The 72089-nt window shown below is 35.1% G+C and overlaps 1 protein-coding gene across 1 annotated transcript; it reads left to right on the top strand.

Moving 5' to 3' along the window:
• The first annotated feature begins 29958 nt into the window (after positions 1-29958).
• LOC149553331 (FACT complex subunit SSRP1-like) lies at positions 29959-56455 on the top strand. Its single transcript, XM_089788791.1, has 16 exons — positions 29959-30081; positions 31152-31337; positions 32856-32961; positions 40621-40757; positions 51253-51336; positions 51455-51549; positions 51667-51775; positions 51887-51973; positions 52100-52192; positions 52918-53115; positions 53294-53448; positions 53594-53756; positions 53854-53952; positions 54310-54492; positions 55854-55932; positions 56058-56455. Exons 1-16 carry the CDS (start codon positions 30028-30030, stop codon positions 56168-56170), a joined length of 1941 nt encoding a protein of 646 aa, XP_089644917.1. The 5' UTR covers positions 29959-30027; the 3' UTR covers positions 56171-56455.
• Positions 56456-72089: the final 15634 nt, after the last annotated feature.

Below are 72089 nucleotides of genomic sequence, written 5' to 3' on the forward strand. Positions count from 1 at the left end.
GGATAGATCTCAATCTTTTGGAGATAAGGATGAATATATTTGTATTCCTTATGCAATTACATGTAACCAATTAGAAAATATGAAGAGTTAAGTGGGAAAATGGATGAATCTTAGCTGTGGATTCATACTTAGCCCTAAGCCACCAAAGTCTTTATAAGGAAGACGATGCCCCGAACATTTTATATGAAGATAGAGCAGTGATAGAAGATATCAAGGGTTGAATGACTAAATTGTTCAGAGAGCATTCAAGGTGACTTAGCAGTGTGAAAGAATTGCAAAATTAGTTAAGGGCAGAACAAAGAATCGAGGACAGAACATTGTTATATCAAATCAAAGAGGATCAAGAAGGACTGAATTATGATCTAAATTCTGCAAGATAAAGTTATAAGTTGTATCAGATCAAAGCTCAATTGTTACTTTCTAACAATTGTATCGATTAGGGTAAAATCCTTTGGACTAAGGTTGACTTAACAATCATCAACAAATCCTTTAACAAGGTGACATTCCAAGTGAGTGATCTAAAGTCCTTTAACTAGGCACACTTCTAATAGGGTGTTAAAATCTTTTAACAAGGTGGGACTTAATAGTCTTTGTAAGCCTTTAATAGGACAGGCTTTCATAGGGCAGGCCTTTCATAGGGCAGATCATGTTTCATGGTCAAACCTATTGTAACCTTAATTGGCTACACTTTATTAATGCAGGAGTAAAGATTTGTGGGTATCATCCCCACCCCCAGTTTTACCTTCTTATTTAGAGGGTTTCTGGGTAATCATATCTGTGTCAAGTGTGTATGTGTGATTACATGTTTTAGATGCATTTAATTTACATGTTATTTCAGTTTATTTATTGCATCTAATGAATAGTGAAAGTTTTAATCGCTAAAGTTTGAACTTCTGATTCACCCTCACACCCCCCTCTCCTCTTAAAAGTATATGTTTCCAAAAAGTCAGTACACCTATGATAACTAGTCACAAGTTATCTAACAAAGATGAGACACCTACTTTTGAGAAGAAGTAAAAATCCATGATTGGAGGTTTGCAATATCTAACTCACATTAGACCATAGATAGAAAATACAGTTGGTATAGTACCAAGATTTCAAGTTGATCCTTAGCCATCACACTATGTAGCAGTAAAGAGGATATTCAGATATTTGAAGGGTACACCGTAGTTTAGGTTGTGGTATGATAGATCAAATGACTTTACTCTACGTGCATACATTGATGTAGATTAGGTAGGAATTATGGACGATAGAAAGAGTACACGTAGTGGAACATTTTTTCTTGGAGGAAGATTGGTTTCTTGGCTAATCAAGAAACAAGACTATATTTCATAGAGTACGTCAAAATTAGAGTATGTAGCAGTAGCAAACATTTGCAATCAAATCACATGGATAAAATGAATGCTAAAGGATATTAGGATAGACTTTTCAGAGCCTATTATCATACATTGTGATAACACAAGTACAATGAATATGCCTAAGAAGTTTGTGTTACATTCTAAGACAAAGCACGTGTCTATTAAGTAACATGTTTTGTGAGAGAAAGTTGAAGAGAAAGAGATCAGACTAGAATATGTTAATACAAAGGAGTAGATTGTAGATATATTTACAAAGCCTTTGCCTAAGGATATATTTGAGTACTTGAGAGGTATGCTTGGGGTTATGCTCTTACTTACTTCAGAGTAGATGATGCAGAGATTACAAGAGTATAGTGGTACAAAACACTATTATTTATCTGGAGTGAATGTTGATGCTTCCTATATGGGGGAGTATCTATGATTGATCATAGTTATGAATGACTCTTGGTAGCTAGTATTGAACAACATCTTTGGACACTTGAGATGGTTAAACACATTGAGTAGTAGATTAACATAATGATGCCTTTGTCATTGATGTCAATGGGGTTGAAGTAAGTCCATGAAAAACATCTCCTATGAATGGGGGAGAGTGAGTGCATATGAAAATATCTCCTATGAATGGGGGGAGAGTTGTACAGATGTTAATGGGGAAGTATATCAATAGGGGAGTAGTATTTGTTCCTGAGAGATTCAGATTTGATTGATGAAGAGGATTTGAAAAGATGAGAGCAACAACAGAGCAATGTGTTTGGAATTCTTGGAACTTATGTATTTTTCATCTATGTTGTCATCAATGCCAAAGGGGGAGATTTTTAGCACGAATACTAATGATATTCCTATGGGGGAGTATTCTAGCATTGTTGGAGTATTAGAAAGACAATTAGCATGACTATGTGTTGCCTTCATGACTATGTTTGTCATTGATGTCAACATATGATGCCACGAGAATCTAAGAGTACCCCAACAAGAGGTAATTTGGATCCCTACAAATAAACACATAGCATAAACACAACAACAATGAAAGATCTGATACTAATTCTTAATACTTTATTCATATAACAATTTTTTACATATATGCCCCATTGTAAGGCCTTCCAAGTTAGGGCCAAATACAAAAAGCAATTACAAAATAGTTTTGCAAGATCTCTAAAGATCAAACTCAATCCTAATCTTGGCTAGTCTAAATCTACACTCTAGTAGAAAACCCCAAAGAAATCTCAACTTGTGCTTGCAAGCCCACCAAGCAATCTCCTGGTCTGCTAAGCCTCAGCTACTAGCCCTTCTCAAAATTTTCTCCTACACTTCATTCTCTTCTCCAAGCTAGATGACTATGACTTACACCTCTGAATGAATGAATGCCTAAAGACTCCACAAAACCCCCTACTTATACCCAACTAAGCCACAAGTTAGCCTTGTTGACATTAAAGTCAATTTGTCTGTTAGTGACTTAACACTTGGTCAACTAGTTTCATTGCTACCAAGCTCTATAGTTACTACCAAGATTATCATTCATCTAGCAATGATAACCAAGTTTTTTAGTTGCTATTGAGATAAATAGTCAGATTGCAATGCTTGATGAGTTCTACAATGTCTGCAAAGCTTCAAAGGTAAGCCATAGTGTTAACCGAGCATAGTAGAGTCTACTAAGCTTTTCGGTAGAAGTGATGAAGATCTTAGTATTAACCAAGCTCTGTAGTGTTAACCAAGTATATTAGTGTCTACCGAGCTCATAGTGTTAACAAAGAGAATTCAGTGTTAATTGAGTCATACAGTGTCAACCGAGTGATTCCGTATCTATTAAGTTTCTGAGTATTCACTGAGTCATATAGTGTTAACTAAGTTCATGCTACTTGAAGTGATCAATATGGATCAAGCTTCAACTTTAACCAAGTGCCAAAATATGTTGAGTGTTGATAGTGTTTTCCAAGTGTTAGAACATCACCGAGTTGTCTTCAAAACTAGAGTTACAACAATGGGTCAACTTCATGAATTATGATGATTTTGGTATTATAGCTTACTCTAGAAGATAATTAATTAGATTGATATACATGTAATACATTATATCATATCTAAATGTCAATTAGAAGAATGTATGAGAATAAGTAAGAAGCAGATGAGTGTGAATTTAAGAAGGCTACAAGCAATATATGGTATAGTAGAGACTTATTTATCATAGTAAGGTGATCATTGAAATTGAAGGAATCTCATTCAGAAAATCAAAGTTGTAGATCAGAGATCAATTGGTTATTCATCCTAAGAGGTGCATTAGTCAAATCCTTTAACCGGGTGGACTTAATAGTGTTTTGCTAAATCTCCTAACAGGGTGCATATTTCATTGTATGTTTGTAAATCCTTTAACAAGGTGGACCTAAAACTCCTTATTGCTCCTAACAAGCAAGATCACCAAAAGTGGTCAATTGTAAGCCTTAACAAGCTAACTTTATATTGTAATATTAAAGCTTGTGGGTATCATCCCCACCGTAATTTTACTTTCTATTTGGAAGGTTTCTAGGTCACCATATCTTGTGTCAAACTATTATGAATGTTATTGCTTTCATTATTTTATGCATGCAATTACATTAGAATAATATATGAAGGATTAATTGGTGAAGTAAGTTTAAAGTTTTATAGGTTCCTGATTCACCCCTTCCCTCTCAGTAACCTAGCATACCTTATATTTCCAACAGGCCTAGCCCATTACAAATTAAAATAAACCCTTACATTTAATATTTTCATAAGCCACAAGTCAGGTGCAACACTCATTAACTACCCACAACCCAAATTAAATGCAAAAATTTGGCTCGTAGGCAACTTAGGCACTATAGAGACCAAGATCAAATCGAGTGTCAGAAACCACCACTGAGAATCAAAATTCCACCAAGCATAACTGAACTCCATCATTTACTAAGCCAATGTGGGAAACACTATTGTCGAGTTCTAGTGTAAACCAAGACACAATATACATTAAGTGCCACCTTCACTGATTGGGCAACTCAAGAAACACTATTGTTGAGCTCCCAGTGTAAATCAAGCTTATTGTATATGTCAAGTGCCCCAAGAATCTCTGAATGCATTCATTAACTGAGTCACTTGGTTAACACAACAACCATGAACAACTCAGTATCGACCAAGTACCACCTCTTCACTAACCAAGTCCTCCAACTCCAAAGCCAGAACACCCCAACATGTAGGATTGCCAACCAACCAAGGATGCTCCTACATCAACATATTGTGAATATTGGCAAAGTAGTAGACAAAGATTGAGGTTGTATGGATCAAGGATTAAAGATGAGGTCAAATTTAGTAAGGTGCATGTTCTACTGTATATATTGATTCATTGGTCAAGTGTGTATTCAAAAAGTTGAAGATTGGTAAGAGCTAATCACGATTTACAAAAGATAGTTTGTAGATAGAGTACTTGAGAATTGGTTTATGTTGTTTAGATTATATCTCCTAATAGAGATAGAATCTAGATGAGAAAATTTAGTTAGAGATAGAAGACATATTGGTAATGATGCCAATGAGTGTGTGAAGCTCGAGGTCACACGTGTGATAAATTGTGAAGACTATGAATTGACAGTGTTTGGTAATTATAAAAACATGTAATGTTTTGTATTATTTTAATGAGGTCTTATTGTAATTGTAATTGGGAAAGGCTCAAGGCTAACTCAATGAATTATTTTTAGGACATGGTATAAAGGAAAGTTATTTTCCTTGTGATGAAGTATGGAATAAATGAAATTGATCAAGTGAATGCAATAAGTAAAGAAGATTGATAAATGTGAATAAGCAATCAAAGGGATATTGTGATGTGAGTTTACATATCTGATATTGAGATCTGAGAAGTGTTTTGGTATGGAAGAGGCACGGTAAGAGGACAAAGCAAAAGTTTGAGTTGTTGAGATTAGTTGTATTTCTATTATTCTGAAGAGAATAATACAAAGGCTAGTTGGATAGTGAGTTCAATGGTCTTGCCCCTAAAATTGTTTGGATAGTAGGTGGTTTTTCCTTCTACAACTTTTTAACAGGGTTGGAATCTCCTCACAGGGATTCAAAGTCTCCTTAAAAGGACTGATATGTACTGAATGTATTTCATTGGCTCCTAACATAGTCCATCCTCTTACAAGGAACTTATATATTAGTACATCATTGTGGGTATTATCCCCATCGGGTTTTTCCCTCTGATCAAGAGTTTCCCTAGATAACATATCTAGTATTATTGTGTATGTGTTTCTTCTTATGGTTATTGTTGATATTGATCACATGTTTGAAGTTTAATAAAGTTGTAAAAAGTAATATTGATCAAATAACTAATTCACCCCCCTCCCCCTCTCAGTTATCTTGGTGAACTTTACTTTCTTACAATATCTTCACCATAAACCCTCATTAAACCTTAACCATATATCAAATCAATCATATACTGCAATGTAATATTAGATCTAATATCTAACAATGTGAATAACACATATAAGAAATTGATCAACACATGACATCGGATATGATAATGCAAAAACTCTCCAAGGTGAAGGTAAAAATATGGTGGGAATGACACCCACAAAGATCTTCACTACCACAACAATAAAGTGTGTCTGTTAGGGCTAAAAGTTTGATCACAACTGATGATCTATCATGTGAGGGGTTTGTGTTGTTAAGATCTTACAAGACTGTTAGGCCTACCATGATTAAAGGACTTAACATCACAAGTAAGTGAGTAATCTGTTACAAGATTTACATAGGCCTATCAGGATCACTCTATCAAGAGATTTACCCTAAAATACTAGTTAAAATGTTGCATTACCTTGATCCTTCACTTTGCACTAGAATGTTGATACAAATCTCCTATATCCAATGTACTATCACCTCTTTGTGATTGGTCTTTAATGACTCCTCACTACACTTCTTAGTTGTCTCTGACTTTTAACTCTAACTCACCTTAAACTTTGTACTTATACGATCCTCTATCAACAACTTAGCAACCATACGCAACCTTGGCTTGAATCCTTCATTTATAGTCATCTAAGAAACTTCTAGATTTTATCCAATGATCTAGATCTATCATTTTTGTCTCTTAGTCCTTCTCGTTTTTTGATTGGTTGATTACCTTTCATGGGGATTAATGATCTATGATTGTAGTCTTGATCACCTCCTTGTTTCTCTCCTTGATCCTCAAATCACTCTTCCATCTCAACAAAAATAGTTTATATAAGATTTTGTGCCATTACAAACTCATATATAACTAAATGTCTTACTCGGTACTAATAGTATTCTAATGCTAGGTCACACATGTTCTTCATGTTGTCCCTTGACTTCAACTCTTCTCATCTTATACTATAAGTTCCTCTATCTTACTCAACATTCATTGTCTCTTGAATCATTCAGTAACCATTTTGTCTTCCTTCTCTAAATTATTTGGCTTCTATGTTAGCTCAGCACTAACTGAATTGGTTGGTGACTCTGATGTATACTCCACATTAATTATCGCTTGGTATGAAATGATTATGTACACTTCACCATTATACTTTCTCAGCCTATATAGCGGCTCAGTCATAGTGTTGACTAGCTAACATTGCCTAGATAATGACTAAGTGTTTTTCACCAATAGACAATACTAAGATTTCCTTTAGGGTCAACAATCTCCTCCTTTAGCATTAGTGGAAAAAACACTTATCATGATCACCATTTCATGCGTTTCAAAACTTCAAAAACTCCAAAATATGCAAAAAAATCCTCCTTAGGGTTTACTTCGTAACTTAACTCAACTTTAGTAGCTATACACATGTTCTACTTTTGTCTCTCAATATATTATCCTTTATTTCCCCTTGTGCTTGTACTTGGTCATGCATACTTTCCACCTTATCTTTGTCATGGTTATTATGGAGTACTAGTAGGGGTTAAACCATACTTGTCCAAAATGGTTTATGAATTTGCAAAATCATGTCCAATGTGTTGTCCCAAGTAGTCCTCAAAGACTCTAATTCTTGAATTTTAATTTATAATTTCACTTTGAGATCAACCATATTATTTTTTGTAGATAGATTAGGATCCCTCTTTATTATCTCTCTAGCATTATGTAAATGCCTTTGCATTACCTCCAAATGAGGTGTCAACATAGCTTGAATAGATATAAGCTTTTCTCTTATTTGGTTGTCTTCTGCCATCAATTTAGATTGTCTCCCTTGCAAAAATCTCAACTTATGGAAATGAATTAAACTAGAACTTGCATCCATGTTCAGCGTGTTTACACTATACTACAAATCAACTTCATTCTTATTCATTTGAGTTCTTATTTCTTTTGTGAATAAAGAAACATCACATAATGTTCTAAAGAATATACGTACATTGTGAACTACTTTTTTCAAAAATATTTACAAGATCGACTATCTTACAACTAAGTCAGTTGCAATTTTCTCCAATACCTTTTTTCTCAAACTTTGTCTTTGACCATTGCATAAGTTTCTCATTTATATTAGTGTCTCCTTCATTCATTTTTTCACTATTTGAACCAGTTATTCAATGACTGGATCTTGTTCATTCAAGTTATCAACAACAATTGTTTCAAGGAATATGTCCTTGATCTCATACAATACCCCCTTCTATTGTCATTCTCTTCTCATCTCTTCTTGTTTAATTTTCCTTGCTAATAGTTCTTGAAGTGTCTTCATCTAATCATAAGTTTAATTATTTGTGTCCCAATTAGGAAACAATCACTTCATCGAGTGTTACAAGCTTACCTTATATTCCTCCTAGAGATTATGGTTTTCTTTTGTTAGATTTATTCCCCTTAGAATTTGAGTTGTTTGGTACTCAGCACAAATAATTGTAGACCTTGAATGGGAATTTCTATACTCAGTCTTTGTGACTCCTCGGCTCCTCTTGTCTTCATCTCTTCTATCCTTTTCTCTACATTAGTTTGTTCCTCTCTAGTGGTCATCACCTACTACTTAGGTGCATTATCCTTATTCTTCTCAATCGTAGAAATGATTTCACCGGTTGTGCTTGATTGTGTAGCCTCCTTTGCTCCCTAAATCCAAGGTTCTAAGGCACTTGCCTTCTTATCTATAGTAGACTGATCTACATGAACATTGGACTTTCTTCCTTCTTCTCTCCTTCAAAATTTATACATATATTGTCCTTATTGACATCGTTTGTTTGCTTAGGTTCTTGTGCATTGGTCCACACACTATGTTGCTCCATAACACTTTCATTTGCATCTACTTGACTTTCAATTGGACTCTCAGTGATAATAGGAATAGATGGTGGTTCTAGCAATTGAGAAGTTACTTGTGTGTTAATCTTCAAATATTCATTAACTTGCTCTAGCACAAGATTAGTGTTGATCAATACTTCTCTTGCTGACTTTTGTGTCGAAGATTGTTCCCTTTGTTCTTACTATGTCAGTGTATTATTTTCTGACTCTTCTTTTGCATTAGTCCCATTTTTTAGTGGATCTTCTATAGGTTCATCCTCTATGGTTATTGTTTTAATTTGTTTCTCACTTCTTCAACCATCTGATGGATTGTGTCAACTAATTGCTCAACATCATCATAGATGTCCTCCTTATTATCTAAATCCACTTGGCCAATCTCTTTCTCTTCCTCATCCTTGTTCTCTTCATCATCAAATATTAAACTATAAATCTTCTTCCATGTTATTTTGCTTTCTTGAACTACCTCTTCTACTTGGTTCTTCAATAACAAATATGCTCTCCTCTTAGGTAAAAATCTATTTTTATGATCTCTCATAGCTAAAGAAAATTGTTATTTTTTCAATTCAGGTTAAGTCTGGGCCAATGAGGCTTCCTTTATTTGTCTCTCAGTCACTAATGCCCATTTCCATTTTGCGTCAATTTTATTGTACAACTCCCATGGAATCATCATTCCTAACTCTATAGGTGTATACTTAAAATTCACATTATATCATATCCAAAATTGCTTCTTCTACCTTACTTTTATCAACATTACTTAATGTATCGTATGTTATATAATAAAATCTAATAATCATACACTACAACTTATATTCTCACATACCTCATCTAAGTTTTGAGGCTTCTTGTATGTAGCAATTTTGAATTCACTCAAGTCATCTAACTCGATCCTCTCTACTTCCTCTTCCTTATCATCTTTCCTAACTATGAGCCTTCTTCTTGGTTTCTTTATATGTTTGCTTGCCTCAACTTCCTCGGAGGTTGTCTTTATCTTTGTTGAGCTCTAGATTTGATTTCGCTTGGTTATCTTCACAAAACCTCTCTTCCAAGGCTTGGAAATTGTAGTACTAGTTTCCTTGGTCCTTTGTCTTGTTACCACTGGTGGTGTAGGTGTAAGTTATGTGTCAGTCTTCTTTAAGCTCTTCTTTACCTCGGGATTAGAAATATCAATTTGTTTCCTATGGCTCAGCAACCACCATTTCTTTGCCTTTGCCTTCTGCTACTTCTTCTTCTTCTTTATTACCTTCTTATTCTTCATTATCTTCTTCTTCTTCATCATCATTGCTTAAGTATTCACCTTTGCCTTGCATAATCTGTAATGGTGCCTCACGAAATGTACCTTCCAAGTTATTTATCGTCTTCTTCCTTTTCTCTCCATATTAGGCACTTTTGTTTTCATCATGACCTTGATCTTTCATGTTTCATATGTGCCAAATGGCTCAACATCCTTATCAATAGGTTCATCTAATAGTGTTGTTATGGAAGCAACAACCTCATCATTTTTTATATCATAACCTAGTGGCTTTAAACATGCAATTCTGGGTATAACTACTTGAACATAACTAGGAAACATGTCGCGCCCCACCAGAAACCCAAAATAAATTAACTTATTATCTCACTAAGTTTTCTATTTATTTTTTGAAAGATTAAAACAAACACGAGATAATATAGTGAAAGCAATAACTCACATACATACAAGCAATACAATAATAGTTACATCTCTCAAGGGTTCCATGACGTTGAATCACATACACAGTTTTAATAAGATTATATCTAATAAGTAAACAAAGTCCACATCATAGAATAACCATAAGTATGAAATCATAGGAATTAATGTATAAGCACAAAAGATGCCACATGGAATAACTAAAATGAATAATCATCCTCCATACAAGTCATAGAGTACGAAATGCTCAAAGAATATACATCATGATAAGATACAACATCTCATAGAATCTCAAATAATCAAAGTACAATAAATCATAATACAACCATAAAACATAATCACAAGATTAGAAGAATAAAATAATTGTACAAATACATCCAACCATCAGATCTCAATGGTATAAGAAACACTACCACCCAACCTTGTGGAACCTAAATGGTCCACTCCTATCGTGTTGAGGAGATAATCTCAAGTCCCAAACAAATAATAATCCAAAAGTTATAATAAGAATCTAGGTCAAGGAATCTTAATAGTAATCTATCTCAAAGGTACCAAGTACACAAATAACATCTAATCCCAGAGGTAACAAAGACACATAGGAAACCTATTATGCATGTGGGAAAATGTCATCACATGAGCCAACTCTAAGGTTACCCCAACAACCTCTTTGGACTCTAGTCCCATAGTGACTCTATATAATATCAGTATCCTTTCTTATAGACAAGGCATAGTAAAGAGGTAAATTCGCAACCGAGCATCCTATCCACTCCCATCCTACCCTGTACTAGCACTCAAGACATGGGTGAGGTAATACACTAACTCTTGTTAATTCATTTAAACCCCATTAATGAAATATTATCACTTATTAATACAACTTACAATGGGTTACCCAGGAAGCCTCTTTAGGGCTCCGACCTCCATTACAAGCCACCTTCCAACATACACAAAGATAACCTACCATAAGCTCATAACAAAAATCTCATAAAACCACAATATCCACATTAGTGTTATACGAGTAGTTGGAAAGCATAATGGATAATTGATCAATCCCTTGTAGATTATAATATGAAAATCACAACATGAGCTTACCTAACAGAATGAGTTCTTACCATAGAAAACATGTAACTCTCAAAAACTAGGTTTTCCCAAAACCCATTACAAGATAAAATATGACAATTAGGCATGCATTTAAAACAATTGTAGTCATTTAGTTATTTTGGTTTATGATATAAATCCATAACAATCAATTTGCGTCAATTTCAAGTTTTCATTTCGTAATCATTCAAAATTGGATAAAGGTTTCAAGTTTTAGATTGACCAAATTATAAATTCCAGGTTTATATCTTCATGCATCCACACCTTGCCAAATAAATTACATGTTTATTACTATCCAATGATAATCCATAAGAAAAATAAAATAATCAATTTAAATTATACGAAAGATTCTCATTTAGTAATATTTTATTTTTATGTCTAATCAAATAAATAGTAATTATATTTAATAAATAAGAAAATCTAATTTAATACTATTAAAATTTAACTAATTCAAACTTAACTCAATACTATTTCAAGTAAATTAGACTTTAAACAAAACTAAATTTATTTTAAATAAAATTTATAATTTTACTATACATAATTTAAAAAAAATATTAACTACTTTTATTAAAACTAATCAATAAAAGTTAGGCAAGAGCCTACAACGCATCAGTAAATTGTGAGCCTCTCATCAGGGAGGTCTTGGGTTCGAATCTACTCGTGATTAACACAATAATAATTAATCTTAATAATAATAAATAACCTAGGCTTCGACCGTTTACCTATCAAATAACAATAATAATAATAATAAAAGCTAAAAAAACTTTTAACTCTTACCTTTTTATTTTTTTAAGCCCACAGGCTTAGACGATTGCAGCAGCATACTGTCATAAGGCAATACCTGCTACTATGGTAGTCTATTGTGTGATTTGCAAACGCAACTGCATATGGTGTTGGGAGTTGGGGAGGTGGTGCCCCCCCTCAAAATATATTATTATTATTTTATTTATTTAAAATAATAATAAAATGTTTCCCCAGATGCTATTAAAAAAAATAAAAATTACCACATTAGTAATTTCTCATTATAATTTGGATAAGGAGAATACTTTCAACCAATCGAATTAATTTGAAACAGCCTTTTTATTGGGTCAAAACCTTAACCACGAACTAATTTCTACCAATTAAAAAATTTACAACGAGGGTTTCAAATCATTTTCTTTCACACGCATTTTCAATAATTTTCAAACAAGGGTTTCATTTCAAAATACGATTTCCATAAGCAAGATCCATATAACAAACACAAAGAAGACATAGGTAAATCAAAAGATTTACTATGATAAACTCCACAAAATTCTTACCTCGGTCTGATGCTAAAATCTAACAAACGATCAAAGAATGCAAAAATTCCCATCTTCTACAATTCTTCTGAAAATTGCTCCTCCAAGCCAGTGTGTGGAGAAATGAGCTCCAATCTCTTAATAAAGAATTTTCTAATCCTAGAGTTTCAATTTTATGAACATGCAAAAGCCTTTTCTTTTATTATTTTAATTTCTTTAATTCCTTCTGCACAAATTTTGCTTTTCTTTAGAACATAATTTATTTAAATTATTCTCACTTTGTTATTATTAAACAAGAAGATGTATTTAGAAAATATAATTATTAATTTAACTAATAACCATATTTAAAGTTCATTATTTATATGAAGCTTCTAAATTTACTATTATTAAGTTAAATAAATATAATTATGCCAAATTTGGTCGTATAATTAAATCTTTAAATTTATTTCTTCCATTTAATTAATTTCCCAATTAATTATATATAATTAATAATAAAAAATCTTTATATAATTTTCATTTAATTAAATCATTTAATATATCTTTGTTTGATTTAATTAACACCGAAAATCACAATAGACCCACAAACTTAATAAGAAAACTCATCTAAATGACAAAGTAGAAAGTCAAACTCAAAGGTCAAAAATCTTGAATTCACATCACTTCACAAATTCAAAAAGGTAAATAACTCAAATAGTTGTTCTATATTTTAGGACAATTGGTTGGGATTTAGGATTTGGACTCGAAAACTATCGACCCTCTTTTACCATTGAGATATTGTGATAGGGAACACTCATCCTGGCAATTCTGGGAAGTTGATGCGGAGTACATGCAATCTGCATAAAAGTCAAACATGTGGATATGCATATATATCTAAACTAAACATGCAATGACAGGGAATGGTACATTGTGTAGATCCTGACTAGCAGGTGACTACGACTCCCTCCCTCAACCACATCAGAAATGTCAAACATAAAGTAAAACACACATGTACACCATATACATGCAAGTATGGGGTAAGTAACCATAAAATCACATATAAACCATCCATTTAAATGTAATTACAAAAGCAACTAAAATCACTATATAAAATATGCAAAGCATCATCATCAAAAGAATAACCACAAACACATGAAATAATTGAGTATCAAGTAGTTCATCAAATACATAATCTAAATATGAAATAACATCCATCAAATCAAGTAACTAATTACCACTAAATCATAATGCATAACCATAAAAGTTGGTCTAAAAGAATTCGACAATATAACATGAAAAGTAAACTAGGGGTAGGCACTACAAAACAAATGTTACCATAGTACTTTTCTACCAGAGATTTAGGTATTCTTGACCTATTTTTCTTTTCTTTTTTTAACTCTTCAAAGTATCCATCCATGACAGCCTCAAAATCATCTCCCAGTTGCCTAATAAACTCATTAATTTGTTGAGTAACTGGATTCTTCTTGTTCTAATTCACATTACCAATGCTAGGAAATGTATTTTGCACATAAAAGAATATGAAAACTAATAGTGAACTAAACTTACACATTGTATTCTTTGCTTTCTTGATGCTTTTCAGGTTCTCATCTAATTATAGTAGTTGTAAGTCAGTAAGATCATGTGAATGACCTCTCTTCATAATTTTCCATGCTACGTTGACTAAATCGATAAAACTTATGAGCCATTACCCTCACTCCAAAGTCTATCTTTGGATATTTGATGGTGGAAATCAACATTCCTCACTTATTCAATTTAGCCAATGTGTTTGCTTTAATCACTTCTCTCCCCTAGCAACAAATAGATTTCACTTTATCTAAAATGGGAGATCCGATAACTCAGTGGATAATTTGTTTAGTGATAACAATTATTCTTCCTTCTAACAATAACTTCATATCATGCACACAACTCAAAATAATTTTGATCCATTCTACTTTGAAAACCTTGAAAAAATTTAGGGCATGAGTTAACTCTTTCTCGACAATGTGTTTGTGATCCTCCTTTAGTTTCCCATCAACACACATGTGTTTCTTAGTTTGAAGTCTCCAAATTCACCATTTTTGCACATATAACAACATCTGACATCATGAATTAAAATTACCCTAGATGGGACAAAGGATAGGGCTCTAGATGCATCTTCCCTAACTGTTATCTCAGGGTATGCCTTGAATCTAGGCAGATTGCAAGCTTCATTACAGATCAATCGATTGTTACTAACCTTGGATGATAGTTGTTTCTCCATTGTAGCTGAACTTGAAGCCACTATTTGTGTTTAGGGATTGATTTTCCAACTCTTCTTCAATTGGTAGCAATGCAACCTTTGAATCACACTTGATTGTCAATGACATGTTGTAAGATCTAGTCTCAAATTATTGTTCAACAATTTGAAATCCCTCTAGCTCTTTGGTCTCTTGAAAACTCGAATGCACAGTGAGAAAAATGATTGATGAAGTCCATTATAAAGGTTTAAATGTTTGAATTATGGCCTCGTTAATGCATTGTACATATAGTGGGTGTGCAACAACTATCTTAGCCATCTTTGTAAATCTTGGCAAACATACTTCCTTTAGCTTTGTTCGGTCAATACCACTACAATATTCAATTCAATTTATGTTCCAACTTGGTCACTATAACTTAGTCCAGTCCTTACTAGCATTTTAAGACTCTAATACTGGCACTCGGTCATCACAAGTTATTCATCTTGGCTCCAAAATAAATTGCTCGGTTCAAACTTTAGATCTATCCTCATGCTGATTTGGATTTTTATGCAAACAATCTTAGGAACTGATGGATGATGTGGCAATTTGAAACATAGCTCCATACATAACTCTTTATTTAGTTTGAGGTGGGGGAATCACCAAATCCATTGAATTGGGTGATCACAATTTCACCATTTGCAATATTGCTTCCATCATATTTTTTCTTCCAAGTTTGATTCATCTAAGTTGTTACTTATTTTGCATGGACATTTACTTTTCCATTACTCTCTTCGTCATTATATATTGGTGCTCAATTTCTACACTCTTTTCTTAGGTGACTGACCTTTTGACAATGAAAATATACTGGGCCAACATTTTTCCAATTCTTTCCTCTAAAGTGTGTCTTCACACAATTTGCTACAATATTTTCATTATTACCACATAGCTGACAGTTGAACCAAGTGTTGTAATCCCAACTTATTACATTACCTTGTCTAGGTGCATTGCCTTGATTCTTAGGTGTCCAATTACGTTTTGCATTAGATTTTCAATCTTGTACACTTTTGACATGTATAACAATATACTTTAAATCTAGACCCCTTACTGACCTTTGATCTACACTAAAGTGCTCAGTGTCCATACTTATTACAATTAAAACAATTTCCATTGATCGGGCTGACTTGGCCATAGAACTTTAGGGCTTGCCCTTATATTGTATATCTTCCTTTCGGGATAAGCTGAGGTTCCTGGTGCCCACCCCATTATAGTTAGTGAACCAACTAGAAATGATCTCCCCCCACCCAGTTACTACTTTCTTGGGTTTTGGACTTGACTTACCAGCTTTTCTCCTGCAAACATTTGTTCCATGGCCCAATTTTCCATAGTGGTAACATGTAGGCTTCTTGTTCTTTGGTTTTGTAGTCACATTCTTTGTTCTCCTTGCTCTAATGACTCTCCTTGCTTAGCACCTGACAGGGACTCGACATAGCCTAATCTAGAAGTGTCATGAGGTTTCATTGATGCATTCATCTGTTCATAAAGTAATCTCATAGCCTCTTCAGGTTTGTTCATCCTTTCAATGACTTCCTTTTTCAGCTTTCAATTCATTCTTCAATTGATCATTTTCAGATCCCTGATTTGCAATCTATTCCACCTTTCTACCAATCTCATGATTGGTAACAATTAATTAACCATGTCAAATTGATTTTGTGTCATCCTTTACAATTAATTGATCCTTTCATCAAGTCTTATGTCATTTGCCTCTTGTCTTCATCAATCATTTCCTTGTCATCCTCAATTTTCTTCTTTTGATCCATGACTTCACATAACCTTATTGAATGCATTTCATGTTCTCTTTCTAGTGCTCTAACTTATTCATTCATATTCTTGCTCTTCTCCATTAGATCTGCTTTGACTGCATTAGATTCACTAGATCTACCTTTATCAAACAAGTCTTCAATAGTTTCTTCTTTGTATTGTGTGTCATTTTGTTGAATTTCTATCTCTTTCCTTCTCTTCAAGGATTTCTTCAATGTTTCATTGTTGTAAATATAAAGGAGTAACTAAGGGGAGAGGGGTGAATCAATTATTACTAAAATAAATCTAAGATCCCTTTAGATGTTAGTATAAAACAAACTCTAAAAACTAAAATATTGATGCTTGACATACACACAATTAATGTTGTAACTCGGTAAATACTGAATGTACTTGGTAATGAATTAACTTTGCAAATCTTAAGATGTTTTTCAGTGATTACCATTACTTTATCCTAATTACAAGCATAAAAGAAATAGCATGAAGGCACATGACACCAAGATTTAACGTGAAACCCAATTTGGGAAAACCACCAATTGTAACTAGCAATTGTTTTTCACTCTTTTGAAGTGAGCTCTATTAGGAGCCAACCCTGTTAAAGGTTACAAAACACATTATTAGGTGTGACCCTGTTAAAGGATTTAATCACCCTATTAGGAGTGGCTTTGTTAAAGGTCTTTAGATAATTCAATAGAACTGCCACCTTGTTAGAGGATTTACAAATAGCTATTAAGCCAACTCTGTTAAGAGATTTAAATCATTGCCATAATGGTTAGAAAGTAATAATGAGATGACCTGATTCAGATGCAACTAAATTGAAGATCACAAATTTTTGTTTTGGCTTGTACATGATCCTTCCTGATTGAACGTATCCTTTCATCTCCTTAAACAAATCCTTCTCATCTTTAGATTCACTTCTTTATAGAAATCCCCAATTCTTCAATAATGATCCTTTTCACACAATCACTTATTATCTCACAACTTGACTTTATACTTATATCCTTCTTATTGTCAAGTCATCTAGAATACAACTTAGAATAATTAACATTCATCATCTTAGTAAGCTAGAATCAAAAGATAAATTAATTAAGCTTAATATGCCAAAATAAGAAATTCCTTCGTTAGTCGACCCAACTCAGTAGACATTAACTCAGAAATGATTTTCCTGTGTTAACCAACAGAAACTCAGTTAACATTGCAAATTCACAATGATCCTCTAGGAACTGAGTGAATTGAATTAACACTCATTTTGTCCAACCTTTCCTTTATTAACCGAGTGAGCTCAGTTAACACTCATCTTCTGCAGACTTTCCTTTGATACCTAAGTGAACTCAGTAGACACTGTCTTCTGAATAGGAATGCTTGATAGACATAGAAAACTATCTTCACTGTCCAAGTGAGCTTGTTATGCACTGACTAATAATGATATGAAATTTGTGTAACATCAAAGACAACACACAATTAACCAATTGTATCCAACAATCTCCCACTTTGGCATTGATGGCAACACAACATGTCATAACATAATGAAAATTTGAGAACAAGACTCCCTTTATCAAAAAACTTCTATTTGCAACAATCTTCTACCAAGTTCATTCTCCTTCTTTGACATCTCCCCATAGAAATTCTCCCTCTTTGTAATATTTTTTTTGTTGTGAGATATGGCAGTATACTTCTTCCTCTTTGACAACACATGCCAAAGATAACAATTTCTGATTAGATCAACGTACTTTAAGTACTAATTCATTTTCAATATGCCCTTGTCAATACCACATCAATTGATTGATCTTCAATTTGCTATGGTTGATGCATCACTAAACTTCATTTAGTGAACTTCAGATAAGGGAATGACCCCTAGCTTATCTCTTAGATACAAAAATGCATCCTTAGGAAATGGCTTGGTGAATACGTCTGCAATTTGCTCTTTTGTATTTTCATATTCCAATCTGACTTCTTTATCCTACACCAATTCTATTAAGAAGTGATATTTTATAGCAATGTGTTTTGTTTTGGTATGCATCACTGGGTTCTTTGATATATTGATTGCACTAGTGTTATTACAACATATGACTACTAGATCTTTGATCTCTACCTTCATTCCTTCCAACAATTGTTTGAACCAAACAATGTTAGAACAGTTGACTGTTGCTACCACATATTTTGCTTCTAATGTGGATTGAGAGATACATTTTTGTTTCTTACTTATCTAGGACACTAGTCTTTTGCCAAGAAAGAATGCTCCACCACTAGTGCTTTTTTCTGTCATCAAGGCTTCCTGCCCAATCAACATCAGTAAACACCTTTAAGTCCAAGTTGCCTCTAAGTTTGTACAATAAGCCATAGTCTTTAGTACCTTTCAAATATCTCATGATTCTTTTGATTGCCATCATATGTCTTTCTCTGGGATTTGTTGAGAATCTTGCCACCATACCAACTACCAATGCAATGTTAGGCCATGTATGTACTACATACTACAATTTTCCAATCATTGATCTATATGTGGTCTGATCTACTTCTTTAGAATCATCATTTTTGGAAAGCTTATGTCCAGTAGACATAGGGGTTCAAACTAGTTTTGAATCTTCCATTCCAAATTTCTTTACTATCTCCTTGATGTATTTGGATTGAGTGATGTAGATACCATCTTTCTTCTGTTGAATCTATAATCCAACAAAGAATTTTATCTTTCTAAACATAGACATTTCAAATTCCTTGCTCATTTCTTATGAAAATCTTTTGCACAAGTCTTCATTCCCTGTGAATAATGTTTCATCAACGAATATTTCTGCCAACACAATCTTTTTGTTTAGTCCTTTGATATACAAGCTACTATTATCATTTGTTCTTTGAAAACCAATCTGTATCAAATAGTTATGTAGTCTTTCATACCAGGCTCTGGGAGCTTACTTGAGACCATATGGTGCTTTGTGTAATTTGTAGACCATGTCCCTTTTGTTAGGATCTACAAAACCTTTTGGTTGTTCAATATAGACTTCCTCATCAAGAATTTCATTCAAGAATGCAGATTTAACATCCATTTAACACACTTTAAATTCTCTATGAGCTGCATATGCAAGTAGAGTTCTAACACCTTCTAATCTTGCAACAGGGGCAAAAGTTTCACCATAATCAATACCTTACTCTTGAGGATAACCTTTGCATACCAATCTTGCTTTGTTTCTAAACACTTTTCCATCTTTATTCAACTTGTTTCTAAATACCCACTTAGTACCAGTTACATTTTTATCTTTGGGTCCAAGAATAAGAGTCCAAGTTTTGTTCTTCTATATTTGTTCTATTTCTTCATTCATTGCTTCAACCCAACTTTCATTATCTAATGCATCTTTAATATTTCTTGGTTCAAATTCAGTAAGTAAACATGTACCTTTCAATTTGCTTCTTGTCATTATTCCATCAGATTTGTCTCCAATGATCTGATCAGATGCATGATGCCTTCTGACATATCTTGCTAAAATAGGTTCTTTGGATTTGGTGTGAGTTCCATTGTTTTCATTATGAACTTCAATATTAAGCTTGGGTTCCACTGTCTATGACTTGGGTCCTTTATACATGGTTGGAACTAGCTTGGTAGCTTTTGACCGTGACTTGGGTCCTTCAGAATGCAACTTGGTTTCAGTAACTATTAGAGATTTTGGGGACTCAGGAAATTAAGTCTCCTTTCTTTTAGATAGATTTGGTAGGGTATCAGTTTCATAGTAAACAAATATTTTTAAATTCTTTGGCTCTATGTTGCTTTCTTCTTCACTCTTTTCTACAAACTCATCAATTCTCACATGTGCACTTTCTATGATCTTATGAGTAGACAATTTCAAACACTTGTATGCTTTACTTCTGCAGGAATATCCTAGAAATATGCCTTCATCGCCTTTTACATCAAATTTTCCTTTTTCTAGACTCTTTCAAAATATAACATTTGTTGTTAAATACTTTCAAATAACTTACATTAGGTTTGTAGCCATACCATAGTTCACAGGGAGTTTGAGTTTGGTTTGAGTCTTTCTTCAACTAAACTCGGTTCAAAGTATGAACTACAATGCTGATAGCTTCCTTCCAGTATTTGATAGCAACATTATTTCCTATCATCAATGTCCTTGCACAATCCGTGATGGATCTATTTCTTCTTTTAGCTATACCATTCTACTAAGGTGTGCCAAGGGCTAATACTTGTCTTTTGATTCCTATTTCAATACAGAAATTATTGAATTCATCGGAGATGAATTCGCCACGTCTGAGAGATCTAAAACATCTCAATCGCTTTCTAGTTTCTTTTTCTACTCTTGCTAGATACCATTTGAATTTCTTAAAAGCTTCTGATTTTTCTTTTAGATACATCACAGTCACCATTCTAAAATAATTGTCAACAAAAGGAATAAAAAAAAAATCTCCACTGTAACTTTCTATTCCAATGGGTCCACATAAGTCAGTATGTACAATTTCCAAGACTTCTTCTGATTGATAGTTTTTTCTCTTAAAACTAGTCTTTCTCATTTACCAATTTGGCAATTCTTGCACAAACCCACATTAGGTTTCTTCGAGCAAGGAATACCTATGACTCTTCTATGTTTGCTAATCTTGACTAGATTATCAAAGTGTACATGACATAGTCTCTTGTACCATAACCAACTTTCTTCTACTTGAGCAATAAAACATGAGCATTCACTGAGATCAAGATAAAATAGATTACCTTTTGTTTCCTTGCTTGATCCAACCAGATTTCCTTTGTTATCCAACAATTTTGCCTTGCCATTCATGAATTCAATCTTGAATCCAATGTTGTTCAACTGTGCCACACTCAGCAGATTATGCTTTAGTCCGTCAACCCAATACGCATTATCACAAATAAGTTCATTGGTTAATGAGATACAACCTTTTCCCTTTATACAACAAGGTTCATTGTTAACAAATCTTACACTTCCTCCATCATAATGTTCAAAATGTTCAAACTTTGATTTATCTCCAGCTATATGGTGTGAACATCCACTATCTATAATCCATGTATCATTTTTGTTAACATGATAGATAAGTGTCATCCTATTTCCTTCATCATCAGATTCATCTTTTACAACAATATATACCATTTCATCTTCATTGTTCTCAGAATCTTTAGCCATAAAACAAGTCATCTTACATTTGTCCTTGTAGTTCTTGTGACTTGTAAATTCCTTCTTGCCTTTGTGCTTGTGGATTTTCTTCTCATCCTTTCTTTCTTTGTTTGGACACCTAGCAACAATGTGACCAATTTCTTTACAAGAAAAGCAGATTAGAGGAAATTTTACATTTCTACTTTCCTTTGCCTTTGAAATATTTATTAGCAAGTAGGGCTTCAACAATTTCAAGATCACTATTTGAACTTTCTTCAATTTCTTCCTCACTTCCCAATTGATTGTCTTTTGATTTCTTGCTCTTTTCCTTAAGTGATAGTTTGGCTTCAAATGTAGACTCAATATTTTTGGAAACAGGAACATAGTTATCATAGCTATTTAGTTCAAAAGTTGTCAATCTTCCAACTAGAGCAGCCAAGGTTAATTTGTTATTTGAATCACATCTCATTTCTTGAATAGTAGACACTGTAATTGCATAGATAGGAAGAAGAGTTCTGAGTACCTTGCTTACAATAGTTGTCTCCTGAATGTCTCCTCTAGATGCTTTGATTGCACTTACACTGGCCTTGTTTCTATCCACATATTTTGCAATATTCTCATCTTCTCTCATCTTCATTTGATCAAATTGACCTCTGAGACTTTCTGCTTTGGCTCTTCTTACATTGTCATCACCTCCATAAATATCTTTTAGTTTGGTCCACATTTCATGAGCAATTTTACAGTCCTTTACCTCATCAAATTCAACATAATTGAGAGCATATGCAATATCAATCATCATGATGTTATGATTCTTCTTCTTAGCAATATCTTCAACTAATAATGTTCCAGTGGGAGTTTTGTATCTAGTATCAAGATATTTGCAATCCGAATCACTAATAGTAGCTAGATGTAACCTCATAAGTCCTTTCCATATTGCAAAATTGTCTTGATTCAACTTTGGAATCTCTCTTTTATAAGACATCCTGATCTTTAGCTTAGGTCCTTGAAACCTTCTTTGCAAGCACCAAAAGCTCTGATACCAATTTTTGGAAATATAAAGGAGTAACTGAAAGGGGAGGGGTGAATCAATTACTACTAAAATAAATCCAAGATCCCTTTGGATGTTAGTATAAAACAAACTCTGAAAATTGAAATACTGATGCTCGACATACACACAGTTAATGTTATAACTTGGTAAATACTGAATGTACTTGGTAATGAATCAACTTTGTTGATCTTAAGATGTTTGTTAGTGATTATCATTACTTTATCTTAATTGCAAGCATAAAAGAAATAGCGTGAACACACATAACACCAATATTTAACGTGGAAACCCAATTTGGGAAAACCACCAATTGTAACTAGTTATTGTTTTTCACTCCTTTGAAGTGAGCCCTATTAGAAGCCAACCCTGTTAAAGGTTACAAAACACACTGTTAGGTGTGACCTTATTAAAGGATTTAATCACCCTATTATAAGTGGCCTTGTTAGAGGTCTTTAGACAATTCAATAGAACTGCCACCTTGTTAAAGGATTTACAAATAGTTGTTAAGTCAACTCTGTTAAGAGATTTAGATCACTGCTACAATGGTTAGAGAGTAACAATGAGATGACCTGATTTAGATGCAATTGAATTGCAGATTAAAAATCTTTGTTCTAGCTTGTACGTGATCCTCCCTAATCGAATGTATCCTTTTAGCTCCTCAAACATATCCTTCTCATCTTTAGATTCATTTCCTTAAAGCAATTCTCAATTCTTCAATAATGATCCTTTTCACACACTCACTTATTATCTCACAACTATCAAGCTGGTTAGAATACAACTTAGAATAATTAACATTCATCATCTTAGTTGGTTGGAATCACTAGATAAATCAATTAAGCTCAATATGCCAAAATAGGAAATTCCTTCATTAGCTGACCAAACTTGGTAGACACTAAATGATTTCCCTGTATTAACCAATAGAAGCTCAGTTAACACTACAAACTCACAACAATCCTTTGGGAATTGAGTGAACTCGGTTAACACTAATTCCCTCCAACCTTTCATTCATTAATTGAGTGAGCTCGGTTAACACTCATCTTCTGCAGACTTTCCTTTGATGCTCGAGTGAACTCGGTAAACACTGTCTTCTGAACATGAATGTTTGGTAGACATAGAAAACTATCTTCACTGTCTGAGTGAGCTTGGTATGCACTAAATGATAATGATATGACATTTATGTAACACCAAAGACAACACACAATTAATCAGCTATATCCAACATTCATTTGTAGTCTTAACTTGTTCAAATACAAGATGAACATCAAGCTTTTGATTTTCAATGATCTTTCCTAGTTTGTAGGCATCAATTCTCCAAGATCTTTAAATCTCAAGTAGTTAGACTTCGACTAAGAGAAAATTGCTCTATACCAATTGTTGAAAATCTAATACGGAAAGTAAGTTATTAAAGGGGTTGGGGGTGGGGGGGGGAGGGGGTGTGGTGGTGGGGTTGAATCAGGATCTTTAAAATCACATCAAACATAAACCATATTTGATATCTTAACCATAAACCCTCATTGAACCTTAGCCATATATCAAATCAATTATATAGTACAATATAATATCAGATCTAACATCTAATAACATGAATGTTATATAAGCAATTGATCAACACTTGATGCCAGATATGGTAACATGCAAACCCTCTAAGGTAAAGGTAAAGCCGCAGTGGGAATGACACCCACAAAGATCTTCACTACTGCAACAATAAAGTGTGTCTATTAGGGCTATAAGGTTTGATCACTTATGATGATCTACCCTATTAGGGCTATGCCCTATTAAGAGCTTACAAGATTGTTAGGTCTAACTTGATTAAAGGATTTAACATCACAATTCAGTGAGTACTCTATTAGGAGATTTACATAGGCTTGTTAGGACCACTCTGTTAAGAGATTTATCTTGAAATACTTGTTATAATTTTTTAGTGCCGCGATCCTTAGGTTTTCACTAGAATGTTGATACATACCTCTATGTGATTGATCTTCAATGACTCCACACTACACTGCCCAATGGCCTTTGTATTTTACCTTTGATTCACCTTAAACTTTGCAATTACACGATGCTCTGTCAACAACTTAGCAACCATACACAACCCTAGCTTGAATTCTTCTTTTATAGTCGTAGATCCTATATAATGATCTGGATCTATCCTTTTCACCACTTAGTCCTAATTTTTTGTCTGGTTGATTACCTTTCATATGGATTAATGATATGTGATTACAGGCGTAATCACCTCCTTTATTCTCTCCTTGATCCTTAGGTCACACTTCCAGCTTGACAAAAATGGTTACATAAGATTTTGTTCCATTACAAACTCATATACAAATCTGTCGTACTTGGCACTAATAGTCTTTTGATGCTCGATCATGCACGTTCTTCATAATGTCCCTTGACTTTAGCTCTGCTAAGCTTGTACTATAAGTTCCTTTATCTTAGTCAACATTCATTGTATCTTGAATCATTCAATAGCCATGTTGTCTTCCTTCTCTGAATTATTCAGCTTCTATGTTAGCTTGACACTAACTAAATTGGTTGGCAACTTTGATGTATACTCAGCATTAACTATTGCTCGATATGAATTGATTATGTATACTTCACCATTATACTTGCTCGACCATATAGTGGCTCACTCGCAATGTTGACCAACCAACATTGCCTACATAATGATTAAGTGTTTTACACTAATAGACAATACTGAGATTGCCTTTAGAGTCAACATTGTCTATCTTATCCATTAGCTTCCCTAATACGATCTTGCTCATTCAATCCAACCTTCATATCTAGCTTCATTCTTATTACTCTATCTTGTCACTGTCCTATCTAGTTGACATCTTGGTCTTGATCACAATAAAGATAAAGACATGGATCTCACAAGCCTCTTGACATATCTACTCTTTTGGGCTATACAATTTCATGACATCATGTCATTATCCTATATGCTATCTTGCTCATTAGCTTCCATTTTCGATCCAAAACATGCTTCGTATGGATATCTTTCCCTAGCTTGGGTACTCTTGAGGAGTTAGTCCTCGAGGATCACTTTCATCTTGCTCTATCCATCCATGCTTATCCACCAGCTTGCTACTATATCATGTCATACACCTTGCTAGACACTGGAACAAAATGATGTGATCTTTCTTAAGAGCTAGTCAATCTAGCCAAGTGGTGAAAAGTTGGAAACATGTGCTACTTGAGACCCTTGCACTTTTGTTTATGAGCATATTGCTTTGCGCTTTGAAATAATCCATCTCACATCTTTTTGCCTTGCCTAGCTTGGAATTGATCCTTGTCTAAGTATAGGGGGCATGAACTGTATAGCTTATTGGATCTCTTAGTTGCATTGGTGTTTCTCTGGCAACTCTCCAAACAATGTTTTTCAACACTTCTCCCTCTAACATCAAGTATTTCTCAATACTTATCAAATACCTTCCTTGAGTCAACACTCTATCTTTAGTATAAGATGTTGCGATATTTGTCACTAGCTGACTTGAAATCTAGAAAGATGGTCATGTAACTTTCACACACACACACACACACACACTTGACTTATTTTTCTTTGTGTGCTATCTATATTGATTTTTTTTCAAATTGTTCCCTCCTTAGTCTCTCAAGGATGTCATTGAACTAAAGGATTGGGGGCGTGGGGCATGCTTTCCTCTAATTTATGTCGGTGGGTGTGCTTTATAGATCTTAGGTGTCTTGATCATCTTGTTTGACTCACTCGACACTTAAGATCTTCATAGTTATGTCCTTGTCTATTTTCGCAAGCGTGTTCTTATAGCCATCTTGACATTTTGTGTCTCAATGCGAGCATAATCTTGCTATACTAAACCTAGGGAAGCCAATTGCAATGTCATCTTGACCTTTACGTCTTTGATGCATAGGTTGGGTTTCCATGTTTCTATCCACTATTAGATCATATTTATATCCTCGTAGTTTTACTAGTGATGATTGTATGATCTCCTAATGTCCCTAATAAGGCTCAATGATAAAAATTAGGACCTACTTATATAACTCTTGCAATTGCACTTTGCATCCTAGGATTCATTCTAGCTTAACTTGCATTTGAGTGTCAAGAGAGTCTTTCTTTATCTTCTATAGATGTGTTAATCAATTGTATTCATCCTCTTGATTCTTCACGATCATGTCTTCATCTTCTTTTGTTTGATCTTTTGATCTCATCGTCTTTTATTTTCCTATCATCAAAAGGGTTAATCTTCTCATCACATCTCTCTATCCTTTTGGATACTTTATATATCATTTTGACCTAAATTTTCAAAGCCTTGGATTTCTGTAAAAATTGTATCATTACATAATTTTGATGTCTTGGATTCATTTGTGAGATCGAAATTGAAATTTGGGTTCATCTTGCTGATTAAAATTACATTTTAATATTCTTCATTCCTTTGTGCAATTGATTGACCCTCTTTGAGGCTTGATATTCAAATCTTTATGAGACAATCATCATTTATTCCCTTTACATCATTTCCATCTTTCTTATTATCATTCTCATTTCATCGTGATTCTTCCTACTTTGATCCAATTCCTGTGCTTTATCTTTCTGGTCATACTTAGTCAAAGTAGGCTATATCTTCATTGCTTAGTGGTCATTTTTTGGTCTTAATTGCTTATCCATCATCATGGACTTTATCTTATCTCAATTCGATCGAATCTATCTCATTTCTGCATCTTCTCTACCTCGTTTCGATTTCAATCCCAAGGGGGCAAGAATACTTTATCATTGTGTTTTTAGTGCTACAAATTGTTCTTGCTATATCTATTTCTCATGAGCATATGTTTGACTTTTCCATTTGCTCTTGATTTATCTATTTCTCAGGATCATATGCTGACCTTCCCATTTTCTCTTGATCTATCTATTTCTCACAAGCATATGCTTGACCTTTCAATTTTTTGTTGATCTATCTATCTCTCTAGGGCACACACTCAACCTTTCCATTTGCTCTAGATTTATCTCTCTCCTAATGTTCGGTCCCACTACTTATTGACTGTGCATTCAAGATCAACTATCTCTCTGTGTCTCGTTCTTTGAATTTAGATCTATCAGTTGCTAGCTTGGCTTCTTCATTCTTTGCCTTAATGTGTTCCCATGTCAATCACACATTAGTCAAAGAGGGGAAAATCTAATCACCAAAAAATGACCATCTAGACTATGAGCCCCCTCTCTAGCATTTTTGCATAATTTGTCTATTGCTTATTTTTAAAATCAAATCATTACTTTGCTAGTTATTTGATTACAAACTATGGTTTGACCATTTTATCCTAAGTGTGCACATGAAAAACATTATTCCCATTTAAAAAATAAAATGAAAAACACTTTTGTCTACAAATGGAGGGGCACACTTTTCTATGTGAGGAAGCTTTATTTTTAAAATAAATTTGATTCTCCTCCACACATATTTTGTTTCTAACACATCCATTGTATCTTAATTAGGTGAGATTCTCATGCACAAAGTCAACATGTGACTCGTTCTCCACCCTTGATTTTGCTTGTTATTCTCTACTATCCATTTCTCTTTAAAAGGTGTCTCTCTTCTCATTTTCTAATCTTAGATATAATCTTACACTCTTGTGTTATTGTTATGTTGCAGGTTTCATTCCAAAGCATTTGAAACACTTGCATTCTCAGGCTAGTCTTTCTTTTATGCAATAACTTAGTTCACCTCGTCTAATTAGGGGATTTTGTAACTCTTTGCTAGCTTACTCCTGCATTTGCATTTCACCTAGCTTAGTTTGCATTGCGTTTCATTCTTGAATCTTGGATATTGGCACTCTTGCCTCTACTCTCTGAATCTTCCATCATATGATGCACCTTGCAAGGTTGCTTAATCTAGGTTCATTTGAGAGCCACCATCTCATAGCTTTTGTAGGTCATTGATAGGAAGCTATAGGCCACCTCTTGAGATGCTCTTCATCATGGGTATTCTCGAGTATAATGGTCTATAGAAGTGTGTCCATAGTTTTAACATAGAAGCCTCCTTTTGCTTGATTTTTAGAGTAAGAGGAGCACTGAACAATGAAGCAACCCTTTTGACATCCTTCTTTGCCGTGAATGCACTAAAATCATGTAGGTGGTTTTTCTTCAAGAGAATGGAGCGAAAGGGGTAAGATTTGATCGTGGATATAACTATTATGAATGTGATATTGAAAAGGTGGGCAAAAGGGTGACACTCAGAAGGTTGGAAACTTCCAAGAAGTGGAGTTGGTTGGTCGATCAAAATTAGGAGCACGAAGGTCGAGAAGCACATTCATTTTTTGCAAGGCAACCACGTTTCACCTAAGATATAACTAGTTTTCACATTGTCAAGGGAGCTCAAATGTTGGTGTACCTAATAGAGAATCGTTGCCACATACATTTGTAACTGTCCTTCAATCTTTATTGTGTATAGAGATCTTGATAGATCTAACACTAGCACACCATATTTTTGGTCCAAAAGTCTAAACATTTACACTGAAATTTGCTTCCATCATAATAAGCCTCTCAACTTAACTAAAAAAGCAGTACACATGTTGGATTAATCATAACTTAACACATAAAATCCACAAATTACTACAATAATACTAACCCTGGGGTCCCATGGGGGGGCTTGGGCTCTATATTTAAGGAGTTGGAGGTCCCATGATAATATTTTGGGGGGGCTAAAGCTTAATTTCAAATCTTTTCCTATTAACTAGGAGCCCCTACTTTTTAGTTGAGTGGATGCAAAAGGGGGGGGGGGGGGGCTGGAAATAGCCCCTATTGTTTAGGGAAGAATTCTGCCACTTGGCAAGAACCTACTTTTCATTTTCCCTCCAAATTGAAATCATCCTACCAAAAATTCTAAAAACAACAATTTATATTTTTAATATTTTCTTCAATTTAGGAACTAATTTTTTAAAGCAAATTTAAATGTCATGCCATAAGACCGCTCCGTTTAAATGTTCCTAAAAAAGTTCAGTGGCACCCACTCTATTTTTAAGCAAGCAGGGGCCCATGGGACCCAACCTAAGCCTAATCATCACTAATGTGGCAGAACGAATAATAATATAAAATCCTAAAAACACCCAAACCCTCAAATAACAAAATGCCAGGAAATACCTATGCATACCGTCGGTGAACAGCGGCCTCCGTATACGTAATCGTAGGGATACACAAATTGGCGGGTTAATTTGTGGTGCATAAAACCCCTTTCGTGCTCAAATTCTGTTCAAAACACATTGGTAAACATTCTGCAGAGTTTCTATTCAGACAAAGCACGCCGCTGCACATCTTTTCAACATGGCCGATGGCCACCAGTTCAACAATATTTTGCTTGTCGGTCGAGGTGGAACGGTAAGTAAAATTCATTTTGATTATGTAATTGTTGAAGCTTTTTTATATTCTCCACATCGAGGGTTTCATCTGCCTGGTTGATTTTTTCATCATTTATTTTTACTTCCTTGGACGGACATTTTAAAACCAAGCACGGTTTTCCTTGCTTTCGTATTTTAGGATTCCCAACATAGTTTCGCTTTTCTTTTGATTTCTGCTTGTTTGACAGTCCTTTCCCCTGTTTTATTGCCTTTTCAATATGCAAGGTAGCCTATTATCTCCGTTTAATCAAACCTGAGAGATATCCACTAACTTTGAGACAACATTTGGCATTAACAGATTGTCATTTTTATAGTGTCTTTTACACTTTTAATACTACCGTCATGATGTTCTACTGCTGTTAAATATTAGAGAGCCCATCAGATTTTGTTAAGAATTTTGATGCCAATGTTTTACTGGCGGAAAATTAAAAAATCTTCATTATTCAATATACACATTCTGTGACTCTAGCGAGCAAACCCTAAACCTATAATTCCAAACCCTAGACATCTTTTGAGCAGTAATTTGAATGTGGAATATAGGCAAAATGAAAAACGATAAAACATAGCAAATAGTGTTCTTTTTCAGCAGTAGTTTGAATCTAAAATTTGGGCAACATAAAAAATAGTTAAACATGGATACAATCTAAAAAAACAGTTAAACATGGATACAATCTAACAAATTGAAGTAAAAGTGCTTTTGTAAGTCGATTAATCTGATAAGTTATTGTTTCTGGTGCTCATGCTATCCAAGCTACGAGTGCTTTTAAATATTTTAGCATAACACTAATGCTGAAATATGCTTATTCAGCTTGTTTTATTCTCTTATTATCAAAGATTTATATGTTATAAACTTATAACCATTGGCCTTGCCAATTTTTGTGCTGTTGTCTAGATAATCAGTCTAATTTTTCCGCTGCCAAGGCAATAGAGAGACTACATTGGCTATTTTTTTCAGTATGTACAAGCCTAAGTTATGGACTCCCATTGTAGTTTTTATGGTGAATTACGAGAGATTCTAAAATTGTAATCATGGTTTTTAAATTTGTGCAGAATCAGGGGCAGCTGAGGATACACAGTGAAGGTATCCTATGGAAAAAGCAGGGTGGAGGTAAGGTGGTTGAGGTGGGTAAAACAGATGTTTCGAGCTTGAGTTGGACCCGGGTACCCAGGGGCTATCAACTTGGTGTTAAGCTGAAAGCTGGTCTGAATGTGAAGTTTTCTGGATTTCGTGAGCAGGTGTGAAAATGAATCTGTTGTACAACTAGCTAGTTTCCTTCTTTGATATGGTGGCAGATTCTGCCAACTGCCATTGCAATACAGAAAAAAATATCATGATCAAAGTAGAAGAGGAAAAAATTCTCTGTAAATTCCTGCGAAAGGCCTTCTGTGAAATCCTGTTCATGACTTCTATCTTTACAAAGCTGCTGGTGGTTTTTAATTACGTTTTAGCTATTGTAGTACACACACTTGCCACATGATTCAGCTCAGCTCTGTCTGAGGCTGATTGCAGTACCTTGTGGCTTGTGCTCTTTACTTTTGGTGCAATGCATATCGAGGTCTATAACCTTCTTTTGAAAGCGAGGCTAGAAATGTTTTAGTCCAAAACACCCTCTTGTTAAATAAATGTTCTCTAAGGCTAGTTTATTTTCCTGATTGGTTACTTCTTACCTCTGATGCAAGGACCATCTGTATGAGCTAGTGGCAGGAACTATCAACGACCATTGCAATTTGGCAATAATTCTAGCTTTTAAAATATAGAAAAGGAAAATATATTTTTGAAAAATGATGAGCAAAGTTCTATTTCAATTTCTTTCACTCTAGCATTATCTGTGTGGTTTAATTACATCTCAGTTAAATTTTGAGCATGAGAATTTGTCCTTAGCCCAGTTATTTTTGATTTTCAATCACCTCTTGGTTTGTTCTTGCTTTTTCAATGCACATTCAAGTTTTGGAATGTTGTAATCTTCTATTCATGGAGAAGCACCATAAACATTGGAATTGGAAAACTTCCTGTTTAATCACGTTTCCAGCAATTGTAGAAGAAAACTAGTCCTTAAGCCAGTTCTAACCTGAGGTTTGATCACCTCTTTGTATGTTGTCCTGTCTTTTCTGCAATTTATGCTCAATGTCCGTAATAGCGTATTTATTGATTGCAGAGAAACATCACAAACATTGGAATCCAAAAAGATTTTCTTTTATTGGATTTCAGGTAATTGTAGTAGAACTTGAAAATTTGTCTTGAGCCTGTCTTGATTACCTATTGGCTTGTTCTACTCTGCTTTCTGCAATGCAAACTCTTAGCCCATAATGGTTTTCAAGCTTCTGTTGTAGAAAAGTACCACATTGGATTCCACAAGCCCCTTGTTTGATATTTGATTGTGCTCCAAGGTAAAACACTCTTGTCTATTTTAATTATATAAAAGATGTGCCCAAAGAGATGATTTCGATCTCATTACCCAAATTCATCCAGGAGAGCTCAGAAATCTGTAAAGTCCTTTTCACTTGAAAAATAATATGCTTTTATCTATGCACATTACCATTATACTAACAATTCTTTTGATAGTGTATTGTATTTTTCTACAGACCAAATGCTAATATTATTGCTATTAGAGTTGGTTTCAATTTCAGTGGGTCTATTGTGCCAAGAAAAAGTATTGCATGATTGGCAATTATACATGCTACTTAAATGTTAACTCTTGAGGTATTTGAAATGAAAATTATAGAGCTTTTATGCTTTTGATTGTTCACTTACAGGATGTCAGTAATTTGACAAACTATATGAAGACCACAATGGGAATCTCACCAGAGGAGAAACATCTATCTCTAAGTGGACGGAATTGGGGAGAAATCAGTCTAGATGGTCTGTATTTTTTTCTTCTGGAATTCTTTTTTGATATTTATAATTTGTTTAGTGCTATTGTTGAAGTAGAATCATTTTGTTTGGGAAAATTTGAAATATACAGGGAAATCTCAAATATTCAAATGTTAATATTGATAGTTCATTTATCATATACACCACATAGCAATTAGGTTGAATTGAGAGTTCAAATGAGAGTTGAAATACATTAATTCATATACATTATGTGTAACGTAATGGTTAATTCAAATTGCTGTCTTACATTCATAAATATAACTCATTGAATCATTGTCAATACGCATGTAATATGAATATCAAAATGCCCAAGGCTGCAAGTTTTAACAAAAATATCATTTATGCCAGCAATTTGCAGAAGAGTAAAAAAAATTCTATAAGTAAAACAAAAAAAGTTTACATCTGCTTGCAATGTTTATGAAAATTAGTGTCCTTTGAGTCACTACCATTGTCTCCCTCAGCCTCAAAGGCTGCCTCATCCAATAGAATCTCAACCACCCCCTGTCATCATCAACTTGGGCGATGTCTTTGAGATTAATATCCCACCATGAAGTTGGACTTTGTTGATACGGTGGAGTTTGACATCTTAAGATGTAGAGCACTATGCATAACTGTTAACTTCTCCACTTGCTTAGAGGTTAGCCTATTCCTTTATGTAGACCTTTTTCTCTTTGCAACAAAGGAAATAACAATGTGTATAAGGAGGTGAATGGCAAGCATCTTTAACTCTGGTGGATCTGACCTATGTCATTGCCACCATCCAATAGGGTCTTTTTGAGACACTACCCCCCCTCTATCTATTATTGCCTTAGGTATGTTGAAGTTTGGACCACTAAGATTTGTAAAGGCATTCCATCGTTTGCTAAGCATACCAGCTCGCTTTGGTGAAAACATTTTTTGAAGGGCCTTTTTAAACCAGTGTTTCATTTCATCATCATCATCATCATCATCATAATGAGGCAAGTTTCTTGGCTTGGGCTTTTTACCATTTTAGATTTTGGGCTCACGACGTGAGGTGCGCATGGTGTTCAACCTATGCATGACAACGGGCTTAACATGCTGCTCATATAAGTCCATATTATGGTTCTTAGTTCAAGTTAGATCATCTTTTGAACCATGTTGTCATATCTCTCATGTATCTCTCCAAGGCCATGAGAGTACATACCAACGTATCTTACAACATCTACACCAAGCAAGGTGAAGGAGAAAACAAATGTGCAAAGTGCAAAAAATGTTTAAAAAAAGAATAAGACTAATGATTATCAATCTCAAAGTTAATTGATAACCAGGGTACTTAGGAACTATTAAAGTCAGGATTTTTTTAATAAAATCTGAAAATCAGCCATGTTTTACCTCTTGATGGACCAACAATCATAATCAACGATACTTGTATGATGGCTTGTCCTTTAAATATGCTTGAGTTAGGCCATCTATTCCACTTTGAAGTTTCACCACCATTAGTTGTAGAACCTCACAAAATGAAGTAACCGGCCTATCTTGTCTCCATAGGTTCGAGAAATTTCTTCTTTCAAAATGTCGTGAAGAGAGCAAGTGAGGTATGGTGGTTGCCAATGAGCATTGTTCAATGCATGAATGCAACACAGAGTCCAAAAGATGTGCTTTGAGCACCCCACACCATCAAGATAACCAATTTGCACATGTGCTATTTTAGAGATCACCTAAACAATTTTTGAGGCCCCACCCTTCACCGTGACCTCTCTCTAAATATTAAACTAAAATTCTGCATCCTTGCATTTCCGTGAACAATCAATGGCTCTAAGAAAATAAGAGCTAGTTGACCTTGTGACTATGATGTTGCAGAGTGACCAATGTCAGATATTAGTCGATCCATTTATTACAATAGAACAACATCTCCCCATCTTAGTTTGCCTCATGTCCTCCATCATCAAACTCACCTTAGAATATGCTTTCTCAAGGAGATTAGTTTGTTGTTTCTGATCTCCTTGGGGTACTAAAGAGGGCTACATGATGGGATGGCATGGGCATAAAAAATCAGCAATGAAAGATTACTATACCCTATGACTACACATTGAATATATTTGAAAATGTCCCCACCTACCCTTTTTCGTCTTATGACATCAGCGTTATGAATGACATTGGATGACATAGGCAGCGACATAGATGGCTGTGAATGAAATTACACATTGGCATGGGCATAGTTTGCAAACTTGTACTCAGAGAGTACTCAACAAGCCCAAAATTTTCAACTCTGCAAAAACCCAGAGAAAACTCAACAAAAATTTCCAATATCCTCGAGACATTTGTTTTGCTGATGCTGGTTTTAACATAGAAATGTGTTTCCAGGTAAGATTGGATACTATCCTATAGATGCAAACTAAGATCTCAATTGTTGCACATTATTATTGTTTCAACTACAATCCATATAGGAGAATTGAATGCTTGGATTTATGCTCGCTTTTTGTGATGGAATGGATATGATATTGATACATGTGTGCTTTGGGTTTAATTATCTCAATTTTTAGCCTACATGCATAAATTGTATTACAAAAAAATCAATCTTTTTGCAAAATTTTTTTTACAATAATCTTGTGAGAGAATGAGTTTTGTTTATATCAACAATTCTGCCCCGTTGGAGATAAATGGTTCTCATTGCTGCCTCTTCATACAAATGAAATACAAATTCGAATCCAAAAAGGTAGGTTTGAATTGGGAATAATGTGATTTGAAAATTGAGATCCAAATATCCTTCCTCCTTACTTCTGGCAGCCTTCACTCAGATTGAGAAGAAATTGCAAAACACTTTTGACATATAATACTGATTGCAGGTCGGCCAAACCATTGATTGTTGGAGAAAAAATTATGAGTTGTGGGAAGGTTGATTTTGAACTTTGAGTTTCTGATTTGTTGCCAAAGCAAGCATGTTAGTTGTTCATTGCAGGACAGAGTGTTGAGCAGAATAGAGTAAAAACATGCCAAAGGAAGGATGATTTCCAATGCTACTCTGAAAATAGCAGTCCATTCAAATCAGCAACTCATGTCAATGCCAAAATGCAAAAATGGGGAAGCAAACTCCAATATGTCATCAATGCTGTAGTTCAATTTGATATGGAGTCTAAAGTCAGTTTGCAGGGTAAGTTTTAAGTGTCAAACAAAGCTTTGAAATGCATCTTGAATTACACACAATGCACAATTTTTGTAAACCACAAAATGCAATTTCAACGCTTATTTTCTTGTTAACATGGAGACTTGCCATGGTTAAAATTCTGAATGCCAAAATAACAGCAGGTTGAGATAAACCTGATGCCTAAAAAGAGTGTGCCATAGCCAGCAAAAAAATTAATGATAAAGGAGCCATATCAGAAGTAGGTGGCCATACCCAAAGCAAGCCAGAACATTCACCAAATTAGAGCAAAATAAAGTGGACCAAGTAGACACTAAAGCTAGGGTAGAAGTTGTCTCCAAACTTTGAATGCTGCCAAACAACTATGGTGAGCACCAAAATGAGAAGGTTGATGCTTGGTATTGAGGTCCACTGTTATGCCTCAGAAGCATTACAGCACTTGACAAACTTGACTCACTAAATTTAATTCAAAGACATGGGCTATGAGATAACAAGCAGAAGATAACAGATTAGAAGGGGTGGTTAAATATTAAGTAGAAGGCATGACTTGATAGAGATCCCTCTAAAGCAAACATATAATAATTAATATAGTTTTCCAAGCATTGATCCACTTGTAAAGGGATGTATCCCTCACAAAAGATAGTATGTGACACCCCACTCTAGTAGAAGCATCATTTGAGACTTAAATTGCAATGGAAATTGAGAGCAGCAATTAATAATATTCGTAAAAATAATGGGTTGTAGCTATTTAAGAATAAATTTACTATCCCATCAAGAGATATTGAATTAGAAATAATCATGTCTTGAACTTGTGGAGTGTTTTGTAAATAGGATGGCCTTCCGAGTCCACAAGAGATGAAGTACAACTTGTCATGCTCTTATCACGTTGAACCTGAGTTGGAATGGATAGCCAACCCTCCATGCCCTTGGGCTTGATCAAGAAAGATAACCAGTCTCCAAGGTTGATTGAGGGATGGAAGGGTGACTAAACTTCCATGCTCTTGGGAAGTTGAGAACTGTCAGCCTTGAGAATTGTTGGTTTTGCAAGCAATCCTAAGAAATTCATGATGTGATTGACTGGAAGGAATACACTATAATGTATTGATCCAAATGTTTATGATCCTATGATTTACTGATGTAAATATTATGATGCTTTGGTGCATGGATTTGAATACTTGCACAGTTTCTTTCTGCTTAGTGATTAATATTGTTTGCAGGCCAAAAATTAGGAATATATGTTTAAGGAACATTACATCCAGCTCCATTTTTCCTTAAAAAACTGCTATTTATGCCCCAATGGTCTCTTAATTTTGCCAATCTTCATCCCATATTATGATGTGAAAGCTACAGATCCATGATCCCTTCAAATTCACATTCTTATACAAACCTAGGCATGAGATGAAGTAAAACTTATCATGCTCTTATCACATTGAACCTGAGGTGGAATGGACAGCCAACCCTCCATGCCCTTGGGCTTGACCAAGAAAGACGGCTAGTCTCCAAAGTGGATTGAAGGATGGAAGGTTGACCATCATGCTCTTTGGCAAGTCAAGAACTGTTAGCATCGAGAATTGTTCGTTTTGCAAACAATCTTAAGAAATTCATGATGTGATTAGTTGGAAGGAATACACTATGATGTAACAATCCAAATATTTATGATGCTATGATTTACTGATCTAAATATTATGATGTTTTGGTGCATGGATTTGAATATTCTCGCAGTTTCTTTTTTGCCTAGTGATTAATATTGTTTGCAGGGTGAAAATTAGGAATATCTTAAAAAGGAGCATTACCTCCAGCTCCACTTTTCCTTAAAAACTGCTATTCATGCTTCAATGGTCTCTCACTTTTGCCATTCTTCATCCCATATCATGAGGTGAATGTCACAGATCCACAATCCCTTCAAATTCATATTCTCGCACAAGCCTAGGCTTGATTGAAATGCAAGTCAGATATAAATCATGCACATCTCCATTAGCACTAGCATGATTATAATGCTGTGAAGAATTTGCCAGCGACACTACACGAAAAACAACAAATGAGAGAATTGCAAGTAAAATGAATATTGGTGTATAAATGAGATGAAAACTGCATAGAAAGGAGCTACATACATAGGAGAGATGTCCTACAAACCTTGCGACAAGCAAGATGACACCCTACGTATCTTGCCACATAAGCAAGATGATGTGCTAACTACCATGCCACATTAGCAAGATAACATGCTACTGACCTTGCCACAAAACTAAGATGACACCAAACAGACACCTAAGCACTTAAGCCAACAAATATAAGATACTTAAAAATCTATATTATTATGTTTTAATTATTAAATTTAAAAATATTTTCAAACATGAATATAATTAAATTTAATGATGTATATGTGTGTGTACTGTGTACTATCTGCACACTATTAAATTTTAAATTTATTTTATCAAATTAACAATATTAAATATTAAATTTAATTAAATCAGTTGTAATTTATTTGAAACTTATGTATTGTACTAAATCCAAATTGCTAAAAGTCAATAAAATTAATTTGAATTGTTAAACTAAATAAAATTAATTTGAATTGTTAAACTAAATAAAATTAATTTGAATTGTTAAACTAAATAAAATTAATTTGAATTGTTAAACTAAATAAAATTAATTTGAATTGTTAAACTAAATAAAATTATAAATTAATTGTTCCCTCAACACAATCTTTTTGCATGACGAGGTTAACCTCTAGTGCTACCAAGGAAAACTTTAGTGGCTAATATTCGCCAATTGGCTAATCTCACTCATCAGGGACCCTAAATTTGGCTAACTTTTTTACACTTTTGGGGTGGCCATGTTGCTTGCACTTTTAAAAAATGAGTCCCATGCTTACAATCGCCAATAATAAAATATAAGTACTCGTATTTTAGTGATGACTTCACCAGTGCAATCTATTTTTTCAACGTGGTAAATTATATGTTTTCACCTAAACTTTCAATTCTTATCTTAATCGATGTCATATTTGCCAATATTTGGTAAAAACATGAGTTAGGTTACAGGGTAAGTATGTAGATTTGACATGCATCTCTATTCTAGAGACTTTTCATGAAACTTCTTATCTATTCTCACTTTGGCCGAAAATAGATTTGATTGGGAACATTTGTCTTTACTTTTGGCACTTTCTTTAAAACTTGGTATCCTTTAAAATGTTTAGCCCAAAATAGGATTTAGGCCATTGATTTAGGATCCTCCAATGATTATTAATAATAGGGATGTTGCCTCCATACTGCCATTCAATAATTTGGAGGGGAATTGTAATGATAAAAGTGGGATAAATTTAACCTTCAAATTTGATACCATATAATAATAATAATAAAATCATGGCTTCTAGGTATGTGTACTTATGTCCATGATTTTCATCAATAATGAAAGATTCGCCCAGATTTTATATATTTATCATACAATTGAAAAAAAAAATTGCTAATAAAATTAAATTTTTCCCTACTAAAAAAATTAAGTCGCCAATAGAAATTAATTGTTTTCCCCTGAACTAATGTTTGATTCGCCCAAGTTTTATACATATTTCAAAAGGGGGGTTTCTTAAAGTTATCCCTGATGTGCCACTAAATGCCTTAACTGATTATTGTCAGCTTTTGTGGCATTCTCAACCAGTGGTATTAAATCCTTCTACCTTGGAATAAGAGCGAGGCTGCAACAAGTTCTGTAGCCCAAAACCCCCAGAGTTTTATGTTTGCCATGGCAGAGCACATCAGATTGCCCAAGAATAGAAATTAAAAAACTAAGCACTCTATAGCCCAAAACGCCCAGAGCTTTATGTTTGCCATGGCAGAGCACATCAGATTGCCCAAGAATAGAAATTTAAAAACTAAGCACTTGTTTGTGGATTCATAATGGGTTTGGTCAGGTTGCTTTGGATTCTTTTTGTGTTTGTATGGGATGAACACAGTACTTCTACCCCTGCTACTTCACAGAAAGTTTGACCTGGATCCCAAAAGGGGTTCACAGAGCACATCAGATGTCTAAGAATAGAATTAGAAAACTAAAGACTTGCTTGTGGATTCATAATGGGTTTGGTCAGGTTGCTTTGGATTCTTTTTGTGTTTGTATGGGATGCACACAGTACTTTTATCCCCTGCTACTTCATAGAAAGATTGACCTGAATCCCAAAAGGGGTTCAAAGCAGATCTTAATTCAGGGACCCAGGCTGAAGGATTGGTAACTTAAATAAAAATGAAAATATAATTCCCAATGGATATAATTGAGTGCATATGCCATTTCTTTGTTAAGTGAAGACTATTCTTTTTAGATTATGTTCATGCAGGTTATTTGAATGTATGTAGTTTAACTATACTAAATTGATTTGTATTCAGTTACATGCCCTCACAAGAATGTTGCATTTTGCTGGTTGTATTTCAGTATGTTTTGTAATCCATTTCGTGGAGTATGACTATATTGATAATTTTGTATGCAATTGGAGAGGTTTGCAGAATTTAAGGTATGACTGAAGCCATGTTCATTATTTGACTTTTTTCAATGTTATATTGCAGGGAATATGTTATCATTTGTTGTAGGCTTACAACAAGCCTTTGAAGTATCCTTGGCAGATGTATCACAAACACAGCTGCAAGGAAAGAATGATGTTGTTTTAGAATTCCATGTGGATGATACTACTGGAGCTATTGAGGTAAGAATAAGTCCATTTTGAAAGGAATATTATACAAGCGCTTGACAACACATAAGCTGAGAATCCTAGAGTTTATGTTTTTAAATCATCTTCCTCTTTTTCCAGTATTTTTCTGTGAATTTAATGCTTAATCAGGCATAGCCTGTGGGAACACATAAGGGGGGCTTTTTCTTTAACACTAAAACATACACTGTGGACCAATTTGAACACGAGATCTTCAATGGAACCACCAAGAGACAAACTTTTGCACCATGTGTGGTTAAATTTTTGGGATAGAGCTCTTAGAAGACACGGAGGTGGACTTGATTGCTTAATATGGTTAAACTTGATTGTACTTCCAGGTTGCCCCATGGTAAAAGATAAAGGTGGATTTTGTTCCTTAATATGGTTGCACTCAGTTGTACCTCAGGTCCTCAAGGTGCCTTTGGGGTGAAAGATAGAAGTAGGCATTGTTCCATGCAATGCTAGAAGTGTAGTTCCTAGCTCTAGCTGCACCTATAGTGATGTAGGAGCATCTTGCATGGGAAAATTATTGAAAAAAAAAAAAAAAACTTGTAAAAAAAACATGGGAAAAAAAAAAAAAAATTGGAGGAGAGAGAAAGTGACGAAAATTAGAGGATAAAAAAAAAAAGAGAAAAAAGGAGAAAAAAAGGAAAAGGGGATTTCTATTTTCGAGGTGCATAGGTGGCATAATAGAAAAAATAAAAAATAAATGGTTGTCATTCCATTTATCGAGGTGTGTGGGAAGAATTCTAGAAAGTTATGAATATTGTAGAAAGTTGTGGATATTGTAGAAGGTTATGGAAGTTGTAGAAGGTTGTGGAGGAATTCTAGAAGGTTGTGGATAAGTCATGCATGGGGTGGTAAGTGCTTATTTAAGCAAGGCATATGAGCATTTCTAATCAAGTTTGAGGAGAAGCTTGAGAAGTGAAAGCTTGAGGAGTAGAAGCTTGAGAAGTGAAAGCTTGAGAAGTGGAAGCTTGAGAAGGAAAGCTCGGGAAGTAGAAGCTTTGGAAGGAAAGTTTGGAAAGGTGAAAGTTGTGGAAGGTGAAGCTTGGAAAGCTTGGAAGGCTTCAAGGTGTGAAAGAGAAGGAGGAAGTGAAGAGTGAGTTTTCTCGAGTCTGTGGATAGAGCGTCGAATGTGAGGCAGTTTACATTAGGATTGTGATGGAGTTGTGAGTGTGTAGACAGAGTGTCGAATATGAGGTAGTTTACGCTTGGATCTTGGATAAAGTTGGAGAAGAGCTAGTGGCTGCGGTTTAGAAACAAGGAGGTTACTTGGGAAGCCTTTTATCTCGTTGTCTTCATATTGTTGCATTCTTGGTTGTGAGTTGGTAAGGGTGGTGTGGCCTTTCATCAGTGGTAGCAGAGTAGACCGTCATCAGTGGTACCAGAGCAGGAGTTCCTGAGTGTACAAGCAGATCGCCGAAGTGTGAGGCAGTTTGTACCAGGACTTTGGTTGGGTGAAGTTTATTAGAGTGGGAGTTCCTGAGCGTGTAAATAGATCGCCGAAGTTGAGGAAGTTTACACCAGGACTTTGGGAGGACATGCAGATTGATTGATGGATGCAAAGATGAAAGTTTGAACTTGTTGAGGCATGATCGTAGAGAGCTTGTGGATTGCAAATCCGTTGTCCTAGACTTGTGATGTGGTTCTTGATTGTTCGTGCAAGGTGGCAGGTTGCGATTTGACTTGCAAACAATTTGGTTGTCACAAGGAGCGTGGGAAGGATTTGTTGCAGAGAGTTTACGAAGATCTTGGGAGATGGCTCCAAGAGGATTGGACCCTAAGATGATTGCGAAAATCCATAATATACTGGAGAGGAATTTTTCTAAGATGATTTCTCAGTTGGATGATAGATTGGCTAATCAAGCTAAGAAGGTCAAGGTGGAAGAGGATGGTTTTGTTGATCAATTTGTGGAGCCTGATGCAGAACCTGGAGAGCAAATAGAGGTTGTTGCTGAGGATATTCCTAATCTTGTTGATGTTGGGATGGAGATTGGTTTTCATGATCAGTTGGTTCAGTTTGACATGGAGACTACAGAGCATTTGGTCGTGGATGATCTAGTTGATGTTGGTGGTGACTTGTATGTTGCAGAGCACTTGGTCATGGATGATCCGGTTGTTGTTGGAGGTGAGTTATGTATTGCAGAGCATCTTGTTGTGAGCAATGATATTGCTAGTTTGGCATGTATTGATGGAGATCTACATGTTGGTGCTGATATGGAGTTTGTTGTTGCTAATGCGGGGTTTGTTGCTACTGGTGTGGATTCACTAGTTGTTGATGTGAATGAGGGTTTGTTGATGAAGAATTATGTTCAATTTGTTCCTGGGAGCGAGCATGCTAATTGGATGGTTGAGATTCGGGTGTTTGATAGAGTAATGCAGATGTGGAAGATTTGCATGGTGGTTTTTTTGTCCCCGTTGAGGTGGAAACCTTTGGTGAAGATGAAGATGGTGGTAGATTTTTCTTTTTTGGTGTCAAAGTGTGGGACACACTTTTCTATCTATCGAGGGAGTCTGATGCAGGAGCATCTTGCATGGGAAAATTATTGAAACAAAAAATTTGAAAAAAAAAATTGGAAAAAAAAATTAAAAAAAAAATCTGGAGGAGAGAGAAAGTGACGAAAATTAGAGGATAAATAATAAAAAAAATAAAAAGGAGAAAAAAGGAGAAAAGAAAAGAAAAGGGGATTTCTATTTTCGAGGTGCATAGGTGGCATAATAGAAAAAATAAAAAATAAATGGTTGTCATTCCATTTATCGAGGTGTGTGTAAAGAATTCTAGAAAGTTATGAATATTGTAGAAAGTTGTGGATATTGTAGAAGGTTATGGAAGTTGTAGAAGGTTGTGGAGGAATTTTAGAAGGTTGTGGATAAGTCATGCATGGGGTGGTAAGTGCCTATTTAAGCAAGGCATATGAGCATTTCTAATCAAGCTCAAGGAGAAGTTTGAGAAGTGAAAGCTTGAGGAGTAGAAGCTTGAGAAGGAGCAGCTCGGGAAGTAGAAGCTTTGGAAGGAAAGCTTGGAAAGGTGAAAGTTGTGGAAGGTGAAGCTTGGAAAGCTTGGAAGGCTTCAAGGTGTGAAAGAGGAGGAAGTGAAGAGTGAGTTTTCCTGAGTCTGTGGATAGAGCGTGGAATGTGAGGCAGTTTACAGCAGGATTGTGATGGAGTTGTGAGTGTGTAGACAGAGTGCCGAATGTGAGGCAGTTTACACTTGGATCTTGGATAAAGTTGGAGAAGAGCTAGTGGCTGCGGTTTAGAAACAAGGAGGTTACTTGGGAAGCATTTTATCTCGTTGTCTTCATATTGTTGCATTCTTGGTTGTGAGTTGGTAAGGGTGGTGTGGCCCTTCATTAGTGGTAGCAGAGCAGACCGTCATCATATAGTCACTACAAGGTGACCTGTTTGCAATAACGATTTCAACTTAGGTATATGGTGTTAAGCTACTCATTCCTTTCCACCAGACCCAAACCCACTGGGCGAAATCACAAGGTAGAGCGACTGCACCTCAAGCTGTTTTCATGGTGAATCATGGGGGTCGAGTTTGGTTCATGGATTGCTACAAGTGCTATCTCTACCTCTAGATGTCGTGTTCACTTGAAATTGTTTTTCCCACAAGACTTGTAGCTGGATTTGTGTTGTGAAACTACTTGTTCTCCACTGTTAGATATAAATCTGTTGGTAACCATATTTTATAGATAAAAGTACTAATTCAATTTTAGAATAATAAAAATGTTTTACCTGGTGACATCTAGATAATATTAATAGAGTTAAGGATTGACATACACAAATGATACATTTAGTTGCTTTTGCTTTGCATGTAAATAGTTTGCTTGAAAATTGTTATAGATAGTTTTGCAGGCATACCTTTTGAACCTGAATTGTTTTGGTTGGGGTCAGATCCTAGGATGGACCTGGCTTGGGTCTCGACAAGGTATGTCCTAGACCTAGACATTTGGTTCAGGTGCATCTGAGGCACACCTTCACCGAATGGCACACAATGACTCCTAGGATAAACTTGGAAGGATATTAAAATACAACAAGAAATTTAAAAATGTATTACTTATGTTAAAAACAAAGAAAACAATTAAAAATCTAGCAAACCCTAGCTAATTGTAAAAATTGCATATTTGAAGAATTTGAAACTTCTTTAAAAGTGCTAAGTGTTGAAAGTTTAGCATTAGTCAAAGTAATACCGAGTATCTGAATCTAGTCAAAGTAATACTAAGTATCTGAATCTATTATGCTCACATGATTATATGCATACACATATATGTACAGATATGTATATATACAAGTCACACAGTCAGGATTCAGAGCGGGCCTCTCTTACTGCAGTTGCCAATTCACATTGGGATACTTTCATTATTGATATTATAACTTTGTTATCTCCGATTAGGGATTGGGCTCCAACTATATTGCCATCGATATACATATTAAGTATTGTTATTGAACATGTTTTATTGGGCGTGATTAATCACCGGTTGTTTATATTGACTAACAGTTGTGACCACATAGGGTCATGACCCTTCACCTTGTATAAGTATTTGCTCTTATCGGTGGACAAGGCAATATCAATACATAACATACTTGCAGTCCCAGTATCAGCAGAGTAATATTGCACATTATCAAATACATTCTTTTCAGCATTCAGTATTCTAGACAAAGCACATTAGAGCATTTTGAAGGTACACTCCTGCTACACACAAACAATAAGAAGTAAGTAAAGTCTAATATAATCTGATATTCTTTCTATCAGAGATCCTATAAAAACTAACATGGTATTAGAGCCATTCCGATAAGAAATTTTATTAAAAAAGCATAAATATATATATATATATATATATATATATATATATATATATATATTCAGACTTTACCATTTTTGATTTTTGATTTTTCTTTCAAATCAAAATATGGTTAACCATGTGAGGTTAGAGGATAGATTGGAGGGGGCATCAAATTTTTCTTCATGGAAAATTCGTTTCATGATAATCTAAGAGAAATGGAATTAGAAGAGTATGTAGAATAAAAAAAACTATTTCGGAAAATGATCCAGACAAAGCAACATGAAAAAGGCACAACAATAAAGCCATGAAAATAATTATAGACTCCATTAAGGATCATATTCTGTCATCTATTTCTAGACTTTCTACAACATTTGAAATGTTCTCTACTATCAAGAACACCTTTGAAATCAATAATATTAGCGGGTTGTTGACCTTAAAGCATGATTTATTATACATAAAAATGAACAGTGGGGAAACTATCACGTCCTATTTTCTAAGAATTTCTGAACTAAAAGATCAACTTGCTACAATTGGAAGTCAAGTTGATGATAAAGAACTTACCATGATTACCCTAAGGGGACTAACTCTATTTTGGGGAACTTTTATTCGAGGACTAAGCTTTTGACTTGAGCTTCCTAAGAATTACTCAAGAATTAATGCACTCAAGAAAAATCAAGATTAGTCTCAAGGGGGATAAGCTTAAATCAAGAGGGAGACATTCATGCACTTCAAGTAAGCTCCAATAGTAAAGGAAAATTCAATCGAAATAGGAGAGAATCCAACAAACCTTACAAGAAAAGAGATTGGTCAAAAGTGAGATGTTTTAAATGTGACAATATTGGTTACTCTCATAATGTCTGTCCTGAATGAAAAAGAATTCAAATTGCTCTAGCAGAAATAAAAGAAGAAAAGGAGGAAGTAGAAGAAAATCATGCATTTTATCTAGCACTCTCTAGTGAGTTAAACTCAAACAAAAACATTTGGATCATAGACAGTGGAGCATCTTGACATATAACGGGTTTTAGAGACAAATTCAAAACCTTCTCAGAATACAACTCAGAAGAGGTAGCCATCGGGGATAACTCCACTCATCCAATTAAAGGTATTGGGTCTTGTTCCATTCATCTAAATTTAGGCATTACTCTTCAACTTAACAATGTTTTATATGTACTTGGAATTAAAAGAAATCTAGTCTCTATATTTGGCCTTTCTGATCAAGGATACAAAATCACTTTTCAAGAAGACAGAGTTCTGTTTTGGCCTAAAATGCTAACATCAAGAAAGCTATCACTAGTGGAATTAGAGATGGGAGTTTATATAAACTTTGTAATCAACAAAATTTTGCACTAAGTCATGAAATCTCTGAGTCTACTGAAATTTGGCATAGGAGATTAGGTCACCTACATTTCCAAGCATTGTCATCTATAGGAAAAATTGTAGAAGGGTTACCTAATCTAAAATCATATCACTTAGGTGTCTGCAAAGGCTATGCCTTAGGTGAAAATGTCAAGAAATCCTTTCCCATAAGTGTTTCATAAATCAAAAGCAATACTTGAACTCATTCATTCTGACCTATGTGGTCCTATGTCTGTACCCTCTCTAAATGGGTGACTCTGTTATGTAATCTTTATTGATGATGGGTGACTCTGTTATGTAATCATTATTGATGATTATTGGATCTATTTCCTAAAATAAAAGGAGTCTAGTGAAGTACTCTCAAAATTCAAAGAATTCAAAGCCCTAGTAGAAAATTAGTCAGGAAAGAAAATTAAAATTTTAAGATCAGATAATGGAGGAGAGTACATTTTTGAAATTTTTAAAGATTTTTGCATTACTATTGGGATTAAGAGGGACTTTTTTGTACCTTATAATCCTCAATAGAATGGATTTGTAGAATGTAAGAATAGATCAATTTTTAGATCAGCCAAAGCTATGATGCATGGTCAAAAGAGACCATTTGGGCTGAAGCATTTAACATTGTAGTTTACATTCAAAATTGATGTCTGCACTTAGTCTTGAAAAATACCACTCCAGAAGAAGTATTTATAGGCATCAAACCAGATCTAAGTCACCTAAGGATATATGGGTGTCTAGTTTATGTGCACATTCCTAAAGAAAAGAGAACAAAGCTAGAACCCTTTGGGAAGAGAGGAATTCTCATTGGGTATAGTGAAAATTCCAAAGGTTACAGGGTATATATTCCAGGTCAGAGAACAGTTGAAATCAACAAGGATGTTAAATTTGAAGAAGACATTGCCTTAAACCTTTTTAAAAATAATGATGAGCCATTCACAGAACCTACCACCGAAACAAATGAAGATCATCCAGTAGAGAATGAGAGGGAGAATGATACTTCATCTCCTGTACCTACTTTGGATGATGTTGAACCTAATGAAGTATTAAAAGAAAATATAACAATAAAAAGAGACCACTTTGGGCCATAAAATTCATAGAAGAAAAACAGGTTGAAGCTGATGAAGTATTAAAAGAAAGCAAGAAAACAAGAACTCAATCTTGTTATGTTGTATTAGTAACATAACTTATCAAATTAGAACCTTCTAACACTAACAAATCCTTATCAAGTCAACTTAGATCTTCTCCACTACTTCCTAGGATTGGAAGTTTGGCAAAAGGGAAACTACATCTTTCTAAACCGAGGAAAATATACTATTTATATTCTAACAAAGTTTGGAATGATGGACTGCAGACCAACTTCTACTCCTATGGAACTTAATCTACATAAACTGAAGGATGACATGGAGAAATTTGAACCTGTTGATCCTACTCTCTACAGATAGATCATTGGTTTATTGATGTTTTTAGTGAATACTCATCCTGACACATGTTGTGCTACTAAACACCTTGAGTCAGTTCATGGTTACTTCGAAGAAGATTCACCTGATGTCAGCTAAACGTATCTTATTAAGATATTTAAGAGGAACTATTGGCATAAGAATCAGATATGATCAAGTTGAGATAAATCTTCATGGTTTTTCAGATTCAGGTTGGGCAGGCAGTTCTACTAAGCATAAGAGTACTTTAGGATGTTGCTTCAGTCTTGGATTTGGGATGGTTTCTTGGTTCAGCAACAAATAGTCCACAGTCGCATTGAGCTCTACTCAAGTAGAATACATAGCCTCTTCCTTAGGAGCCAGAGAAGCTTTATGGCTACGAAAGCTTTTATTTGATCTGTTTAGAGAACTTTTGAAGCTTGCTATTGTGATAACTAGAGTTGTATTAAACTTTCAGCTAATTCAATATTTCACAATCGGTCCAAGCATATTGAAATTCCCTATCACTACATCAGAGATATGATAGATCGAGATATCATCAAACTCGAGTACATTAGTACTAATGGACTGACAACTGATATTTTTACCAAACCTCTTGCTAAAGTGAAGTTGGTACACTCTAGAGAAAAACTTGGTATGATTAAATTGTAATTTTGAACATTGAATTTAATTTCAATTCATATGTGTTTATGCTTTTATGATTGTTGCTTCTAGGTAATGAAAGGTGATGATCTTTCATGGACATATATATTTAGAAGGTAATATTTGTAAGGTGACGATCTTACAAATGACAGGCTTGTTATTATGATTGTTGGTTTTGACATTCCAGAAGTCATGAATAACAAATGCATTATGAATATTCTAGATATTGTTTTGGACAATTAGAGATCATAATTTATGTTATGATAGTGTTCATAGCATGGTGATTTATGTTATTTGACGAGTCTTTATTTCTTAGAGTGGTAGTGTCAAATAATGTATTATGTGTAGATATTCTAATATTTGGATTCTTTATTATTTCTCCCTTGCTAAAGAGGGAGTGTTAAAAGTTTAGCATCAGTCAAAGTAATACTGAGTATCTGAATCTATTATGCTTTGGTGTGTGTATATATATATATATCTATACGTACACATAATTATATGCATACGTATATATGTACAGATATGTATGTATACAAGTCACAGTCTTAATTCAGATCAGGCCTCTCTTACTGCTGTTGCCGATTCACATCGGGTTACTTTCATTATTGATATTATAACTTTGTTATCTCCGATTAGGAATCGGGCGCCAACTATATTGCCATTGATATACATATTAAGTATTGTTATCGAAGATGTTTTATCGGGCGTGATTAATCGTCGGTTGTTTATATTGACTAATAGTCTAATGGTTTTGGCCACGTAGGGTCATGATTCTACATGGCCTTTGACCTCGTAGAGTCATGCCCCTACGGGGACAACCCTTCGCATTGTATAAGTATTTGCTCTCATCAGTGGACAAGGCAATATCAATACATAACATACTTGCAGTCCCAGTATCAGTAGAGTAATATTGCAAATTATCAAATACATTCTTTTCAGCATTCAGTATTCCAGACAAAGCACATTGGAGCATTCTGAAGGTACACTCCTGCTACACACAAACAATAAGAAGTAAGTAAAGTCTGATATTCTTTCTATCAGAGATCCTATAAAAACTAACAGTAAGATTTAAAAAAATATTATGCATCATCGAGTTTCTTGTCTTTTAAAGGCCTTAATTTGGGTTGGTGGTGGGGCTTCCTTCCCCTATCTCTGCTTTAATCCCTGTGATATTGCCCCTTGGTACCTGCTTTTGTTTTAGAAAACTGCTTTTTTATGTTTCCAATATCTATGTCATTTCTTTTGTCTCAATTAAATCTCGAGGATTTTAATTTAGTTTGTACTTTTGGTTTGCCAAGTGAATCCTGAGTAATGCTACTATGATATATATTATTTGACTTTTATCTTTAACATTTATCATTAACAAGATTGCATATCAATTATAAGCTTATCTTTAACATTTATCATTAACAAGATTGCATATCAATTATAAGCTGTGTTCTTAATTCTGTATTCGATTATATCATATAGTAATTGTTACACATGAAACTGCCTTTCAATTTTGAAAAGGCTATATATAGCTTATATTCATTGTGTATGGAAGAGAACTATTTGTGTTAATTTTCAAGAACTTTTGTAGCCTTACTTCTGCCTTTCTCATTGCATCACTGTAGTTAAATTGAGAAATTTTCATCTTTGCAATATGTTGTCAATAGTTTGGGATGTTGAACCCAGTATATAATCACCGAGTGCAGGAGAACCTTAAATGCATTATTATTTGATGTGGGTAACACTTATTTTATTTCTGAATCCTTGGGATGCTATAGGTATGTGAGCTTAATTTGCCATTTCTTCATAATCTTCATTCTTGAGCTCTTATCCTTATTTTTATTTATTTTTTTAACCAGAGAAGCTAGATTTGATGCTAGGAATTGTAGTATTTATGTTGCACAGAAGTCAATTATGTTTGGGGACTTTGAGTGAATATGCATGTATTGGTGAACCCACATTCGGTGCTGTAGAATTTTAAGCCATACCAATTATGTTTGGGGAAGTTTGCATAGATAAGCATGTATCGTGAACCACATTAAAGGGGACAGTAGACCAATTTGTTGCGGATCTGCAGTCATCTGGGTTTCTTTAACAGATGCAATCTGGGATGAATTGCTGAAAATTTGATGTAAATTGCCTAGGATTTTGGATCTGTATTTCAGGATTGTTGCAGGTGCTTTTATTTTTATATTGTGCTATCTTGCATTAGATACATAATATTAAATTTGTCCCTCAACTCATCTGAGAAACATATTTGGTGTGTCACTATTCTTGCAGAAAGACTCTTTAATGGAAATGAGTTTCCACATCCCAACTACAAATACAACTTTTGCTGGAGATGAAACTCAACCTCCAGCACAAGTGAGTCTCTTTTAACTTTCCTGTAGGTGTACATGAACATATATTTACTCACTATGCAAATACATTTCACTGTTTGTGCAAGTGGGATTTTCTGACTTCTGGTATTTGTTTTAATCAGATATTTCGTGAGAAAATTATGTCCATGGCTGATGTTGGATCTTCAGGTGAAGAACCAATTGCCTCATTCGAAGATGTTGCAATACTTACTCCAAGGTATCCTATTTTTGCAGGCATTTTATTTTTCCGCTTTAGATGAGCTTTGCACTGATTTGCTTTTGGTTGCATCTACAACATAATTTTTTTTGCTGAGTTTTGTTCCTATGCTGGCAGAGGTCGTTACATTGTTGACCTGCATATTTCATTCTTGCGACTGCAAGGCCAAGCTAATGATTTTAAGATTCAATACAGCAGTATTCTCCGCCTTTTTATTCTACCAAAGGTATGAACATTGCATTGCTGGAATATGCATAATTCTTGTAGTGGCTATTTTCTTTGTCTTCTTTTGCAGGTTGCCAAGTCTAATATTACCTATTTTGTTTCTGATTTGTAGTCAAATCAACCCCATACATTTGTTGTGATATCTTTGGATCCACCAATACGGAAGGGTCAAACATTTTACCCTCATATTGTCTTGCAGGTATTAGGAATCATTATTAAGGAAAATTCAGCAGCTTTTGAATTTCAGATTGTTTAATATGATTATAAATTGTCTTGTTTGAACTATTTTTTTAATATCATCTGTACTTGATGCTTTTTGTTTCAGTTCGCTACAGAAGAAGTAGCTGAATGTGCACTTTCAATTAGTGATGAGTTGCTAATTTCAAAGTACAAAGACAAGCTTGAGCCTTCTTATAAGGTATTTTTTTGATATGAATGTGGAAACTAAGTGGGTTTTAATAAATTTTCACAAGGGAATAGAATTTCGTGGTAACACACCTTTATCTACATGTTTGTATGTTTGGATTTTAAGATGTCAGTAGATTTTGGAATTTTATAGGATTTAAAAATTGTTTTCTTTTGTCAATATCATATTCCTTAAATACTATTTTCCTGTGGGAGAATGGAAAGATTTGACAAGTTTCTTAGAAAGGTACATCTTTAGGACACAATAATCCTATTTTTGGTAATTTGGTAGCATTTGATATGTTTATTGAATCCTGTTAGAATTTGACACATTCTTGGAAAGTCCTAATCTTAGATTTTCTGGGTCTAATATTAAAGCCATGAATGAGATTGCATTAAGATTCTAAATAAGCAATAGTTTTACGATTGGCTAACTGTGATTCGTAATAAAATTGAGCAGTTCTCCTGGTGTTATAAAACCAAACTGAATGTTTGCATTAAACCATCACATTTCTAGTTTCGCATTAGTTATTTTTGGTATTATCATTATAACAAGGACTTTTGTTTCAGATTTTCTATTATGCGTTACCTTTGTTCTTCTATGTCAATAATATTGTTTTATTGAGCGGATTAAGAAATAGCAGTTATGCTTGCCATCATCTTCGGCAAGTTTGACGAGACTTTTGCCTTCGTTAATAATTAATTTTATTTTGTGTTTTCCTCCTTGGTAATTCTCAGGGGCTTTCACATGAAGTATTTACACAAATTTTGCGTGGTCTATCTGGATCCAAAGTTACACGGCCTGGGAAATTCCGTAGCTGTCAAGATGGGTATGCTGTGAGATCTTCTCTTAAGGCAGAAGATGGAATCTTATATCCTCTTGAAAAAGGGTTTTTCTTCTTGCCAAAACCCCCAACACTTATTCTTCATGATGAGGTTAGTTTTGATAGTCCCATTGATTTGCTTTTGAGATGAATTGGACTGCTAGAGATATTTCGTGATTATGAAGTGGATAATTAGTTATATTTTGTGTATGTTCATCCTCCTTTCCTAATAACAAGTGCACACTAACAGTATTTACTTCTAATTTGATCTCATTGTACCATTCTTTCAGATTGACTATCTTGAGTTTGAAAGGCACGGTGCTGGTGGTGCAAGCAGTATGTCTTCTCATTATTTTGATCTTATTATAAAGCTGAAGAGTGAACAAGAACATCAGTTCCGCAATATTCAGAGAAATGAATATCACAATCTCTTCAATTTCATAAAGTATGTTTTCTTATATCAGCACGACTTACACGCCTTCAATTCTAAGGAATTATGCCTCCAATGTTTTCTGTTTTAGATGGTTGTAGATAGTGTGCTGGAATGTTTAACTTATATGCTAACCTATACTGGTTAACCCTCTATGTAGCTCCAAGGGTTTGAAAATCATCAACTTAGGGGAGACACAGACTACTGGCGGAGTGGCAGCTGTTCTTCAGAATTCTGATGATGAAGCTGTAGATCCACATCTTGAGCGTATTAGAAACCAACGTGATGCTGGTGCTGGGGGAGAAGATGATAGTGATGAAGAGGTAAATGGCATGGCATGGTGCATTTGCACAACTGTTTTGTTGGAAAGGTGATGGGTCAAGGGATGAAAGTAAATTTGTCTTGTTTGATTTGTTATAGGATGAAGACTTTGTGGCGGAAAAAGATGATGCTGGATCACCAACGGATGATTCAGATGAAGAGGGATCAGATGCAAGTAAAAGTGTAGAAGAACAAGAAGTATGTTGCATGCCTTTTACTTTCATTTTTAGCACGAGACTACCAAATGATAGGCAAATTGAACTCGTTTTCTTGTTAATAGCTTATATTATTGTGCTCACACCATATTGGTAACTATTATATAATGGGAAGGTGCTTCGTTAGCAATAGGCTAATCTTTTAGCTACATTAGATGTCCAAGTTTTAGTACAGTGCACATAAATTTTTGTTTTAGCTTGTAAGTATTATATTCCTAGCTGGTTAAAATGCTAGCAAAAATTTCTGCATATGCACATGGCTTGAGCTGGTACATGCCGGTGATTGTAAATAGTGATAATCTATCATTTCTAATTTAAAATGGATTTCTGGCTATCTTAGAAACCTCAAAAAAAAGAAGTGAAGAAAAAAGAGACTGTTGCTCCTAAATCTACTGCATCTAAGAAGAGAAAGGATGACGAGGAAGGGGGAGGGAAGAAAAAGAAGCAGCACAGAAAGAAAGATCCTAATGCTCCCAAGAGGGCAATGTCTGGGTTCATGTTCTTTTCTCAAGTTGAAAGAGAGGTAAACAATCATTAACTTTCACTTTTTGAGCAATATTGTTTTTTTCTATTTATAAGGGAATGGCATGTGCTTGTCTGTCTACATTCATTATCTCTGAACATTTATTAACCAGTGTTTCTAAGAATAAGCTGATGTTTTAATTGTTTTGTACTTAATAATAACCTTGATTTGGGATTATTAATGGGTATGTCAAAGGTGATATGAATTATGACCTTAAATATGTAGTGAACATAGGAATGTGAGTGTTATGGAAGAACAAAATAAAACATACCATATTCCAATATGTTGAATATCAAATATTTTATTCTATCATTTGGATATGCATAGAATAGTAGCAGAAATATTTTTGGACAATAACTTAGCAAACCAAAGGTAGCTGGGAATTCAAAAAATTTAGAAATGTTAGAAATGACATTTAAAAGTTGCTACTTTTCTTTTTATCTAAATGGCTATATACTTACTAATTGCATAAGAGAGATAGAGTGGCATTAATGTATAGTAACATACTTGAAGTGCATAGTTTGATTTTGAACTACAAAATAACAAAAAGTCGTTTAAGTGAATGACTCTTGCTGCTGTAGACATGCACATTAGAGTTATGCCCGTCTTTACATCATTTTGGACTATTCAGAATCTTGATTAATCTTGCAGTTCAATTAATTGATCTTCCTTGATGCTACTTGATATTGTTAAATAGAATTTATACGTTAGTTGTGTACACAAAACATATGTAAAAATCAGAAACTACTTTAGAGATCAATGAAAACAGCAGTTATAATTTATAGTATCATTCTATGTCTCAAAGGGACTTGCATTACTCCACATGCCATCCATACCTATACAGTAAGTCCTACACAGGCCTTTGAGATATGTTCTTGATGAGGATGGGTACGTGCTCCACATTCCTATAATGGAGTTCCCTGTTAGCTACGGTTTAACTCTCTGGATATTGATCTGACTGGAAATTGTCAGGAACAGGATCCCTGGTACATCTTTGGTTGCTGCTGGGAGATGTTTTCTATGATTGTGCTTTTGTATGGGTGTTTTCTGCAAAACATAATGCACAGGGAGGCTTTCAATGTGTTTTTTTTTTGTCATTTTTGTGTGAAATATTTGATTGGCACTACTTGCTGAAGATTTTGATGTCTTCAGAGACAAGTCCCAGAATTCAACATATGCTTAGTGTTGGCTTTATTTTCATGGGAGGTGTAAAAGTATCGAGTTCTGTTTCCAGCTTTTGCTGTGGACCTAAGTCAGTCAAATAGATGAGCTAAAGTACCAAGATTGAAGATTCCTATTATAAATTATATGAGTGTGAATTGCATCCTTCAACAACCTGATATTTTTATATATATTTGCAGAATGTCAAAAAGAGCAACCCTGGAATGGCATTCACTGATATTGGAAGAACCCTTGGAGATCGGTGGAAAAAGATGTCAGGTGTGTGACAGTTGATGTGTTCAATTAAGTTAAGGTTTAGGTACTTGTTCTTCAAAAGCACCAGCTTTCCTTAATTATTCCTGTGATGGTTCCTTTTGCTGACGATTTATTATATGGCTTTACAGCTGAGGAGAAGGAACCTTATGAATCGAAGGCCAGGGCTGATCAGAAAAGATACAAGGAAGCAATGGCTGATTACCGAGGTGGTGCAGCTAATACTGGAGCAGACAGTGATTAGATCAGCAGACACTGAAGGTTTTACGAACAAAACTAGCTTTATGGGCCTCTATAAATTTTGTAGGATTTTTAATGTTGCAGAGGTGTATACATTCTCTGGGCATTGTTCTAAAAAATTGGCAGAGAATAGTGGAAGTTAATTAGCTGCAGCATCGAAAGCTTACAAAATAGATGTGCATTGGAATTGTTCTTTAGCAGTGATCCTTACTCTTGATTGTAAAGGGCGATTGTATCTTCCTCATCTAGTGGGGACCATCTAATTTAAGATTTTCACTAGCTTCCTGTATTTGATTCTTTCCTTTCCACTAATAAGCTTTTAATGTGCTTTTCTTTCCTGTATTTGACCATTCTTCTGAATAATCTTAGAAATTTACCTTGTATATTTAGATTTATTGAAATGCTTTCTTTACCTCAGTGAGACAAAAGCAGAAGAGGTAGAATGCCTGTGTTTGTACGAACTTGCATCAAATCATTTTAGTGAATAGGGAATAAATGTGATTTTGTGTAAAAAAATGACTTGAAACATCCAAATTGCTTGCAGAGATACAGGAGGGTGGGTTCATGTCCATATGAGCTGAATAAATAGATGTCTCTCAATGGTTCCTTTGAATAGGAACTGCTGACAGGTTTAACTAACAGGCATTGAGTATGTAATTGAGAAAAGAAACCTTTTTATCTTTTTAATCTAGAGTAACGGTCAGAGATGTTTGGGGCACGAGTTTGGCTTGTACACGATCACATAATTGTTCATTTAGTATGGACTAGATGTTGGAATTAGAGTGAGCATGGTGATGGGATGTTTAAAGGCGGGGAAGGTTCTGAAGTTGGTGAGTTCTATGTTACATTAATAATCTTGCTAATTCATTTTGTCTTCTAACTAGATTTATAAATTGTACAGCACAAACAATTGTTTTTTTAAAACATGCTATATATCCCAACTATAACTAGTCAAAACAACTTTTCAATTGTATCTGAAGCTACAGCTAGATGAGTGGTTATGGGATGTAAGAATTTCAAGACCGTTTTAAAATTTTTTCTTTATTTTTGAAGTGTTCACTTTATTAGTTGAGTTCAATTGGTGATTTGGTGTTGCAAGAGTATCCCAACCGTGGGAATCGATTGGTCAGAGATGCAACTGCTAAATGAAAAATGTTGACGACAACTCTTCATAGGTGATGGAGCATTTACAGGGAATGCCCTTACTTCTAAAAGGACAAAAAATCAATATGGAAGAACTATAGCATTTTGTAATTGATTGGGAAATTTTTGACCAATCCCAACCAATATGAGAATCTTTAGAATGGTTAAAGCTAAACTGTGATATTGCTATCAAGATGTAACTGTGTGATTCTGTGATGTCCCTTTCTAGCTAGAGACATCACTTTAGTTGGTGATTAGCCTATCAGAGACCCTCGTAGGCTAATAAGATTGGATAGAGGGTCACCTTGTTGTGGGGATCCTCCAAGGACCAGAGCAGAGTACTCTTTTGGGTTGCCAGAGTTTGTTTATGATGAGTTTTCCTTTGAGTTTGGCTTGGTCAGGCTATTTTTAGCAGTTTTGGAGTTATAAAGATAGACGCTTGCTATTTTTAGAAAAGGGGTATGGTCATATGCAGTTCTATCATGTTAGCTCCCAGTCCAAACGACATTCAAAAATGTTGAGTAATAATGGAAATATTAATGTTTATTTAGTTAAAATAAACATTATTGGTTTTAAGCCTATATTGTTAAGTTATAATATATAACTTAAGTGAGGGTCATGATATCATAAAAGGGGCCGTCGTTTCAATTGGGTCCAAGCTTATGGAAAAATTAAAAGGAATTTTTTAAGTTTTAATGTAATAATATTTTTTTATGTTATTATTATATCTTTTATCCCACATTGAGCGTGGAGACTCATTCTGGAGTTGAGGAGTCCTTATAAACAAACCTTGTCTTCCTTCAAGAGCAGGTTATGAGAATTGCTTAAAAACTTTGCTTTGTGAAATTTCTTGAAGTTGTGGCAACAAGGGTTTCTACAAGTTTGAGAAGAATTCAGACTGTGGAGAACGTAGTATCTTCAGAGTTGATGCAATTTGAGAGTGTGAAATATCACTTGAATTTTGCCTGTGAGTTGACTTCATTCTGGAGTCAATATTGTGTTTCAGTAGGAAAAAAGTGGATGAATTTGTTTACAGGTCGGAAGGGGTTATAACAGCAGCTATAGTGCTGTGAACAGTACAGTGCTACAGTGAATTAAAAATCAGAGATTTAATATTGCGGTTTTTGATAGGCGCTGCCCAAGGAGGAAGCAACCAGCAGCGTGGTTGCATATTGGAGACAAAAATTAGGTTTTTTTTCAACTATTAATGATGATGTTTTTAATGTATTTTTTCAGCAATAAGTATTGTACATACATTAGGAGCCATCCGAATAAATGAATTTGATTAGCATTATAACCAGATTTGAGTTATAATTTTAGGTAAGATTTGTTTTCAATATTTGTATTTTTTTTTTCATCAACTCAAAAACTCAAAAACAGCTTAAAACATTAAAAAACAAACAAAAAACAATCATTACACCCAGGGAAACAAACAGTGATCAGCGTAGAGCTTATTTGGGGTTCTTACAGATTCTTGAGTCAAACTCATTGACCCATGTTTCATGAGTAGTGATTCAACATGAATCCATCTCTCATGAGAATAAATGGAACACTTCGCACTCTTTAGAATGGGTAGAGTTAAACTGTTTGAAGTCCACCCAAAACTGGTACTCTTTCAACTGCTGTGCTAATATGAGATGGGTTCGAAGGCATAGTTGAGGTTAATTCAATATATAACATTCATATCAATGGAATTATTCAATCTATCTACTGAAAAATAGTCCTAATCTCCCATCCAATCCAATTGATAGTCATCCACCAAAATTTAGATACCTTATATCTTGTCTTGTCACTTTGTGTCGTGACATTGAACCCCAACAAGGAGGGTGTATGTCACTTTTTTGGTTATTCCATTTATACCTCAATTGTTTCTTTACTGCACATTACCTAGTTTACTGAAGCTTAGATTGAAAACCTTCTATTAATCTCCTTGCCGTATTATTAGCCGATAGGCTATTATAGGTGGGCATTTCAGCCCAAACCTGTCCGTTCGTATGCAAACCAGATACCATCAGTTGTTTTTCAAGTTGAGAACTGCTCAATGAGCAATCAATGTGAATCTCAGATCAATCTTGAAGACCGACCATATTTATTTTGAAATTTTAGATCCTATATTGTTATATTTCTCCACAGATCTTTTAATGATCTGCGAGATCTGTATGTTGATTTCATGTTTCCAACCACTTGCACCTTCCATATGTAACCTCTGTGAATGGCTTAAACAGTATTGGTGAACGACATATCCGTTTTCTAGATTAGCTGGAATCTTGAATCCATCAAACTTTTCAGTATTTACAAGTAACCAATCTATAAGCTTCCCACCTCTATCTGCAAACCCAACCGGGGTAGCTCAGCTATTTTATTTACACAAGCTCTCTGCTCATTAACATTTTTAAGACCGTTGGAATGGATAGCATGAATGACCGGTAGATTTCTGCAAGCACAATGCTAATGAAGGGACCAACACAGAATACCCACTGCACAAAAAAACCCAAAGTATAATCAGCCGATGCTTAAGCTAATATAACAGAAATGAACAACCCTGATAATTACATGCTAAACTGATCTAATAGAAATTAAGGTAGATGCTGATGTAGTCATCCAAGGCATGGTCCTCTTTTTCTCCATCCCTCGTAATTTTATTGTTTCAAAGAACGTTGACATCTTTATTAATTTAGTCCTATTCCAATAACATTGGCTTCCTCAATAATTGTTTATCGAAATCTTCATTAAATTAATCCTATTCCAATAGCATTGGCTTCCTCAATAATTGTTAATCGAAATTGAGAAACCATGATATACTAAAAAGAAACAATCAGAAATCTTCATCAAAACTAAAACAAACACAAATTTTTTTATCTAACTGATGCAAATCCCACTTGAAAATCACGATGACAGCTAATTTCTTCCAAATACACTCCTAAAGCTGCCAATTTCAGAAGCATTTCTAACCACATTTTTTCAAAAAATGCTTCAGAAAAACAATTATTGGGCCAAAATTTTCACCGAATGAAACAGTGAGTGGTTTTTAAAAGCTCTTCCACGTTAGATCTTGATCAGAACCACTCACTAAGCGACAAAATCTGAAGATCTTCACCAGGCATCTGAAGATTGTAATTTGTGAAAAATTTTGGAGACAAAAAACTAGCAGATGTAATGCAGAGTCAATCTTATAGGACAAGAATAATCTTCTTTGTATCTCCATTCCCCAAGATCTTAAAACATATGAGTTCTTGAATTTAGGTAAGCTCTAAGAGTGTTGGTCATTTTCTGAATGATATAATACCTATATAACTTACCCTTAGAAGTGACATCTTCTCAAATGTGTGGGAAGCCTTTTCAATACTTGGCAACTATGTAGGGGAGAGGATTCAATAGTTGAGCACCTTAACTTCTAAAAATTCTATGTAGAAATTTCAAATTACTCTTTTTTTTCCAATAGCTTACTTGGCAAGTCTCTTGCATATAGCTAAGGTTTTAAAGCCACACCATCAAATATGGTACCACATCAACATGCTTTTTGCCAAGGTGTCCAATAACAACCCAAAAAAAAGTGAGACCAATCATAGTGCATTAGAGACCCCCATACTTGTGCAGTTGATGTGGCATCACACTATTGGTTATTTCTTTGAGATAAGGGACACATTTCATTCAATTATGGGCAGTCATAATTACCAATAACAACTTTGAAGTCACAACTATTGGTACAATCTTGTCAAAAATGTTGGATATTAAATCAGCAAGCGTGGGTGTTAACAACTCCTATCACAACCATTGGAACGTGCTCAGGTATTGGGTCCTCTCCCCTAGATGTTTGTTGAAGTTGATAAATATTATTTTTAATGTTTTCTTCGAAGACATATAGTTGGTATGAATTTTTTTTGTCCTTTTAAATTGAGTGTAGTTTGTATTTGTAGTTATGTAGTTGACATTTTACAATTATAACGATTAATGAATGGAGCTTTATTCATGTGTATTTATCTCTCTATGTGCGCATACATAATTGTATCTTCACAATATTTATATTTGTGTGGTCGTTTTTGTATTGTGTTATTAGGGTGTGTTACGGTAAGTTTGCCATCACAAGTTGGTTCCATCTCTCTACTTTTTGGTTATTGAGTACTGTGGGATTGCATTTGTTCAAGGCTGTTGTAAGTGATCCTTGTTCATTTGATTCTTTCTCCATGTATGCATTAGATATGAAGAAGAATTTTCTTTATTCATCCCTTTTTCATGGATCCTAAATAGTTTGTGAACGTGAGTGCTCTCCAACAGATTTCTAAAATCAAGTAGAGAGTTAAAATCATTTCATTCAAGTCTAGTTGTAACATTTCAAATGGTGTAGCAACATTATTTTTCCAATCTAAAAATAAATTTTAAGTTTAAAAAAAATTTATCCATAAAATTATTTTGAAAAGAGGGCTACCGGAATATTTGTAACTACAACATCCACAAAGTTCCTTTTCATTTTTTGTTATTTCATGCATAGCTTTCCCCAATTTCATAACTTAAATTTGAGCATAGTCAGGGTCTATGGTAGTAATGATAAAATGAGCCAAATAATAGAGTTTCCTTACACAGGCTGTAAAAACATTATCTTAATCTTGGTCACCATCGATATATTTAGATTTTCTTAAAAATCATTCCTAGATATAATGAGCGGTTGTTAATCTTACTTCATCTATCCTGCCATCATTATATTTTTCCATGAATGAGAGGCTTTTTCATGCTTTATGATTTATAGAGATTCATAGATCAACACACTTAAAATTGTTCGATAGGTACCGTAGTGTGCGCGATCAAATCCAGTTCCCCTTTACATTAAATTTGATAAAATGAATATCAAAGATGGGAAAACTAACCCCAACCATTACAATGACAATTGTAACGTTGAAAGTTAGAGGCCTCATTGCCCCTAACAAAAGTAATGTAAGTGAATCCTTTAGAAATGTGGAAATATTGAATTATATGTAAAAGGTTGATAAATTTTAGTTTAGTTTAATTGTTAACTTGTTATTTATAGTTATTAGTCTATGATATTCCTAGCCAGCCCCCTCCATCTCATCCTCCCCCGCACCCATTGTCACCTCTTCTCCTTCTCCCACATTAGTGAGGCAGTTAGAGTTATGAACAATAGGTAAACTCCAGATGATGAAGGATTTCAACCTGAATTCTTCAAGTTTGGGTATCTCTGTCCTAGGTCCCTTTCTTATAGTGCTCTTTAATCGAGTGGTTTCTGTTGGCTTCCTTGACTCGTGGTCATGACATATTATCTATTCGATCCATAAATCTAGGCCATCCTTTGACCCTAGAAACTACAAGACCATCATGATCGGGCATACCTTTGCCAAACTTTATGCGACTGTGCTAAAATGATATCCTGTCTAGTGAGCTTGATTAGCAACATTGTTGGGCTAGAGGTTACGCTGGGTTTTGTTCATATTTTTAGACCATTGATCACATTTTGACCATATGGGCCATCATTGAGGAGGCTCACCACTGCTTGACAAAAGTTTATTGCTGTTTTGTTGACTTCCGTAAAGCTTTCAACTCTATTCCTTAGGCGACTCTCTTTTAATGTCTTAGGGACATCAGGATCTCAGAGATCCTTCTTACAGTTATTATGAGGTTATACGAGCGCGTTGTGGGCATATTTAGGACTCCATAGGGCTTCTATGATCCTATTCAGAGCACTATCGGGGTGAAACAGGGTTGTCCTCTCTCCCCCACTCTCTTTGGCATCTACATCAACGAGTTTGAGGCTTTTCTCCGTGACTGTTCGCTCCCTGGTGTTAGGAATAAGGTGTCTTAACCTTGGATAATTCCTGTTCTTATTATTTGTTTTGTAAATGTATTTTTTGCAAATAATGTAATTAAGTGAGATTGTAAATGTCTAGTTGGCATGTTAATGTTCACTCCACTTGCATGTGTTGGCATCTTGAATTGTGTGTAAGGAGATCATGACTACAACGGTTATGACAGATTCCTATAATGCGTAAGAGCTATCTTTGGAATATTTGATGATGGGTGAAGATGGGAAGACATGTAGCAATTGATTATTGAGTATTGTACACTTGAGTCTCCATCTAGCGCGCAGGCTTCGGGGCATTGCCTTGATTATTTTTTGGATTCCTACTTTTCTGGAGAATGGTAAACCCTAATATAGTTGTTCTTTGGAAGTTGATCTAAAAATGGAAAGTGCATTATATGAGCTTTTTAGGGTTGTAGATAGGAGAGCAGAAAAAGTGTCTTGTTGGTTGCTACTGAATAAGTTTTCCATGTCTTGAAAAAACTTGCATTGCAAGTGTGTTGTAACCTTTGTGTTGAAGATATACATTATGTAGGTTTTGGAGGGGTGGGGTTGTTTTACCAAAATTTTTCCCCCCACCGGCATATCTTTGTGTTTATGTATTTTTTTTCTCTATCTGTTTTTTGTATTCATGGTTGACTGCAATATTATTGTTTACATAATATCGAATTTGAAATTGTAAGGATTTAAAGGAATTTGCACAATACTCTCCTTAAAGTATTAGTGTAGGAAACTATTTCTACACCTGAGTTTTCTTACAAGTGGTATCAGAGCTTGATCAACTTTTGATCCTAGTTGTTGGGTAGGGTTTTTTGAGCTAATCTCAAGTTGAGTGGGAGTTTTGTGCAGAGCATTCTGAATCTTATTTGCAGATTGAGAAGGCGAGTTCATCATATGAAAAAATAGAGGTGGAGAAATTTAATGGCTATAATTTTGAGTTGTGGAAACTCAAGATGGAAGACTTGCTTGAAGATTGTGATCTATGGGAGGTGACTTCATTTGATGTGAGACCCACAACAATATCTCAAGTAGAAATTGAGATCTCAAGGATCAGAAAGCTAAGGGCCTCATTAGACTCTATATAGCTGATTCAATTCTCCTGAATGTTCTTGATGAGAAGACCGCAAGCAGTTTGTGGACATGGCTTGGGTCTGTGTATAAGGCCAAATCTTTGGTGAACAAGTTGTTCCTAAGGAAGAAGCTATATTCTCTAAGAATAGAGGAGGGAGGATCTATTATAGATAATCTAAATGCTTTTAATTTACTGATTGCACAATTAACATCATCTGGTGTTAAGATAGAGGAGGAGGATCGATGTATGACCCTGTTATGTTCCTTTCCATATTCATGGGACCATCTTGTGATAGCTCTTGGAAGTACTTTAGTCATTTTTTAGAATGGATGATGTGGTGTCTTTGCTGTTATCTGAGGAGACATGAAGAAAGTCTTCAGATTTAGCTAAGGAAGCTCTTGCTGTTTGTAGTAGATCCAACAACAGAGGGAAGCAAAATGACAAGAAGTCTAGAAAGGGTAGATCCAAATCTCGTGGAAAATCAAAGACTCCTGGAAAGTCCAAGGAAAAATACTAGAATTGTGATAAGACTGGGCACTTCTGTAAAGATTGTAAAGAGCCAAAGAAGAAGAAGAAGGCCTCAGATTCAGATTCAGAAAAATCTCAAGAAGATGGCAATGTTTTCATTGTAGCCTTAGCAGTGCATGCATTTGATGATGTGTGGTTGATAGACTCGGGTGCTTCTTTCCACATGACCTCTCATCGAAGCTAGTTCTCAAAGTGTGAAGTTTTCGATGGTGGAAAGGTGTACTTGGGTGATGATTCTCACCAAAAGATAGTTGGACGAGGACAGGTCACTATCAGATTCCCTGATGGATGAGTAAAGGGGATCAATGGGGTAATGCACATCCCTAGTTTGGCACGAAACCTATTATCTGTAAGTATGCTGAATGATGTAGGTGTGCAAGTTTTTTTTTTTCTAAAGATAGATGTAAGATGATGAGAGGAGCTATGATGCTCGCTAAGGGTACTAGGAGAGGTACTTTGTTTTAGCTTGATGTATGCATTTCTTAGTGCGATAGTTCTTTTGTTTAAAAAAAGAGAGCAACTATCACTTCATCTCCACCATCTAAATGAGTAGTAAAGAAGATTGTGGTTATTGGTTCCAATGGTGGTGCAACATGTGTACTCAAGGGTGCAAACACATTGGAAGGCAAACTTCATGTAGAAAAGACAATGTTGTGGCATATGAGATTTGGCCACATTGGTGAGAAGGGTCTTCAAACCCTGAAAAACAAGACCCTCGTTGAGGGGTTAAATGATTTTAATCTCGAGTTTGACTTCCACGAACATTGTGCTTATGGTAAACAAAATCGTGTTCAATTTTACTCTAGTGCTCACAAATCTTCTGATGTTTTGGATCTTATTCATTCTGATGTATTTGGTCCTTTTAAAGTTCCTTCAATCTCCAAGTCTGTAGTTTGTATCTTTAATAGATGATTACAATAGAAGGACATGGATTTATTTCTTGAAAAGTAAGACATAAGTCTTTAGTCGGTTTAAGGACTTTAAAGCCCTTGTAGAGAATCAAACTAGTAAGAAGATTAAGTATGTGAGAACTGACAATTGTGGTGAATTTTGCTCAGCAGAGTTCGAATAGTTCTGTAAAGAATGAGGTATCGAGAGGCATATGACAACTCCTTATACCCCACAACAAAATGGAGTTGCAAAAAGAATGAGCAGGACACTGATGGAGAAGGCTAGAAGTATACTTAGTGGGGCTGGTCTTGAACAAAAGTTTTGGGTTGAAGTTGTGGCCACTGCTTGCTATTTGGTTAATAGATCTGCTACATCATCTCTTGTTGGTAAGACACCCATGGAGGTGTGGTTTGGTAAGAAGCCTTCAATTAGACATCTTCATGTTTTTGGTTATGAAGCTTATGCACATATTTCAAAGGAGAAAAGATCTAAGTTAGAAAACAAAGGTGTTAAGTATATTTTCATTGGATATGGTGTTGGTATGAAAGGATACAAGCTTTGGGATCCTGTGACTAGTAAGGTGTTATATAACAGAAATGTTATTTTTAGAGAGCTAACATCTTCTCCTATTGTGCTACAACTAGATGAAAAATAAAAGAAGGAAGATATTGTTTAGTTGCCTCCTACCCCTGAGAAGACTAAACAGAAAGATCATGTTGGGTCTAATGATGAGGAGAGCTCTAGTAACTCTGATAGTTCAGAAGAAGAGGAAGAACAACCTCAACCTCAACCCTTGAGGAGATCCATGAGAGTAAGGAAGTAGCCAAAAAGGTTTGGTTATTCTATGTTAGATTCCAGTTGTGCCTTTGCTTTGATTACTAACACTGATGAGCCTAGATTTGTGAAATAGGCTTTGGATATGGAAGATGCAGGTTCCTGGATTGAGGCCATGGATGATGAGATGGCTTCATTGGATAAAAACAAAACTTGGGACATTGTACCTTTTCCCAAAGGACGGAAACTTGTTGGTAGCAAATGGGTGTTCAAGAAGAAATTTTGTGCAGATGGCAGTGTTGAAAGGTACAAAGCTAGATTGGTTGCGAAGGGGTATTCACAGGTAGAGAGAATAGATTATAGTGTAATTTTCTCTCCTGTTGCAAAGTTGACATCCATTAGATTTCTATTATCTCTTTTTGCATCATATGATTTAGAGATAAAACAGATGGATGTGAAGACACCTTTCCTTCATGGTGATTTGGAGGAAGATATTTTTATGTCACAGCCTGAGCACTGCATTGTTAAAGGTAAAGAATCTTTGGTTTCTAGATTAAAGAAGTCTCTGTATGATTTGAAACAATCTCTTAGGATGTGGTACCTTAAGTTTGATGCCTTTGTGTTGTCAATTGGATTGATAAGATCAAAATTAGATCATTGTGTTTATTTCAAAGTTGAAAATGATCACGTTCTTATTGTTACATTATATGTTGATGATATGTTGCTATTTGGGAAGGGTAAGGGTATGATTATTAATTTTAAATCTCAATTGTCAACACGGTTTGAGATGAAAGATCTTGGGGCAGCAAGTTACATCTTGTGTATGGAAATCAATCGAGATAGGTCTAACATAAAACTTTGGTTAAGTCAGAGTAAGTATGTGAAGTCTGTGTTGGACAGGTTTAGCATGGCAGATTGTAGACCATTGTGTGTTCCTATTTCTACGGGACCAAAGTTATCTGTAGATGATTGTCCAAAATATCCTAGTGAGGTGGAGGACATGAGTAGAGTACCTTATGCTAGTGTAGTTGGCAGTCTTATGTATGCTATGGTCTATACTAGACCAAACATTGCCCAAGTACTGGGAATTCTAAGCTGGTTTATGGCTAATCCTGGACGGGTACATTGGGATGCAGTTAAGTGAGTATTTATATATTTGAGGGGTACATTAGATTACTCCATTTTTTATCATGGTAACTCTTTTGGAGCTCCACATTTAGTTTGTAGTTGTGGGTTTGTGGATTCAGATTGGGCAGGTGATATTGACAGCAGGTGATCCATCGGTGCTTATGTGTTCATTATGTTTGGTGGTGCCATCAGCTGGATGAGTAAGCGACAACCTGTGGTTGCTTTGTCCACTACAGAAGTTGAGTACATGGTTGCTATTCATGCTTGTAAGGAATCCATTTGGCTTAGGAGATTGTGTTATGATATTGGTGTTGATGTAGGACAAATTACTATTTGTTGCGATAGTCAAAGTGCTATTCGCTTTACAAAGAATCCAACTTTCCATGCCAAAACAAAGCACATTGATGTGCAATTTCACTTTGTGAGAGATATGGTGGAAGATGGAAAGGTAAATTTGGAGAAGATAGATACTATAAAGAATGTTGTAGATGCATTGAAGAAACCAATAGGCACTGAGAAATTCACATGGTGTTTGAAGTCTATGGGCCTCTTGGCCTATAGCATTTAGTTCCTGTTATGTTCTTGTTGCTCTTACAAGGTGTTCGACAAGTGGGAGAATGTTAGAAATAAGGCATCTCAACCTTGGATAATTCCTATTCTTATTATTTGTTTTGTAAATGTAATTTTCGCAAATAATGTAATTAAGTGTGAGTATACATGTCTAGTTGGCATGTTGATGTTCACTCCACTTGCATGTGTCAGCATCTTGAATTGTTTGTAAGGAGATCATGACTGAAACAGTTATGACAGATTCCTATGACACGTAAGAGCTATCTTTGGAATATTTGATGATGGGTGAAGATAGGAAGACATGTGGCAATTGATCATCGAGTACTATACACTCGAATCTCCATCTAGCGCATGAGGTTCGGGGCATTGCCTTGATTTTTTTTTGGATTCTTACTTTTACGGAGAATGGTAAAACCTTAATACAATTGTTCTTTTGAAGTTGCCCTAAAAATGGAAAGTGCATTATATAAGCTTTTTAGGGTTGTAGATAGGAAAGTAGAAAAAGTGTATTGTTGGTTGCTACTGAATAAGTCTTCCATGTCCTGAAAGAACTTGCACTGCAAGTGTGTCGTAACCTGTGTTGAAGATATACATTGTGTAGGTTTTGGAGGGGTGGGGTTGTTTTACCGAAAAGTTTTTCTCCACTGGCATATCTTGGTGTTTATGTATTTTCTTTCTCTATCTATTTTTTGTATTCATGGTTGACTGCAATATTATTGTTTACATAATATTGAATCCAAAATTGTAAGGATTTAAAGGAATTTGCACAATACTCTCCTTAAGGGATTAGTGTATGAAACTATTTCCGCATTGAGTTTCCTTACACTTGGAGATGGTTGTTATTTACATCAGATATTGATTTCTATTCTCCTATTTGCTGATAATGTGATTCTCCTAGCATCTTCTCCTGATGGTCTTCAGTGGCTCCTTGATGGCTTGGCCTTTTTCTGCAACTCACGTGAGCTAGTTGTAAATTTGGGCATGACTCAGGTTATGGTCTTCAATTGTTTAAGGACATCCCATCTCCTTTTTTACTTCTAGGGTACCGAGATCGAGATTGCATCTTCATATACTTACTTGGGGGTTAAGTTTTCTGGACCTCGATTCAGCCTTAGACCAACCATGCAGCCCAAAGTCAATAAGGGGCTCAACTCCCTTGCTATTCTTGAGTGATAGTGCTTTCGACACCACTTCCAAGACACCACGACTAAGATGTCTCTTCTTGACTCCTTGGTCAAGCTGATTGTCCTTTATGGTTCTATTGTTTGGGCCCCCTCTCTCTTGGAGTTTGACTGGGCCTTTGTTGAAAGAGTCCAAACTCTTTTCATTCAACGCATTATCATATGTCACTAGTTCACACCACACAACATTGTTTTGGTTGAGTTTGGTGCTCATCCTTTCAGATTGGGGACCATGTTTGATTTAGTTTGGCTACTTCACTAGTTCTAGAGCTTCGCTGATTCCTCTGACGATTGTCACAGATATCTCTACTTGGCTTATTGTTCCTCTATGGAGGTGGCGAGTTCAGACTTTAGTCACAGGTCTCGTTGTTGGTACACCCAGGTCTCTGCTCTCTTGGGCTCGATTGGTATTAGTTTGGATCGTCTTTCCCCCTTTCAATTTTCTCTAGATGCTCCAGCTCATCTTCTTCCACCTCAGTGGGGGTTGAATGAGCATGTTAAACTTGACATCTATAGACAATATGTTATCACGACCTAGAGGAATCCCCCAGGTGTGCTCCGTTCGCGCATGGCTTTCTATGTTGAGCATCATCTTGAGATGTACGACAAGATCATATTACACCCCTGGTACCTCACCCATCATTGGAATCATGCTCTTTGCATCTCTTTGGGATCTTTTAGGGTGGGTTCTCACTGGCTATGTATTTAGACTAATCACTAGATTGTTTGGGAGGATAGGATCTGTCGGCTTTGTCACATCGGGGAGGTTGAGACTGAGTCTCACTTTATTTTTTGTTGTCCTATTTACTATGAGGTCCGAGAGAGATTCTATTGTATGTTTAGAGAGTGTCAGTCTCTTCCCTCATTCTTTAGATATATTGATTAGCATTGTCTTGCACTCTATCTTCAAGAGACCATGCGACTTTGTGAGTACACTATACAACTCTAGCTTTGCTCAACATTGTAATGACCCTTTCCAATAGGCCACTTAAAAAACCCTAAATTTAATACATTGTTGAAAGTATATTGCTAAATAAAAGAAATAATAGTGCCAATGTATTCATTCAATGAAAACCAAATGTTTTTACAAATGATATGGCAATTTTCAGTACCAAAACATTATGACATGGCATATTACAGAGAAACCCTAACTGGCTGTATACAATTGAGAACTTGTTGCAACTATAGATTGAAATGAAGAACCTGGATTGATCAAATGGTGGAAACTGAATGCTGAAGATGATATGATGAAAGTGCAATTCCAACTGAAACTCCAAACCAACAATTAAGCACAAGTGAAAGGACTGAATATCCTTCCCACACCTGCAATAATTCAAGTGATCTTTCACACCCTCAAAATTGCGTACCAATTGAGAGTTTTCATTCTCAATGGCCAATTGTGACTACTTGCAGAAACCCTAGGCTCCACAATGCACATAAGAAAAAGTCAATAATAAATCTCGATGATAGGCAATGAGCCCTCGATGCCTATTTATTCTTTTTTTCTCGATAGGTCAGCCTCCTTTTTAATTTTTTTCTCTGCTTCTTCCAACAACCTCTAGAAGATTTTTTTATTTAATGACTTTATAAAATATATCACTTTATTAAGTTAATAATTAACTCCTCCAAAAATAGGGACATTACAGGTCCACCCCTCCTAAAATTGCTTGGCCTCAAAGCAATCTTAATGTTGGATGTTGCAAAATCACTTCTCCCTCCCAAGTAGCATCTTCAACAGGTAAAATTTTCCACTTAACTAGATACTCTCTGATTACTCTCCTGTGAAGCTGCTTCTCTCTACTATCCAGAATGGATTCTGGCACTAAAATTAGTTTCCCATCATCATCCAAGGGAGTTAATACTGCAGAAGGCATCACATTCTGACCCAACACCTTTTTGAGGTGTGATACATGAAACATATTGTGCAGTCTACTATTTGTGGGAAGCTCCAACTCAGAAGCCACCTCACCCACTCACCTGATGATCCTGAATGGTCCATAATAACGTGGCTTGAGTTTCTCTGCACCACTCTTCTTGAGAGTGGACTGCTTATATGGCTGCAACATGAGGTAAAGTATATCATTTACCTCGAAACTACGCTCAATCCTCTTCTTGTCTGCATACTGCTTTTGTTAGTCCTGAGCTCTAGCAATGTTGTCTCTGAGAGTAGCAACTATATCCTTACTTTCCTATAATAGTTCACCTGCACGGGGTACTCGACTGCCTCCCAACAAAAAATCTAAGAAACTAGGTGCCTCGTAACCATAAAGTGCCATGAAGGGTGTCATTTGTATAGTCATATGATATGTAGTATTGTAACAATACTCACAGAGATATATCCATCTGACCCAAGCTCGCTATTGATCTGCCACATAATTCCTCAAATACCCTTCCACCCATTTGTTTACAATCTTCGTTTGATCATCGGTCTGTGGGTGATAACTAGTGCTAGGTGTAAGCTCAGTGCCACACAACCAAAATATCTCCTGCCAAAAGTGACTCATGAAGCGGCTATCCCTATCACTCACAATGCTCTGAGGCAAACCATGTAATCTAAAAACCTCCTTGAAGAGGACCTTTGCCACCTGAGTTGCTGAGTATGTAGTAGCGATAGGGAAGAAGTGAGCATATTTTGTTAGCCTATCCACCACCACATAAATACAATCGCGCCCTTGGGCCTTGGGCAAGCCCGTGATAAAATCCATAGAGATGCACTCCCACTTCCTGTTAGGAATAGGAAGTGGCTGTAGGAGCCTTGCTGGATAAGTGTGCTCTTGTTTATTCTGCTGGAAAACATGACACTCACACACATATTGCAAAAAATTAG

Source organism: Cupressus sempervirens, chromosome 6, assembly GCF_028749045.1.
Source record: "Cupressus sempervirens isolate cs-2001-9-10 chromosome 6, ASM2874904v1, whole genome shotgun sequence".
In the NCBI taxonomy this organism is placed as follows: domain Eukaryota; kingdom Viridiplantae; phylum Streptophyta; class Pinopsida; order Cupressales; family Cupressaceae; genus Cupressus; species Cupressus sempervirens.

Coding starts and splice junctions, on each gene's coding strand:
- LOC149553331 (XM_089788791.1), top strand. CDS start 30,028: ATGGCCGATGGCCACCAGTTCAACAATATTTTGCTTGTCGGTCGAGGT. Junction 51,550..51,666: donor GTTGCAATACTTACTCCAAG/GTATCCTATTTT, acceptor CTATGCTGGCAG/AGGTCGTTACATTGTTGACC. Junction 55,933..56,057: donor TCGGTGGAAAAAGATGTCAG/GTGTGTGACAGT, acceptor ATGGCTTTACAG/CTGAGGAGAAGGAACCTTAT.